Consider the following 72089-nt stretch of genomic DNA (forward strand, 5'->3'; position numbering starts at 1 on the left):
ATAAAAGAAATCACTAGGAAGGAATTCAAACTTGCTATAAAGAACCACAAAAATAAAAAGTCCTTAAATATTAAAAAGGAACAGGACCATTCGATCCGTAACCACCCTTATTGTATTAAACCCACTGAGGCAATGGGTACCTCAAAACTCCGACCAAAAATTAAATACACTGCTAGAATGTCTGTCGGACCATGCACACACAAGCAATTGGTAGAGAGAACCAAATGGGAAGAAGTTTCTGATAGTTCTGAATAAACGACCTCGCAACCATAAATCTTCCATGCGCTATTCTATTGCTTATGTGTGCTACTCTATCTTGTTATGTAAAATAAGCATATGTAAAATATCGGTATTGTATGGTATTGTATTATTTTGGTTTATTAATAATAAATGCATGGAATGATTATTTGTATTATTACTACTTCTTATTATTATTATTACATAATAACGTAGTAACTCGCTATAATTTTTCATAGTGGAATATTATTAGGATTTTAGTAGTTAATTTTTGTACTAAGCTATTAAGTATGAACTTTAATGGGGAGTAATACTCTAGAGATAATTATAAAACTCTAATAAGAAGAAAAGGCTTTTATAATAATTGGTTCATATTATTAATATGCTACGATTAACTATTGACTACTTATTATACTTATAATATTCTATATAATTAAATTATATCCGTTGTGTTTATTGAAGAAACATGTCTCAAATGTCAGATGCTGAGTTTGAGGAACTAGTCGAGAAACGTGTGAATGAAAGAATTGCAGCAGCCAAAGCAGCTGCCGAAGCAGCAGCCGTAAACACAAACTCACGAAACAGATGCTCATACAAAACTTTTCAAGCATGCAAACCACAGACATTTAGTGGAACTGAGGGACCAGTCGGTCTGACCTGATGGTTCAAAAAGATGGAGTCCGTTTTCAAAATCAGTAATTGTGCGGACGGAGACAAGTCAAAGTATGCTTCGTGCACGTTACAAGACGGTGCACTTACTTGGTGGAACAATTATGCTAAAGCCGAAGGAGTAGATACGGCATACGATATCTCTTGGGAAGAACTAAAAAAGATGCTTATTGAGGAGTACTGTCCTCGAAATGAGATCAGAAAAATGGAATCTGAGTTACGTAATCTGAAGGTTGTTGGTGCGAAACTCAATAACTATGAAAAGCGTTTCATGGAACTAGCCTTATTGTGTCCCGAATTAGTGCCAAACGAGAAACGAAAGATAGAGATGTATATTGACGGTTTGTCGATTAATATCAAAGGAAATGTTACATCATCCAAACCGAATACGATGCAGGAAGCCATGAGAATGGCACACCAACTCATGGACCAGATCACGGAGAGTTCGATTAATGTACCAATTACCGAAGTCAAGACAACTGAAGGAAAGAGGAAATGGGAAGACTATAAGGGCAAAAGTACTCACCTGAAGAGGCGAGAGAATTTTAAAGGTAAACAAGATGGGGAAACTGCTAGTCCAAACTATAACAGACCCCATCCGTTTTGCAAAAGATGTTACACCCATCATTCAGGTTATTGCCAGGTGGTATGTGATAAGTGCAACAAGAAAGGACATGTGGTGAAAGATTGTTATGCCACCGTTTCTGAAGTAAAGACAAAACCGACCGATGTCAAGAAATGTTTTGGATGCAGGAAGTCTGGTCACTTTATAAATCAATGCCCTGATAAGGAGAAGAACAAAGAACCCGCACGTAGGAGGGCATTTAACATTAATGTCAGCGAAGCACGTGAGGACCCTGATCTTGTTACGGGTACGTTTACCGTTAATAATCAACTAGCTTCTATTATGTTTGATACGGGTGCTGATAAAAGTTATATGTGTAAAGACTTTAGTTCTAAACTGAAATGTGCATCATTGCCTCTAGACGATAAATATACTATTGAATTAGCTAATGGTAAACTGATAAAAGCCGATAAAATTTGCCATGGTTGCGAAATAAATCTCGCTGGTGAAACCTTCAAAATCAATTTGATACCCGTAGAATTAGGAAGTTTTGACATAATCGTTGGCATGGACTGGATGTCCAAAACAAGAGCGGAAGTTGTTTGCGCTGAGAAAGCGATCCGCATCCCTCGTAAGGATGAAACGTCATTAATGATTTATGGGGAGAAGAGTAACTCGAAGCTGAACCTTATTAGCTGTATGAAGGCACATAAACTTATAAAAAAGGTTGTTATGCTATTCTGGCACACGTGAAGAAGATTGATACCGAAGAAAGAAGCATTGATGACGTACCAGTTGTGAGAGAATATCCTGAAGTATTTCCAGAAGAATTACCTGGACTACCTCCACACAGATGTGTAGAATTCCAGATTGATCTTGTGCCAGGAGCCGCACCTGTAGCCCGATCCCCATATAGACTTGCACCTTCCGAGATGCAAGAATTGCAAAGCCAATTACAAGAATTATCGGATCGTGGATTTATTCGTCCCAGTTTTTCACCTTGGGGTGCTCCTATTATGTTTGTCAAGAAGAAGGATGGATCTATGAGGATGTGCATAGATTACCGGGAATTAAACAAATTAACGATCAATAATCGGTACCCATTACCGAGGATTGATGATTTGTTTGATCAATTGCAAGGATCAAGTGTTTATTCTAAGATTGATCTACGCTCCGGATATCATCAGCTGAGAGTGAAGGAAGAAGATATTACTAAAACCGCGTTCAGAACCCGTTACGGTCACTATGAGTTTTTAGTCATGCCTTTTGGATTGACTAATGCTCCAGCAGTATTCATGGATCTAATGAATCGCATCTGCAGACCGTATTTAGACAAAATTGTCATTGTTTTTATTGACGACATATTGATTTACTCAAAGAACAAGGAAGAACATGAGCAACACTTAAGAATGGTACTAGAGGTACTCAAGAAAGAAGAACTGTACGCAAAATTTTCGAAGTGTGATTTCTGGTTACAAGAAGTACAGTTTTTGGGCCATGTTGTCAGTAAAGATGGAATTAAAGTTGACCCCGCCAAGATCGAAGCCATTAGTAAATGGGAAACCCCGAAGACTCCAACACAAATCCGCCAATTTTTAGGTCTTGCTGGTTACTACCGAAGATTCATTCAAGATTTCTCTAAAATCGCCAAACCCTTAACTGCATTGACCCAAAAGGGAAAGAAGTATGATTGGTCCACAGAACAGGAATCTGCATTTCAACTGTTAAAGAAGAAGTTAACGTCTGTACCCATTTTGTCATTACAAGAAGGAAATGATGATTTCGTGATCTATTGTGATGCTTCGCGCCAAGGTTTAGGATGTGTATTGATACAATGCACAAAAGTTATTGCATACGCCTCACGACAACTAAAAGTTCACGAAAAGAACTATACGACGCACGATTTGGAACTTGGAGCAGTAGTTTATGCACTCAAAATATGGAGACACTATCTATATGGCACCAAGTGTACAGTGTACACCGACCATAAGAGTCTTCAGCATATTTTTGATCAAAAACAACTCAATATGAGGCAACGTTGCTGGGAAGAGTTATTGAACGACTACGATTGTGAAATTCGTTACCACCCCGAAAAGGCTAATGTTGTAGCTGATGCCCTAAGTCGGAAAGAAAGAGTAAAACCTCTTAGGGTTTGAGCTTTGAACATTACAATTCGTACTGAGCTCACAAAGCAAATTCAAGCAGCACAGTTAGAAGCTTTAAAAGAAGAAAACGAAAAAGGCAAAATGAGCAAAGGGTTAGAAAAACAACTTGAAGTAAAAGCCGATGGAACCCTGTATTTTGCTGGTAGGATATGGGTACCAAAATATTGTAACCTAAGGCAACTAGTGCTGGATGAAGCACATAAAACGAGGTACTCAATTCACCCAGGAAACGGAAAAATGTACCACGATCTTAAGAAGTTCTATTGGTGGCCTAATATGAAGACAGAAATTGCTACTTATGTAAGTAAATGTTTGACATGTGCCAAGGTCAAAGCTGAGCACCAAAAGCCGTCAGGGTTACTGCAACAATCGGAGATTCCTTAGTGGAAATGGGAAAGAATAACCATGGATTTCATTACGAAATTTCCAAGGGCTGCAAGTAGTTACGATACTATTTGGGTGATAGTTGATCGCCTCACTAAATCAGCTCACTTTATACCAATAAAGGAGACAGACAGTATGGAGAGATTATCACGCTTATATTTGAAGGAAATAGTTTCCAGGTATGGTGTACCTATCTCCATCATATCTGATCGTGACACCCGATTCACATCACGTTTTTAGCAGTCATTACAAAAAGCATTGGGAACTCGATTAGATATGAGCACCGCTTATCACCCACAGACAGATGGTCAAAGTGAAAGAACAATACAAACATTGGAAGACATGTTACGAGCATGCGTGATTGACTTTGGAACCAGTTGGGATCGACACTTACCCTTGGCAGAATTCTCATACAATAACAGCTATCATACGAGCATCAACGCAGCACCATTTGAGGCACTTTACGATAGAAAGTGCAGATCTCCTATTTGTTGGAGTGAAGTAGGAGAAAGACAACTTACTGGATCAGAAATTATTCATGAAACCACCGAAAAGATCATTCAAATACAACATCGATTGAAAACGGCCATGAGTCATCAAAAGAGTTATGCTGATGTAAGAAGAAAACCGCTAGAATTTTAAGTGGGCGACAAAGTCATGTTGAAATTATCACCTTGGAAAGGCGTTGTACGATTCCGTAAATGAGGAAAGCTAAGTCCTAGGTACGTAGGACCCTTTGAAATCACTAAAAGAATTGGAGCAGTTGCTTATCGATTAAAGCTACTGCAAGAACTTAGTAGTGTTCACGACACATTTCACGTGTCAAATTTGAAGAAATGTTTAGCTGAAAAGGATGTCGTAATTTCTCTTGACGAAATACGAATCAACGATAAACTCCATTTTATCAAAGAACCTGTCAAAATCATGGAGCGTGAGGTCAAACAATTAAAACGAAGTAAAATACCGATTGTTAGAGTTCGTTGGAATGCTAGACGAGGACCCGAGTTTACTTGGGAACGTGAAGATCAAATGAAGCAAAAGTATCCACATTTGTTCACTGATATCGCTCATAAAACAGGTACTACTCTAAATTTCGGGACGAAATTTTCTTTAACGAGGAGGTACTGTGATGACCCAGAAAAAAATGGCATTAATAAATTATTTACAGGATAAAATGTTTCCAACACGATAAGCGAACCTATTATGTTGAGTCTTAAAACTTTTTGAACTGTTTTCATGCATATTCATTTACCCTTCGCCCATTCCCGACGATTCACGAACAAAGGTTATAAATTAATATGTTTACATTTTAAAGTAAACAATAATATTACAATTTGATGTAAGATATGCATGTACATAACGATGGGAATTAAATATTTCATCATTCTTAATAAACTAAATTAATATTAATATATTAAGTAATTATAATATAACAACTGTCGTAGCTCATGATCATTGTTATTAACATTACTTTTTATTAAGTTCAACTTTAATTGATTTAGGGATAAGTACGATTTAAGGCGCGATTTATCAAAACCCACTATGTATCTATTCTGGGCATATTATATATTAATTACATAAACAGTTTATAAACAAATCATATTCAAAATATTAAAGGATATGTATCTAGGAAAAATAATAGTAATGATAATGATAGATAAACTTTAGCACTTTGGCAAATCCAAAAATGAGGTAACATGGTCAAATTGCACGTGAACCTTTCCATTTTTGTCATGATGCGGAAACGTTGAGTTATAATATTCTGGATCCATATTAACACATTTTTGTTACAGAAATTTTTATGTTGCTAAGTATCTTTCATGAATGTGTAACCCGAACGATAGTATACTTTTAAATTTTGGTATCATATAAAATATAATATCTGGTTTATATTTTTTTTTAATATTACTAATATTACCAACATCTCTATAAGCATACCTTTTTGTTGCATATATTTATGAAGATAATCTAAAGAGCTATAAACGTTGGCAAATCCATTTATAATAAACGATAGGTAAGTAAATATAGATTATAAATAAGCAATGAATAAAACAATAGTAATAATGAAGTAAAAGTGTATGGACTTTGTTCATGTTTCAAGTGGTGTGCATGTATCAAATGAAAGAAGTCAGGTATTAGAAAAACAAAAGACATAATCATTCTAACATATGTCATTTTTCTTTGTGGGGTTAGTTGTTGAAATAATTAGACTCGACAAGAATAGTTATCTCTCTTTATTTCACTTTCAACTATCTGTTTTCTGATTGGTCCACCAAGTTATACATGGACACATTCTATAAGACTTAGTCCGTAATTCATGATAAAAACAGTGTCGGCACGATAAATCCAAATTAAAATCACAGATCTAATTTTAGGCTTACCTTTATGAGTTGTTTGGTATTACAAAGGATGATGGATAATTAAGTAATATTATTTATTTATTTTTTTCCTTTTCATGCACGTTAGATATACGGATATATTTTTGTGTTTTTAGTCAAACATAAACTCACGAGACCTTGTTTTCTTCATAAGTTCACAAGGAAACAAAGTGACAGTTTCATATGTTATGACCATGTTTCATTTTAATTTTTTTTTTAAATTTGGGGACCAGTTGCATATAAACAAGAATATACAGAAACACACGCATGGCATATAACAAATATTATTACTCCTTCCTGTTTTCTATTCGAGAACAAGTTTCTTAAATTTCATCCGTGATCAATTCAATTATGAATCAGGAGTACTGTGAGGTTATATTAAATATTACTACTCCATATTATATGTATATATACATACACTCTTGTACATAACCCAATAACACCATCTTTTTTTTCTCCACCTTCATTTTATCAACCCACCATCCTCAAACCATTCCCGTATGCAACCAACGAGAACCACCGAGAAACAACCACTTCCACCACCTTGCTTTTCTGTTTCAAACCGTTGTAAACTAAGGAAAAATTGGGAATTGTTCGGGGTATTGTTCGTGAATCCAAGACCAACCATACGATCATCCACTATCGTTACGACTACGCATTTTATCTACAATATTGAATCTCAATATTGAACAGTGAGTTATAGATCACTTTTTAAATGCTTTAATTATTTTTGGGCTGAGAATACATGCACTTTATTTCATATGCAATGGACACAAGTACATACTTAATTCTACACTGAGTTTGAACCGAAAATCCCTTAGCTTTGGTAACTAGTAACTGCCAGTACATAGGATGTGGACTGGTGAGCGTGAGTAATTGTATATGGATCCAAAGGGCTTGACATCCCCATCCGAGCTAGAGCGCTAGCCTTTTAACGGACGTATGTTACTTGAGTTTATGACACGTTGGTTTTCGTGTATTAAAACAACAAGGGTTATTATTATTATAGCATTAAAGTTTAGTTACCAGGGTGCTCTGTTACGTAGAATCTATTGATAAACTTTTGATGAAATCTTGTGGTCCATCTTTATATATTTATGACTCGAGCAATTAAACCTATAACTCACCAACATTCGTGTTGACATTTTTAGCATGTTTTTATTCTCAGGTCCTTAGACTGCTTCCGCTGTGATGTGCTTGTTGCCTGCATGGAGTCTCTCATGCTTTGTATAAAGTTTATTGCATTCGAAACTAAACTACGTTGTGTAATAAATAATTTGACTGTGATGTCAACCTGTAAAATAAAAACTTATGTATTTTGGGGATTTGCTTATACCTAAGCACTCGCTGTAGTGACCCGAACTTTTCCATGTTTATATATATTAAATGAATTTGTTATTTACATGATTAAGTGTTTCCAACATGTTAAGCAATCAAACTTTTTAAGACTTGATTAATTTAAATAGGTTTCATATAGACAATTGACCACCCAAGTTGACCGGTGATTCACGAATGTTAAAACTTGTAAAAACTATATGATGACATATATATGATTATATATACAGTTAACATGATACTATGGTAAGTAAGTATCTCGTTAGGTATTTTAACAATGAGTTATATACATAAAATTGAGTTTATTGAATTAAGAAACTCGAAACGATATATATAACGATTATCGTTATAACAACGTCTTACTAAATACATATGAATCATATTAAGATATTAATACACTATGTTTAATCATGATAAATGATAAGTAAACATGTCATTAAGTGTATTAACAATGAACTACATATGTAAAAACAAGACTACTAACTTAATGATTTCGAAAAGAGACATATATGTAACGATTATCGTTGTAACAACATTTAACTGTATATATATCATACTAAGATATATTAATATATCATAATATCATGATAATGTAATAATTTAACATCTCTTTAGATATAATAAATAATGGATTAACAACATTTAACAAGATCGTTAACCTAAAGGTTTCAAAACAACATTCACATGTAACGACTAACGATGACTTAACGACTCAGTTAAAATGTATATACATGTAGTGTTTTAATATGTATTCATTAACTTTTGAAAGACTTCAAGACACTTATCAAAATACTTCTACTTAACAAAAATGCTTACAATTACATCCTCGTTCAGTTTCATCAACAATTCTACTCGTATGCACCCGTATTCGTACTCGTACAATACACAGCTTTTAGATGTATGTACTATTGGTATATACACTCCAATGATCAGCTCTTAGCAGCCCATGTGAGTCACCTAACACATGTGGGAACCATAATTTGGCAACTAGCATGAAATATCTCATAAAATTGCAAAAATATTAGTAATCATTCATGACTTATTTACATGTAAACAAAATTACACATCCATTATATCTAATTCATATACCAACGACCAAAAACACCTACAAACACTTTCATTCTTCAATTTTCTTCATCAAATTGATCTCTCTCAAGTTCTATCTTCAAGTTCTAAGTGTTCTTCATAAATTCTATAAGTTCTAGTTTCATAAAATTAAGAATACTTCCAAGTTTGCTAGCTTACTTCCAATCTTGTAAAGTGATCATCTAACCTCAAGAAATCTTTCTTATTTACAGTAAGATATCTTTCTAATACAAGGTAATACTCATATTCAAACTTTGATTCAATTTCTATAACTATAATAATCTTATTTCGAGTGGAAATTTTACTTGAACTTGTTTTCGTGTCATGATTCTGCTTCAAGAACTTTCAAGCCATCCAAGGATCCTTTGAAGCTAGATCTATTTTTCTCATTTACAGTAGGTTTATCCACAAAACCCCAGGTAGTAATGATGTTCATAACATCATTCGATTTATATATATAAAACTACCTTATTCGAAGGTTTAAACTTGAAATCACTAGAACATAGTTTAGTTAATTCTAAACTTGTTCGCAAACAAAAGTTAATACTTCTAACTTGACTTTTAAAATATAATAGACACATGTTCTATATCTATATGATATGCTAACTTAATGATTTAAAACCTGAAAACACGAAAAACACCGTAAAACTGGATATACGCCGTCGTAGTAACACCGCTGGCTGTTTTGGGTTAGTTAATTAAAAACTATGATAAACTTTGATTTAAAAGTTTTTCTTCTGGGAAAATGATTTTTCTTATGAACATGAAACTATATCCAAAAATCATGATTAAACTCAAAGTGGAAGTATGTTTTCCAAAATGGTCATCTAGACGTCGTTCTTTCGACTGAAATGACTACCTTTACAAAAATGACTTCTAACCTGTATTTCTGACTATAAACTTATACTTTTTCTGTATAGATTCATAAACTTAAGTTCAATATGAAACCATAGCAATTGGATTCACTCAAAACGGATTTAAAATGAAGAAGTTATGGGTAAAACAAGATTGGATATTTTTACTTGTTGTAGCTACGTGAAAATTGGTAACAAATCTATATTAATCATATCCTAGCTAACTTATATTGTATAATACATATATTCTAATATATTATGTAATCTTAGGATACCATAGACACGTATGCAAATGTTTTGACATATCATATCGACCCATCTATATATATTATTTGGAACAACCATAGACACTCTATATGCAGTAATGTTGGAGTTAGCTATACAGGGTTGAGGTTGATTTCAAAAAATATATATACTTTGAGTTGTGATCTAGCCTGAGACGTGTATACACTGGGTCATGGATTGGGTCAAGATAATATATATCAATTTATTTCTGTACATCTAACTATGGACAACTAGTTGTAGGTTACTAACGAGGACAGCTGACTTAATAAACTTAAAACATTAAAACATATTAGAAATGTTGTAAATAAATTTTGAACATACTTTGATATATATGTACATATTTGTTATAGGTTCGTGAATCGACCAGTGGCCAAGTCTTACTTCCCGACGAAGTAAAAATCTGTGAAAGCGAGTTATAGTCCCACTTTTAAAATCTAATATTTTTGGGATGAGAATACCTGCAGCTTTATAAATGTTTTACAAAATAGACACAAGTACATGAAACTACTTTCTATGGTTGAACGATCGAAGCCGAATATGCCCCTTTTACTTGGTAACCTAAGAATTAGTAAACCAGTCTACTAATTGACGCGAATCCTAAAGATAGATCTATTGGGCCCAACAAACCCCATCCGTTGTAGCAGATGCTTTAGTACTTCAAGTTTTTATATCATGTCCGATGGATGTCCTAGAATGATGGGGATATTCTTATATGCATCTTGTTAATGTCGGTTACCAGGTGTTCAACGTATGAATGATTTTTATCTCTATGTATGGGATGTATTGAAATATGAAATCTTGTGGTCTATTATTATGATTTGATAATATATAGGTTAAACCTATAACTCACCAACATTTTTATTGACGTTTTAAGTATGTTTATTCTCATGTGATTATTAAGAGCTTCCGCTGTTGCATACTAAAATAAGGACAAGATTTGGAGTCCATGCTTGTATGATATTATGTAAAACTGCATTCAAGAAACTTATTTTTGATGTAATATATTCATATTGTAAACCATTATGTAATGGTCGTGTGTAAATGGTATATTTTAGATTATCATTATTTGATAATCTACGTAATACTTTTTAAACCTTTATCGGTAAAATAAAGGTTATGGTTGTTTTAAAAATGAATGCAGTCTTTGAAAAACGTATCATATAGAGGTCAAAACCTCGCGACGAAATCAATTAATATGGAACGTTTATAATCAATATAAACGGGACATTTCACTTGCCCACATGTTTATAACTTTCTATGTTTAGGAAGTCACTTATTTTAATGAATGCAATATTTTATCAAAACGTATCATATAGAGGTTAAAAACCTCACTGTGGAATCAATGATTAACGTGCTGCGTCAATAGCGATTTTGAAGGGTCGTTACAATCGTGTTCCTATTAAACTGCCGCTAATAATTGTTCCTATCTTGAATCCAAAAACCACCTACGATCACCACAAACCACCACTATAAACCACCATCACCAAACCCACTTAACTTCATACTGCTGCAACTTATACTTTTTGTTTCTGTTTCACTTGACATATGCTACTGCATCACTTTCTGTTTCCATTCGAACAAAATTACAAACCCAGAAAACTAGAAACCCTCATTTGTTTTTATTTCTCAAGTCTGCCTTTCTGTAAATCATTTATATATGTTGCTGCTTTTTCCTTCTTGGCCATCAAGCACTAATCAATGATGACTCCCGCTTGAGTTGATAGTGGTATAATACTATTTATTATTATTATTCGCTGCACAGTCAGTTAAACCATCGACTTGAGCCAATATCAAATAGAATTGAATTTGGGCTGTATTTTTTTTTTTCTGTTGGGCTCGGGTAAATGTTTCTCTTTCTTTTTGATTTAGGCCAAGAGGATAATAGGTGATGATTTGACCATGAGGACATGATAATTAGATAATGATGATGTGATGGTAGATGATGCATGGTGATGGTGGTTATGTTGTTATGATGTCGTGTATGATGTACGTTGATCAATGATGATGATGACGAAGCTTGAATATCATGGTGATGATTATGAAACACGATGATGATATACTATTATGATTAGATGATTAGATTAAGATGATGATACTAGATGATGACGTGATTTTGATTAGATGATGATGAATAACGAAATGATTTTGATTAGACGATGATGGTTATGAGTATGTTTATTTTGAGAATGAAACAAAAATCGAATTAAAGGTTAAAACAATTTAATGTTCAAAGTTAATCAGAAATGAACAGACAGGGGGATGGTTTAAGGACGTTATCGGGTTAGCGGGACGTCGCGGGTTCAAACCCGGACTTGGGCATTTTTTTAGGACTACTTCTTTGAGGTAGTTTACTTGTTACTCATTATTATTATTGTTGTTATTATTATTATTATTATTATTATTATTATTATTATTATTATTATTGTTATTATTATTATTATTATTATAATTATTATTATAATTATTATTATAATTATTATTATTATTATTATTATTATTATTATTATAATTATTATAATTATTATTATTGTTTTAATCATTAACGTTAAAATTAACATTTTAATTAAAATTATAACTATCATTATTATTATTATTATTATTATTATTATTATTATTATTATTATTATTATTATTATTATTATTATTATTACTATCATTATTATTAATTTCATTAACATGAATTATATATATATAATTTTATTTACATTATTTTTATTATCACTATTATTATCATTAGTATTATTATTATTATTACAGTATTATTATTATTACTACAAACATAATAACATTATTATATAAATATTACATATAAAAAATTACTGATTTTTGATATAATACCAACTACAAATATATATATATATATATATATATATATATATATATATATATATATATATATATATATATATATATATATATATATATATATATATATATATATATATATATATATATATATATTTTGTAATATAACTGTATGTATGAATATTGATTATTTACAAAATAACTATATATAAAATATAACTGAAGATATAAAATATAAATAAAGTATATATATTTATATAACTAAATACTTAATATATAAATATTATGTAGGAGGAATTATGTGATTATATGTGTTAATATATATACTTGATATAGGTTCGTGAATCCGAGGTCAACCCTACAATTGTTCAATGTCGTTATATGTATTTTTACTACAAAATACAGTATTGTGAGTTTGATTACTCCCTTTTTATATATATTTTTGGGACTGAGAATACATGCGCTGATTTTATTAATGTTTTACAAAATAGACACAAGTGATCAAAAACTACATTCTATGGCTGGATTATGAGTATTGAATATCACCCCTTTTTAGCTTGGTAACCTAATAATTAGGAAATGGGTATGGCCCCTAATTGACGCGAATCCTAAAGATAGATCTATGGACCTCGACAAGTCCCATCCGGGGTACGGATGCTTTAGTACTTCGAGATTATTATTATTATACAGACGAGAGGTTCTGTTTGGGGATATTCTATGCATTAAATTTAAGTCGGTTATCAAGCATTCACCATATGAATGATTTTTAATTCGCGGGTTACGCATATTATTTTGTACTCGGGTTACGTGTACAAATAAATATCTGGAAATCTTGTGGTCTATTAAAATGATGAAAATGAATGATTATGATAAACTAATGAACTCACCAACCTTTTGGTTGACACTTGAAAGCATGTTTATTCTCAGGTATTAAAGAAATCTTCCGCTGTGCATTTGCTCATATTACATGGAGTCGTTCATGGCATATTTAAGTCAGTACCTCGCAATGGGACCAAATGTTGACGACTTCGTCCAGATGGATTAGGACGGGTCGCTTCATAATATCCACAAATTCAACTAGTTTCGCCTTTTCTTTAGGCGATAGATTGGATACTAACCGGTTACATAACTTAAAGTTCCCCTTAATTCTAGCATCGCGAATCCGTTTAATAAGTTTCTTCATTGAACTGTTAATAACGGGGTCATTTAATTTCGTATCAACAATGGGGTTCTATGTTATCAGGTCATCATTAGGTGTTACTTCATTTTCCCCACTCTTAGGCATTTTATTATTGTTAAGCACTACCATTGGAGTTGGTAAAACAACATGGTTCTTACCAATCATTTTTATTGGTTCAACGGTTTTGGTTGGTGGAGATTTAGACTTTCGAATCACAAAGGTGACCGATTTGTCACCATCGCTAAGTGTCATTCTACCCTTTCTTACATCAAATAACGTCCCGGTAGACGCTAAGAATGGTCGACCTAAAATTAGAGGAATGTTTGAGTCCTCTTCTATGTCAATGACAATAAATTCGACTAGAAAGGTTAAATTACCTACTTGAACGGGTAGGTTGTCAGCAATTCCAACTGGGTGCTTAATGGTTTGATCAAGGAGTTGAACACCCATTTTCGTTGGACTTAGCTCACCTACTCCTAATCTCTTATATAATGAAAGAGGCATAACACTCACACTTGCACCTAAATCTGCTAGTGCATCATACATGACACAATCACTAAGTAGACAAGGAACAATAAATTCACCCGGATCACCCAACCTTGGTGGAAGTTTTGGTGGAACTGTCTTCACCGGATTTATTTTTACAGTTTTTGTTTCTTACACTTTCTTATTCTTCTTCTTCTTTCTAGAGGTATCACAAACTTTATTACCTATTACTTGCTCATACTCAACTCCTTTTCTTGGAACGGGATGGGTGGTCTGTATGGTGCCACCACTGGTTTTACATACTCGGGTGGTGGTGGTGGTGGTGGTGGTGTTGTAACTTCTTCATTGTTACTCACATCGAAAACCTTCCCATCTTCTGATGATGGTTTTTCAGAATTTGTTGACACCATATTTGTGACAACCCGGAAATTTCTGACCAAATTTAAACTTGATCTTTATATGTTTCTGACACGATAAGCAAAGTATGTAATGTTGAAATCTCAAAAACTTTGAACTGTGTTCATGTATTCATTTACCCATCGACTGCTCTTGACGATTCACGAACGTCATAACTTGTATTAATTATATATATATGTGTGTATATATATATATATATAGATTTAACTTGAAAATATGATAATTAAATATCTCATTAAGTATATTTACAAAGTATTATATTATATATATATTTTCATACTACTAATTTAAAGAGTTTTTGAACAATATATATGTTACTATTTAAACGACGTAATTAACTTATGTTAAAATGTATTTACATATAAAGTATTATGAGTGTAAATACATCCTTACAAGTATTAAATACACTTCATAATATACCAATACATATAAAGGATAGCTATACTCGTATTTTTGTTCAATTTCCTCAAGAATTCTACTCGCATTCATACGGTATTTTTACCCATATTATACACAGCTTCTAGAAGTATTTACTATTGGTATATACCAATAGAAATCTGCAATTATTTGTGTAATATGTCATCCATGACCTAATAAATTTAATATGTCATCCATGACTTAATACATATTAACTTATCTTAGATATTTTCACTAAAAACCAAATTTTCAAGCCTATAAATAAGCACCATTTCTAACTCATTTTTTTACACATTCATTTTTCAAATTTTACTTCCAATTTTCACACACACTTGCCAGAACTCTCTCAAGTTTTGTTCTACTACTTCTTTCCAGTAACTTTACATTCTAAACTTGAGGTAAAAACTCTACTTCAACTCTTGTTCAATTCATATGTCTATAACTATCTATATAAGAGTTTATAAACTTAAACATAGTTTAGTTAATTCTAAATTTGTTCGCAAACAAAGTTAATCCTTCTAACTTGACTTTTAAAAAAAAATTAACACATGTTTTATATCTATATGATATACTAACTTAATGAGTTAAAACTTCAAAACACGAAGAACACCGTAAAACCGGACATACGCCGTCGTAGTAAAACCGGGGGCTGTTTTGGGTTGGATAATTAAAAACTATCATAATATTTGATTTAAAAGTTGTTCTTCTGAGAAAATGATATTTCATATGAACATGATACTATATCCAAAAATCATGGTTAAACTCAAAATTGAAGTATGTTTTTCAAAATGGTCATCAAGATGTCGTTCTTTCGACGAAAATGACTACCTCTTTCAAATATGGATTATAACTTGTAACTCTGACTATAAACCACCACTTTTTCTGTTTAGTTTCACAAATTACAGTTCGTTATGAAACCATAGCAATTTGATTCACTCAAAACGGATTTATAACGAAGAAATTATGGGCAAAACAATATTGGTTAGAAATGGATAATTTGATTACGGGATTAATTCATTAAAATCTATACTAACCATATCCTAGCTAATTTTTCTTGTATTATACATGTATTCTAACATGTCATGGTTACACAATACGTCGGATAAATCAAAAGACACCACATACACAATACGTGTAACTACAATAGCGGTATTGTGGATCATGATTGAGTCTCATACAACACATGTATACTATGTACTACTAATTGTGGACTATTAACTGTGGACTACTAATTGTGGACTACTAACATTGGACTGCTAACTTGACAACTTAAACAATCACACGTGATCGAAAATATAAACTTAAACAATCACACTTGATTGAAAATATGAACTTAAACAATCACATGTGATTGAAGATATGATATGAATAATAATTGTATTACATTTTGATATACATATATATTTGTTACAGGTTCGTGAATCCAAGGACGACGACCATATTTTTAATAAGTTGAAAACTTATTATTAATATACTTTTACAACCGTGAGTATATAGTCCCATTTTTAAACTCTACAAATATTTTGGGATGAGAATACATGCATTTTATGTTTTACGCCATGGACACAAGTACTAAAAATATATTCTATGTTGAGGTGTACCACCTTATATATCTTCCCTAATAGCTTGGTAACTAATATTTACATGTTGTAAGAACATGTAAGCGCGAATCCTATTGATAGATCTATCGGGTTTGACAACCCCAACCGGGCTAGTCTCTCTAGTATCGTAAACGGTTGCATAGTACTTCGTTTTTACTACACTTGGTACAGTGTAGGGAGATTTCATAATAAAGGGAATATGCTACATTAATGGTTAAGTATGGTTACCGAAGCGTTCAACAACTTATAGAATACTTTTATACACTTGCGAGTGTACATATATTTATAACTATGAAATCTTGTGGTCTATATTTATATTGATGCTAAACCTATATATCTCACCAACCTTTGTGTTGAATGTTTAAGCATGTTTATTCTCAGGTCCTTAAGAAAGTCTTTCGCTGTTGCATTATCTGAGCAAGCTGTGCATGGAGTCTCATGCTTTTAATTAAATAAAGTGTTGCATTCAATAAAACCTTTGTCATGTATTATATTTGACTGTTATGTCACGTGTGTAGTATTTGAAAATCGATGTATTATGAGGATTATTCCTTAAATAATCGCCCATTTGTTTAAAACATGCATGATGTATAATAATAATGTGCTTTTTATAAAACGAATGCAATATTTTCTAAAACGTATCATATAGAGGTCAAAGACCTCGCTATGGGACCAATGAATAACGTACCACGTTTATAGTAATATAAACGGGTCGTTTCAGTTGGCATCAGAGCAGTAGTCTTACCGAACCAGGTCTTGCATTAGTGTGTCTAACTGATAGTTGTTAGGATGCATTAGTGAGTCTGGACTTCGACCTTAGCTGCATGTCAAAAAGTTTTGCTTATCATTTCTTGTCGAAAATTACATGCTTATCATTCTTAGTCTAGACACATCTTACTGCATTGATTGCATGAATAGTGTATAGACAAAATTCATATCTTAGCGTATGTATTACTGTAAACTTTGCCTGACATATTCCGTAAATTCTTCCGTAATCTATGAAATCTTTTGTTCTATATATATATATATATATATATATATATATATATATATATATATATGTATATATATATATATATATATATATATATATATATATAGAGAGAGAGAGATTCTAGGTAATTAGAATATCATCCGATAGCCAGAAATAATTTTATATCGAAAAATCCTTTATTCAATCGAATGAAATGGAACTCTCCACTAGTTTAAGTCCCTCGAATTCCGATATAGAGTTTCACTCGAGCTCCAAAAGCAGTGTGACTGGAATGGATCAACCAATTAGCCATCATCTATTCTAGATGAACTGGGGATGGGTTCGTAGTCTACTTGGTCATTGGAGACAAGAGGAAGGTGATCCCTTCCATCCACCACATTGCCCTCTTGGCGAAGAACCTGAAGCACTTACCGGTGAACCTGTCCGAGACACCATTTTCTCTCTCATTTCCAGAGTGTCTCGTCATGATTATATATTAACTCAAATCCTAGATCTTATTCACCCACTCGTTCGAACCACCGATCATCCCGGTGTAATAGAAGAAGTCACCGAGCTTCGCGCTCGAATATTGACTTTGGAGAATATGGTGCAAAGGTTACAAGCACCAGCAGCATCACCGGCAGCAACATTACCAACATCAGTAACACCAATAGTACCATCACCACCACCAACAACAACATCCGCATCCCACACCTCAACATCACAAACGGTACCTCGAGCATCAACGTCACACACACCATAGATATCAAGGAATACCAGCAACATCTGTAACACTACAAGCTCCACCAGTTACATAACCAAAAATGATATAAACACCACAATCACCTATGGATATATTGAAATAATGAGTTATGAAGTATTAACTCATTATTTCCAAAGAATTTATATATTATATAAATTTTGGAAACACAATATATCTTTTCGTATTAAGCTATTATGTATGAATTGAAAAAGGGGTAGATACTACTCGGTTAATTCATATTCATATGATTAATATGCTATAATGTACATCCTTCCTTAGTAACTTAACAATCATTAACTACAATATCTGTTTCAAATTCAATGAATTCCGTTTTATAATAAACTAAGTATATTATTCAATTACATATTTGATTTTACACCTTCGATATACTCGAAACTTTCTAGACAACATCATTCGTACCTTGCGAAGTTCACAAGAATCCCACGAACACCAACATCATTCACTGAGTAAATATCAATAAAAATGAATAATGAAGTATTGATTCATAATTTCATTTACGTTGAAGTGATAATCCACGAAGATTAAGAAATTTCTAAAGTTTTAGAGATTATTCATTTCTAGTTTTTGCTGAAAATCAAATGAGCTTAATATGATATTAATTCATTAGATCTGTAATACATCTGAAGAAAATATACACATATTTTCATAAAGACTGTAATAAAATTCTCTTGTACAAAATATTACTTGTGAATTTTTTTAACGGGTAGGTAATACCCGAGAGATATATAAATTCATAATTAATATGTCACATTCTTCGATTCTGATTCAACAATCATCAACTATACTCACTACCTTCACAACGATGCACATTCTTTCATAGAAATCAAAACAACCATACTCATTCAAATCTAATTACATATTCTGATTTTGAAATCTCAGAATTCAATTCGAGATATAATCGAAATCATCACTCTTAGATTCCTACATCTTTCAAAACTATACTTTGACTTCAAAACTGTACTAGAACATCATTTCTATTCATGGAACCCAGAAAAATATTTGTATCATTCAAAATCCTAGAACATCATATGTATATTAACAATTACAATCTGTGTTCAAACCCTTCGAAATACCTGAAGACACTCGAGATGATGATCCAACCACATGTTACCCGCAGTCTTGTACCTGAAAAACCCTCGAAACCAAAGTCATAGTTTAACACGTATCCGTGTCAGACCCTTTGGCATTTATTAGCTAAAATAACTTTTCAATTTCTTTTCAAAATAGACAGTTTTGTCACAGCTCCAGCAAATCACCATCAATTGTTCATCGAATAAGCCTTATTATAACGATTACCCCTTCATCATTGTTTCCGGGGAACCTTTCATAACTCGCCACATTAGCAGTAAACTTATCAACAACTTCATTGATCTTTAAGCCTCTCCGAAAAATCACGATACTTATTCATTGAAACTTTATCAAGTACTCATCTACAACTTGTAACAATAATTGTCATACCAACTACTGGGAATTAGCAATCAGTATTTTGAATTTCGCAGCAATTTTACGCCAACAGTTATATATATACATATAACGTCTACCTCCAAAACTTACAGACTTCGAATGTGAAGTTTCTGAAAAACACCCTAAACTGCGAACTAGTCTCCGAATTTTGGAAAAATGCTGATGAAGCAGCAAAAACTGTAAACGACCTTAACAGTCAAAAGTTTGATGATAAAGAATAGTATGTTGGCAAAGCTCAGAAAAAGAGAAGGTTTGGAACTGAAAAACGGATTGAGCAAACTATGAAGGAGGCTGTGGACAAATCACAAAGATGAAATCTACCTTCAAAGAATCCAAATGATTCAGTGTCTGCTGAAATCCTTAGCAAATACCTTACTCCTTACTCTAAAACCCTTGCGGACAATATTCTTCATCATCCTCTTATCTTAAATATTCTAAGATATCATCGTATCTTCCATTATAAATATCCTCCATATTTCTGAAGATATTTTCATAACCATTCTTATCTGAAATCATTTATCCACTCGCGTTATCTGTAGCACATCATAAAGGAAACTGTTTTAGTTTCTAAACATCTAAAACCTCTGAGTGTAAAGTATGAATGTTTTTGAAGTAATGTTGGGAACTGAAGCATGAGTTAGTATAATATAATGACACTTGATCAACATGATTATATTACAGTAAGTCATGCTGAGTTTCTAATGGGACATGACGATTCACAGACCATACCATCATCATGTGCCATGTTACACGACTCTGGTATTCTATTTAACCTCTAAAAATATCAAGAAAATATTTTCTTGATGATTCAGTCTTTTCCGGATATTCTGGTAATTTGACAAATCAAGATTTTGCCATTACAATTTCTTTCTTAGAACATTAATTATGTTCATTCCGAAATTCATACCTACGAATGCTGGACCATTATTTGCTTGATTTAGAGTGGGGAAGTGAAAACAAAAGAATGAATCTCTGAAATAGAAATGGGGGTATAAATCGCAGCAAATAGGAGAGAACATTAACTGTGGATGACAATGATTATAGAAGACAGAAGCAGGGACTTTGAAATATAAGGGAAGATATAAAGCCCAACAACTCAGAAATTACAAACCGTGTATATCGATGCATATAGCAATATAAAGACACGGGAGGACTAAAAACACTATAAAACCAAGAGTATAGTAGAAGTAAATAGATTCTTCCGACGGCAGATGAAAAAGAAGAATGACAGATATGAAGGTTAGGAGTATATCAAGAATCTACACTGGATGGAGCATATTGACGAATACTTTAAAGTATGAGTTCAGAGAGAAAGAATAGAAGGTGTGAGTTGTAAGGAAACGAAGGGGGTGGATTTATAGTAAAATATCCGACAGAGCAATCAAAACAGATGATCGTATTTAAAGCGGATCCTAATTCCCTTGATTACCGAAGAATCAAATCTTATTACGAAGATTTTCTCCAAATCTCTTGAACTTGGAAATCAATCCTATCTGCGTCAAGAGATATGACGAATCTACACCTACTCATTTCACTCTTTTGTGGTAGCTTCACTCGTACTCTTCACATAAACACATTGTCTTATCCATATTACTTAATGACAATAAAACTATAATTTCCAACTCATAAGAGTCATGAAAACATACATATTGTCAGCCATGACCATCCCAATCAAATTTTGAGACGAAATTTCTTTAACGGGTAGGTACTGTGACAACCCGAAAATTTCTGACCAAATTTAAACTTGATCTTTATATGTTTCTGACACGATAAGTGATAAGGCTAAAAAGAAACATATATTTCATAGCAATATCCCTCCTAAATAATAGGTTTTCATATGTAATTGTATTATATTTTCATTGTAATTGTTTAAATAAATAAGTGCGAAGACAAAAGGCGAAAACGAAGATTTGAAGACAAAAACGTCCAAAAAGCTCAAATGTACAAGATACAATCCAAGTGGTTCAATTTATTGATGAGAAACGTCTCAAAATGACAAGAATACAAGTTACAAAACGCAAAGTATATGATATTAAATTGTACGCAAGGACGTTCGAAAATCCGAAACCGGGACATGAGTCAACTATCAACGCCCGACGCAACGGACCAAAAATTACAAGTCAACTATGCACATAAATAAAATATAATATATAAATAATTCTTAAAAATTATATATATATTATATTATTATTTAATAACGTCGACAAGCAAGGTTCCAAAATTGTGTGAGCTGGATTTTCAAACTCCACGACTCGCGGAGTTTGCAGGCTTAAAACTCCACGACTCGCGGAGCTGCAAAAATCAGAAATGCCTATAAAAGGCCATGCAGTCTGCCGAGTTTAAAAATATAAATAATAATAATAATATTCTATAATAAATAATAAATAATAAATATATATATATATATATATATATAATATATATATATAGTATAGGTTAGTTTTATATTAGATTAGTTCGGGTTATGTAAAGGTTATTTTACAGGTTTTTGAAGTCGAAATTCTGTCCGTGTAACACTACGTGATAAATACTCAATGTAAGTTATGTTCTCCTTTTTAAATTAATGTCTCGTACTTAAGTTATTATTATGCTTATTTGAGCCAAAGTAATCATGATGTTGGACTAAATATTAAAGACGGGGTAATTGGGCTTTGTACCATAATTGGGGTTTGGACAAAAGAACGACACTTGTGGAAATTAGACTATGGGCTATTAATGGGCTTTATATTTGTTTAACTAAATGATAGTTTGTTAATTTTAATATAAATATTTACAATTGGACGTCCCTATAAATAACCATATACACTCGATCGGACACGATGGGCGGGATATTTATATGTACGAATAATCGTTCATTTAACCGGACACGGGAATGGATTAATAGTCTATGGAATTATTAAAACAAGGGTGAAATTATGTACAAGGATACTTGGCATAATTGTTAACAAAGTATTAAAACCTTGGGTTATACACAGTCGATATCCTGGTGTAATTATTAAACAAAGTATTAAGACCTTGTTACAGTTCGAATCCCCAATTAGTTGGAATATTTGACTTCGGGTATAAGGATAATTTGACGAGGACACTCGCACTTTATATTTATGACTGATGGACTGTTATGGACAAAAACCAGACAGACATATTAAATAATCTAGGACAAAGAACAATTAACCCATGAGAATAAAACTAAAAATCAACATGTCAAACATCATGATTACGGAAGTTTAAATAAGCATAATTCTTTTATTTCATATTTAATTTTCTTTATTTTATATTTAATTGCACTTCTAATTATCGCACTTTTATTTATTGTCATTGTATTTAATTGCACTTTTAATTAACGCACTTTTTAATTATTGTATTTTATTTCATCGCACTTTTATTTATCGCAATTTCATTATCGTTATTTACTTTACGCTTTAAATTAAGTTATATTTATTTAATATTTTACATTAGGTTTTAACTGCGACTAAAGTTTTAAAAATCGACAAACCGGTCATTAAACGGTAAAAACCCCCCTTTATAATAATAATATTACTTATTTATATATTTGTATTTTTATAAATTAAAACTAATATAGCGTTAAGCTTTGTTTAAAAGATTCCCTGTGGACGAACCGGACTTACTAAAAACTACACTACTGTACGATTAGGTACACTGCCTATAGTATTGTAGCAAGGTTTAGGTATATCCATTTTGTAAATAAATAATTAAAACTTGTGTAATTTGTAACGTATTTCGTAGTAAAAATAATAACTATTTCGTACCCCCACGCTACGACATCAATAAGCAAAGTCTGTAATGTTGAAATCTCAAAAACTTTAAACTGTGTTCATGTATTCATTTACCCATCGAGTGCTCTTGATGATTCACGAACGTCATAACTTGTATTAATTATATATATATATATATATATATATATATATATATATATATATATATATATATATATATATATATATATATATATATATATATATATATATATATATATATATGTGTGTGTGTGTGTGTGTGTGTATATATAGATTTAACTTGAAAATATGATAATTAAATATCTCATTAAGTATATTAACAAAGTATTATATATATATTTTCATACTACTAATTTAAAGAGTTTTTGAACAATATATATGTTACTATTTAAACGACGTAATTAACTTATGTTAAAATGTATTTACATATAAAGTATTATGTGTGTAAATACATCCTTACAAGTATTAAATACACTTTATAATATACCAATACATATAAAGGATAGCTATACTCGTATTTTCATTCAATTTCCTCAAGAATTCTACTCGCATTCATACGGTATTTTTACCCGTATTACACACAGCTTTTAGAAGTATTTACTATTGGTATATACCAATAGAAATCTGCAATTATTTGTGTAATATGTCATCCATGACCTAATCAATTTAATATGTCATCCATGACTTAATAAATTTTAACTTATCTTAGATATTTTCACTAAAAACCAAATTTTCAAGCCTATAAATAAGCACCATTTCTAACTCATTTTTTTACACATTCATTTTCCAAATTTTATTTCCAATTTTCACACACACTTGCAAGAACTCACTCAAGTTTTGTTTTACTACTTCTTTCCAGCAACTTTACATTCTAAACTTGAGATAAAAACTCCACTTCAACTCTTGTTCAATTCATATGTCTATAGCTATCTATATAAGAGTTTATAAACTAGAACATAGTTTAGTTAATTCTAAATTTGTTCGCAAACAAAGGTAATCATTCTAACTTGACTTTTAAAAATAACTTAACACGTATTTTATATCTGTATGATATACTAACTTAATGAGTTAAAACTTGAAAACACAAAGAACACCGTAAAACCGGACATACGCCGTCGTAGTAAAACCGGGGGCTGTTTTGGGTTGGATAATTAAAAACTATCATAATCTTTGATTTAAAAGTTGTTCTTATGAGAAAATGATATTTCATATGAACATGATACTATATCCAAAAATCATGGTTAAACTCAAAATTGAAGTATGTTTTTCAAAATGGTCATCAAGATGTCGTTCTTTCGACGGAAATGACTACCTTTTACAAATATGGATTATAAATTGTAACTCTGACTATAAACCACCACTTTTTCAGTTTAGTTTCACAAATTACAGTTCGTTATGAAACCATAGCAATTTGATTCACTCAAAACGGATTTATAACGAAGAAATTATGGGCAAAACAATATTGGTTAGAAATGGATAATTTGATTACGGGATTAATTCATTAAAATCTATACTAACCATATCCAAGCTAACTTTTCTTGTATTATACATGTATTCTAACATGTCATGGTTACACAATTCATCGGATAAATTAAAAGACACCACATACACAATACGTGTAACTACAATAGCGGTATTGTGGGTCATGATTGAGTCTTATACAACACATGTATACTATGTACTACTAATTGTGGACTACTAACTATGGACTACTAACTATGGACTACTAATTGTGGACTACTAACGTTGGACTACTAACTTGAGAACTTAAACAATCACACGTGATTGAAAAAATAAACTTAAACAATCACACGTAATTGAAAATATGAACTTAAACAATCACATGTGATTGAAGATATGATATGAATAATAGTTGTATTACATTTTGATATACATATATATTTGTTACAGGTTCGTGAATCCAAGGACGACGGCCATATTTTTAATAAGTTGAAAACTTATTATTAATATACTTTTACTACCGTGAGTATATAGTCCCATTTTTAAACTCTACAAATATTTTGGGATGAGAATACATGCATTTTATGTTTTACGCCATGGACACAAGTACTTAAAATATATTCTACGTTGAGTTGTACCACCTTAAATATCTTCCCTAATAGCTTGGTAACTAATATTTACATGTTGTAAGAACATGTAAGCGCGAATCCTATTGATAGATCTATCGGGTTTGACAACCCCAACCGGGCTAGTTGCTCTAGTATCATAAACGGTTGCATAGTACTTCGTTTTTACTACACTTGGTACAGTGTAGGGAGATTTCATAATAAAGGGAATATGCTACATTAATGGTTAAGTATGGTTACCGAAGCGCTCAACAACTTATAGAATACTTTTATACACTTGCGAGTGTACATATATTTATAACTATGAAATCTTATGGTCTATATTTATATCGATGCTAAACCTATATATCTCACCAACCTTTGTGTTGACTGTTTAAGCATGTTTATTCTCAGGTCCTTAAGAAAGTCTTCCATTGTTGCATTATCTGAGCAAGCTGTGCATAGAGTCTCATACTTTTAATTAAATAAAGTGTTACATTCAATAAAACCTTTGTCATGTATTATATTTGACTGTTATGTCACGTGTGTAGTATTTGAAAATCGATGTATTATGGGGATTATTCCTTAAATAATCGCCCAATTGTTTAAAACATTCATTATGTATAATAATAATGTACTTTTTATAAAATGAATGCAATATTTTCTAAAACGTATCATATAGAGGTCAAATACCTCACTATGGGACCAATGAATAACGTACCACGTTTATAGTAATATGGACGAGTCGTTTCAATATTAACATTCTCATTCCGAGGATTTACTTCAGTATTACTCGGTAGCTTTCCTTGTTCCCTCTCACTCATCATGCTAGCAAGAGTACCTATGTGTTTTTCTAGATTCAAAATGGAAGCTTGTTGAGTTCTTAATAACTGATCAAACCTCTCATTTGTTTGGGTTTGAGATATAATAAATTGTGTTTGAGATTCCATTAGCTTTGCCATCATTACTTCCAGATTTGGCTTTTTCTCTTCGGTTTGTTGTGGTGGTTTATACAAGCTAGGTCTTTGTTGATTGAAAGTGTTGTTTTGAGTTGGTTGGTTATTCGGACCTTGTTGGTTGTACGAGTTATTGTTGGGTCCATTTGGATTGTAAAGAATGTTTTGATTTCGATTGAAGTTTGGCCTTGGCGATTGATAATTATTTTGATAATTATTTCCCGACCTTTGGTTCATGTAGGAAACATTCTCACGTTGCTCCATCGTTTGCTCAATGTGACAATCTTTCGTTAAGTGTAGTCCACCGCATTGCTCACCACTGATTCATATTGCGTGAATATTTTTAGTCATCTTTTCCATTCGTCTTTCAAAAGCATCTATTTTTGCGGAGACGGAATCAAAGTCATGGCTAGAATCGGCTCTAGCCGCTTTAGATGAACGAAAGATATATTTTTCCTGATGGGACTCATGAGAGTGGGAGGCTGTGTTATCAATGATCTTGTGAGCTTCGGTAGCGGTTTTCTTCATAATGGAACCACCAGCTGCTGTGTCGATATCTTTTCGTGTAGCAACGTCGACACCTTGGTAGAATATTTGTACTATTTGATAAGTGTCTAAACCGTGTTGAGGACATCCTCTCAACAACTTTCTGAATCTTGTCCACGCCTCATATAATGTTTCATTTGGCTTTTGCGAGAACGTAATAATTTCTCCTTGAAGTCTCACGGCTTTAGATGCCGGAAAGAATCTTTTAAGAAATTTCTCAACTAAAACATCCCATGTATCAATCGCTCCTTCAGGTAACGATTCTAACCAATCTTTGACTTCTCCTTTTAAAGTCCAGGGAAATAACATGAGATAGATCTGTTCATCCTCAACTTCTCAGATTTTAAATAGAGTACATATCCTATTAAAGGTTCGAAGATGTTCGTTTGGATCTTCTTTTGGCGTACCACTATATTGGCATTGATTAGTTACCATGTGTAGGATTTGTCCTTTGATTTCATAATCTGGCGCATTAATGTCTGGTCACGTAATGGCATGTCCTTGGCCAGTGCGTGTGGCTCTCATTCGGTCTTCCATACTTAGAGGTTCCGTTACTTCCATAATTGAATTTGTTGAATACGAATCACTAGAGGATTCTGATTTAACGATTTGTAGTTCAGGAGGAATGATTAGTGGTTCAGGATCTTGGAATTGTCCTTGAATATCCTCCGGGTTCTCAATTGTGAAGTCGGGTTCAAAAAATGGATTATCGAAAATATGAATTGGAGTTCTCGTTCGACTAGATGATGATTCTAAAGAGAAATCAACAGCTACAATATTGGCTAGATGTCTTGATCGAGTTACAGGTGGTGAACGTATGAAAGGTGGTGAACGTTTTGCTCGGTGCATTCACTGAATATCTTATTAGTTATAAATATAAAAATTATTAAAGTTATCAAATTAATAGACTTTTCTGATTTTGCCCACGTTTTGAATAGTCAGTAGATGCAGCAAGTAGCCAGGATCCTTTAAATCGGAAAATCCACAACTCGCCACTAACAAATCCAACTATTACTACGAACCAGAAATTTTGGATGTCTATTAATTCAATCTCTTATAATAATTTTTCGTCGAAATTTAAAGATTTTAAAAGTTCTATGTCCTAAAAACTAGGGCGTAGAAATGAAAAATAAAAATGCGTCGAAAAACGTTGAAAAATAAAAATAAGAAAGAAAAACGTCGAAACTTAAAAGTTTAAAAATTAATTCTAAAAAGTTGCACCTAAAGGTATTAAAACTTAAAAGGAATTCTATTCGGAAAACGGCAATTACTTAAAAGGCACTAAAATCTATAACGGCGTCGCAAAATTCTAAAGCGCCTAAATTCTAAATCTAAAGAAAAAGCATTTAAGGGATTTTACGACAAAACCTAAAAATCTAGAAGTATAAAAATAACTACGGCAAAACTAAACTTAAAACTAAATACGAACGACAAATATAAAAATTACGAATTTTAACGAATAAAAAGATACAAAATATAAAAATAAAACTAAAGTTATAAAAATATAATTTTTTATAAAAATATTATTTATATAAAAGTATTAATATAAATATGTAAATAATAATAATTCAAACTTAAAATACAAATTATATTAAAACTATATAATAATTAAACCCTAATAATAATAATAATTATAATAATAAAACCCTAATTCGTATTTAATGCGTGGTTCAGACCTGTCAGACCAGGCTCCGTGTTCGCTGTGGTACCCTATCTCCCGGCTCCGCGATTGCGATAAGATACAGATTCAGAATAAGTTGCAGGTTCAAACGCGCTTTTTTTTACAAAATATATGATAGAATATATATATGATAGAATATATATATATATATATATATATATATATATATATATATATATATAAATAATAAAAATAAACTTATATTTTAAAAACTAAAAATAAAAATACTTTTTATAGACAAATCTTAAAAATATTTTTTTTCTTTTTAATTTTATATATTTTTTATAATTATATTATTAATAAAAATAAAAAATATAGCGTTTTAGCGGTCCCTGGCAGCGGCGCCAAAAACTTGTTGTGTGCAGCGGAGGTGTACGAAATACTATTATTTTTAATACGAAATACGGTACAATTTACACAAGTTTTAATTATTTTGTTAACAGATAAGATATACCTAAACCTTGCTACAACACTATAGGCAGTGTACCTAATCGTAGAGTAGTATAGTTTTTAGTAAGTCCGGTTCGTTCCACAGGGAGCTAGTTGATTACGTACTATATTTTTAACAACTATATTTATACATTTATATATATATATATATATATACACACACACACACACACACACACACACACACACACACACACACACACATATAAGTGTTATTATTATTATAAAAAGGAGGATTTTACCGCTTAATGACCGGTTTGTCGATTTTATATTTTAAACGTAAAGATAAAGGACAATAATTAAAGTGCGTAAAATAAATAACGATAAATAAAATAACAGTAAATAAAATTGCGATAGAATATGAAATGAAAGAATTACGCTTATTTAACCTTATTCTTACATTAACCTTATTATTATTAAACTTAAATTAAAATTATAATTATAAAATATAAATATATATATATACACACACACACACACACACACACACATATATATATATGTATATATGTATATATGTATATATGTATATATGTATGTATATGTATATATGTATGTATATATGTATATATGTATATATGTATATATATATGTATATATGTATATATATATGTATATGTATGTATATATATATATATATATATATATATATATATATATCGTATATAGATAGAGAGATTGAGTGAAAAAGGGGTGCATGAATCGAGCAGAATTCGTTGGCTTTTATAGGCAACTTGATCCAGGGTGGCTCCGCGATTATGATGGTTTATAGGCTAAGTGCTCCGCGATTGCGGAGGTCAGGAATCCAGCTCATTCATTGAATTTTAAACGCGGGCTGCTGAATTTTTTTAATATATATATATATATATATATATATATATATATATATATATATATATATATATATTATATTATATTCTTGTGCATAGTTGACTTGTAATTTTAGCTCCGTTGAGTCGTACGTTGATAGTTGGTTCATGTCTCGGTTCCGGATTTTCGAACGCCTTTTCGTATAAATTAATATCTTGTACTTTGCGTTTTGCGGCTTGTACTCTTGTCATTTTTAGACATTTCTTATCAATAATTTGAACCATTTGGATTGTACTTTGTACATTTGAGCTTTTTGGACATTTGCGTCTTCAAATCGTCGAATCTATCTTTTGTCTTCACCTTTTATTATTTAAACGAATATCACTTGTAAATAGAACAATTGCAACTAAAAGCTTTACATATTGGGATGATATTGCGACTAAATATATGTTCATTTGGAGCACTATCACCAGCCCCGAGATGAATCGAATACCTTGACTTATGGGTTTCGTCTAGAATAAGGCTTCGTAAATCCCCATAACTAGGTACCCAAATTCTTTCGGTGAAATATCGGAGCCCGGTCTCTTGTTCGGCCGCCCAAACGAATTTCTTTCCTTTGTGAGTTAACGCGATTAAAGGACGTGCAGCCAAAGAGAAACCTTCGATGAATCTACGATAATAACCGGCGAGACCTAAGAATTGACGAATATGAGTAGGAGTCGTGGGAGTCTCCCATTTACTTATGGCTTCAATTTTCGCGGGATCAAGTTTGATAAATTGGCTACTAACAACGTGGCCAAGAAATTGAACTTCGTGTAACCAAAATTCACACTTAGAGAATTTGGCATAGAGTTGTTCTTTTCTCAAGAGTTCGGGCATGAGATGGAGATGTTGCTCGTGTTCCTTCTCACTTTTGGAATAGATTAAGATATCGTCTATGAATACGATAAGGAATCTGTCCAGATAAGGCTTGGATACGCGATTTATAAGATGTTGTATTCATGGGTCTTACAAGGAACTCATAATGACCATACCGAGTTCGGAACGTAGTCTTAGGCACATCTTCTTCCTTCACCCTCATATGGTGATAGCCTGACCGTAAATCAATCTTCGAATAAATGCTCGATCCTTGAATTTGATCTAATAAATCATCAATCCTTGGGAGAGGATATCGATTCTTGATCGTCAACTTGTTCAGCTCGCGGTAGTCGATACACATATGAAACGATTCGTCCTTCTTCTTAACGAACAGAATAGGTGCGCCCGAAGGCGATGAACTCGGTCGAATAAATCCTTGGTCTAACAATTCTTGTAGTTGACTCTGCAACTCTTGTAGTTCGGAAGGTGCAAGTCGATAAGGCACACGAGCAACTGGAGCAACTCCTGGCAATAAATTGATCTGGAACTCTACCGTTTGCGGTGGCAGTAGTCCAAAAAACTTTTTCGGAAAAACTTCTGGAAATTTACTAACGATTGGGACTTCATTGAATTTCCGATCGTGGTGAAGGACGTCCGATTCTCTTCGATTTCTACTTTCTTCACATGTGCCAATATTGCAAAATGTCCTTTTCTCATAAACTTTTGAGCCTTCAAACAGCTTATGAGATTTAGCTTTGAGTTACACCTCTCTCCGTGTACTATCATTGGCACACCGTTCTCACGAGGTATGTGAAGAATCTTCTCACTACAAATAACTTTCGCTTTCATCTTTGAAAGCCAGTCCATTCCAACTATTACATCAAAGCTTCCTAACTTAATGGGTATTAGGTTAATCCTAAAGTCCATTCTAACTATTACATCAAATCTTCCCAAATTGATGGGTGTTAGGTAAATCTTAAGGTCCATTCTAACCAAATTTTATTATACTACCGTGAAAAATTCTATCAATCTTCTCAAATAACATCTGCTTGTGCGTAGGTAACTAATCCTTTCTAATTACTACTTTAAAACTTCCAAGTTTTGTTGACATGAGGTCATCTCCAAATGACCCACCTGTTAATTTTAAGGTACTACCTTAAATAATTCGTGTACCTTTGTTATTTTTCCATTGCTTTGCCCCATAAAATATACTTAACCTCCATGGGTGTTAAGGGCTTACTAATCAAAACACTAAAGTTCTTAGATCTAGGGTATCAACCGCTCCAAGAGTAAACAACTCTGAAACAATAATATTGTTGAGAAGAAACATAGTCTCCACTATACTCCAGATCCATGTGAGTCCCCTTTGACCTCCTTGGCCATGTGTCCATTCTTCCTCCACTTCTAGTAGTCCGCCTAAAAAAATACACTACTGTGTCTTCCAAAATTCTCTTTGATCACTTCATATTCCTCATGTAACAACATCGAAACTTATGTATGAATTACCGCAATATAATCACGTCAGCCAGTCATCATTATATTAAACTAATTCATACTTCCATTCCATCATCACTTCACAAGTTCAAGATAACGTGATCAACTTCGAGTTTCTACTCAACTCCATCTAAGTGATGCTCCATCCTTGCTATCCCAATGGGTAATATGCATATTTATCCCACGGCTTGTCGGTGTAGGTGCGTAGGTTCCGCAGGGTACGCATCGATGTTTAAATGTGTCGGCGCATGTCTTCAAAGCGCTCGGGTTCGTGCGATGCTTCCAGGTTCCTTTAAAGAGCTTCAATCGTGTCCTCATGTCGGATAAGGAATGATATAGGGCAATGTGAGGTGACTCTGAAGTCATTGGGTATAGATGAGCATCAACGGAAGATACTCCAACCTGGGGAGAATTTAAATGCCCTTCTGACATCTTAATGTATAAGAGTGTTAGGGTCCTAAGTCCAACTATTTTGTTAGATCTTGGACGGATGGTGTAGAATGAAGGTAAATAGTATACCAGGTTGTGAGATTTGAGCGTTTTTCATAGAGTTTGTACATCGTGTGTGGCCCATCACGGTGACCATGGTAAGTGTGACAAGGTGTGGTTGCTCCGTCCATTCCACGAAGGGTTCTTCTTTTAAGGGATCTACTTTGGTTTGTGCATACACCGAGGGGAATTTTTCTTCGATTGCATAAGGAATCACTTCATTCTCGGGATCGGGTGGATGGTGGTAACTGATGGATCAGGATACAAGTCCCCAAAGTCGGATGAGTGGGGATGGATTGAGAAAATATCTTATGGTGCAAGAAATTTCAAAGTTTGTTCGGATACATGTGAGTTAACACTCAGCTCGATTAATTAGAAACGTTAGCACATAGTATATCATAACGGCACACAATAGTAACCTACAATAGTAGTCTAAGGCAGTACATAACAGATTAATACTAGTAGTATCATACAGTAGTGTTATACAATAGTATCATATAATTGATAGCAAATAACAGTAGCATGCAATGGTTACAAGTAGCAGTAACAGATAATAGTGGCATACACTAGTTACATATAGTGGTAACAAATGACATAGCAGTCACAGAGGACAGTGGTATTTAGTAGTTGTAGTAAGTAGTAGTATATTATAGTATTATGCAATCAAAAGCAGATAGTAGTAGCATGCAGTTGTAATAAGCAGTTAAATGCAGTAATATATAACAGTAGCATGTAGCAGTAGCAGTAGCGTAAAGCAGTAGCATAAAGCAGTACCATAAAGAAGTAGCATATAGCAGTTGAAATGTCCCGTTCTTATTGATTAAAAACGTTCCATATTAATTGATTTCGTTGCGAGGTTTTGACCTCTATATGAGACGTTTTTCAAAGACCATTCATTTTTAAAACAAACCATAACCTTTATTTCATAAATAAAGGTTTAAAAAGCTTTACGTAGATTATCAAATAATGATAATCTAAAATATCCTGTTTACACACGACCATTACATAATGGTTTACAATACAAATATGTTACATCGAAATCAGTTTCTTGAATGCAGTTTTTACACAGTATCATACAAACATGGACTCCAAATCTTGTCCTTATTTTAGTATGCAACAGCGGAAGCTCTTAGTATTCACCTGAGAATAAACATGCTTTAAACGTCAACAAAAAATGTTGGTGAGTTATAGGTTTAACCTATATATATCAAATTGTAACAATAGACCACAAGATTTCATATTTCAACATACATCCCATACATAGAGATAAAAATCATTCATATGGTGAACACCTGGTAACCGACATTAACAAAATGCATATATAAGAATATCTCCATCATTCTGGGACACCCTTCGGATATGATATAAATTTCGAAGTACTAAAGCATCCGGTACTTTGGATGGGGTTTGTTAGGCCCAATAGATCTATCTATAGGATTCGCGTCAATTAGGGTGTCTGTTCCCTAATTCTTAGATTACCAGACTTAATAAAAAAGGGGCATATTCGATTTCGATAATTCAACCATAGAATGTAGTTTCACGTACTTGTGTCTATTTTGTAAATCAAACCTGCATGTATTCTCATCCAAAAAATATTAGATTTTAAAAGTGGGACTATAACTCACTTTCACAGATTTTTACTTCGTCGAGAAGTAAGACTTGGCCACTGTTGATTCACGAACCTATAACAATATATACATATATATTAAAGTATGTTCAAAATATATTTACAACACTTTTAATATATTTTGATGTTTTAAGTTTATTAAGTCAGCTGTCCTCGTTAGTAACCTACAACTAGTTGTCCACAGTTAGATGTACAGAAATAAATCGATAAATATTATCTTGAATCAATCCACGACCCAGTGTATACGTATCTCAATATTGATCACAACTCAAACTATATATATTTTGGAATCAACCTCAACCCTGTATAGCTAACTCCAACATTCACATATAGAGTGTCTATGGTTGTTCCGAAATATATATAGATGTGTCGACATGATAGGTCGAAACATTGTATACGTGTCTATGGTATCTCAAGATTTCATAATATACAATAAAAGTTGATTAAGTTATGGTTGGAATAGATTTGTTACCAATTTTCACGTAGCTAAAATGAGAAAAATTATCCAATCTTGTTTTACCCATAACTTCTTCATTTTAAATCCGTTTTGAGTGAATCAAATTGCTATGGTTTCATATTGAACTCTATTTTATGAATCTAAACAGAAAAAGTATAGGTTTATAGTCGAAAAAATAAGTTACAAGTCGTTTTTGTAAAGGTAGTCATTTCAGTCGAAAGAACGACGTCTAGATGACCATTTTAGAAAACATACTTTCACTTTGAGTTTAACCATAATTTTTGGATATAGTTTCATGTTCATAATAAAAATCATTTCCTCAGAATAACAACTTTTAAATCAAAGTTTATCATAGTTTTTAATTAACTAACCCAAAACAGCCCGCGGTGTTACTACGACGGCGTAAATCCGGTTTTACGGTGTTTTTCGTGTTTCCAGGTTTTAAATCATTAAGTTAGCATATCATATAGATATAGAACATGTGTTTAGTTAATTTTAAAAGTCAAGTTAGAAGGATTAACTTTTGTTTGCGAACAAGTTTAGAATTAACTAAACTATGTTCTAGTGATTACGAGTTTAAACCTTCGAATAAGATAGTTTTATATATATGAATCGAATGATGTTATGAACATCATTACTACCTCAAGTTTAGTAGGTAAACCTACTGGAAGTGACAAGAAATGATCTAGCTTCAAAGGATCTTGGATGGCTTGAAAGTTCTTGAAGTAGGATCATGACACAAAAATAAGTTCAAGTAAGATTTTTACTCGAATTAAGATAGTTTATAGTTATAGAAATTGAATCAAAGTTTGAATATGAATATTACCTTGAATAAGAAAGATAACCTACTGTATATAACAAAGGTTTCTTGATCTTAGATGATTACTTGGAATGGATTAGAAAGCTTGGAAGTAAATTAGTAAACTTGAAGGGATTTTTGAAGTGTTCTTGAAGTGTTCTTCCTATGATGATTATAGCTTGATTCTTGAAGTGATTTTTGATGAAGATGATGATTAACTACTGGAAAAATACGTTCATAATAGTGTGGGTGTGTTGAGAGAGAATTAGAAAGAGAATTGGAAGTGAAATGGAGTGAATGATGAGTGGTAATTGGTGAGTGGTGAGTGGGGTTAAAAGGAGTTCTAGTTAGTTGACTAGCTCATGGTAGAAGTTAAAATTGATTATTCATACATGACATAATCAAGAGTGGAATCCCATGCAAGTTCCTATTGGTATATACCCATAGTAAGTACGTTTTGAAGCTGTGTATAATACGGGTAAGAATACGACTAGAATTCTTGATGAAAGAAAAGAATGGGAAAGTAACTGTAACCATTTTCGTTAAGTATGAGTGTTTTGATATATGTCTTGAAGTCTTCCAAAAGTATTTTAATACATCTAAATACACTACATGTATATACATTTTAACTGAGTCGTTAAGTCATCGTTAGTCGTTACATGTAAGTGTTGTTTTGAAACCTTTAAGTTAACGATCTCAATTAATGTTGTTAACCCATTGTTTATTATATCTAATGAGATGTTAAATTATTATATTATCATGATATTATGATATATTAATATATCTTAATATGATATATATACATTTAAATATCGTTACAACGATAATCGTTACATATATGTCTCGTTTCGAAATTCTTAAGTTAGTAGTCTTGTTTATATGTATATAACTCATTGTTAATATACTTATGGAGATACTTACTTATCATAATCTCATGTTAACCATATGTATATCCATATATATATCATCATGTCATTTTTACGAGTTTTAACATTCGTGAATCGCCGGTCAACTTGGGTGGTCAATTGTCTATATGAAACATATTTCAATTAATCAAGTCTTAACAAGTTTGATTGCTTAACATGTTGGAAACATTTAATCATGTAAATATCAATCTCAATTAATATATATAAACATGGAAAAGTTCGGGTCACTACAGTACCTACCCGTTAAATAAATTTCGTCCCGAAATTTTAAGCTGTTGAAGGTGTTGACGAATCTTCTGGAAATAGATGCGGATATTTCTTCTTCATCTGATCTTCACGCTCCCAGGTGAACTCAGGTCCTCTACGAGCATTCCATCGAACCTTAACAATTGGTATCTTGTTTTGCTTAAGTCTTTTAACCTCACGATCCATTATTTCGACGGGTTCTTCGATGAATTGGAGTTTTTCGTTGATTTGGATTTCATCTAACGGAATAGTGAGATCTTCTTTAGCAAAACATTTCTTCAAATTCGAGACGTGGAAAGTGTTATGTACAGCCGCGAGTTGTTGAGGTAACTCAAGTAGGTAAGCTACTGGTCCGACACGATCAATAATCTTGAATGGTCCAATATACCTTGGATTTAATTTCCCTCGTTTACCAAATCGAACAACGCCTTTCCAAGGTGCAACTTTAAGCATGACCATCTCTCCAATTTCAAATTCTATATCTTTTCTTTTAATGTCAGCGTAGCTCTTTTGTCGACTTTGGGCGGTTTTCAACCGTTGTTGAATTTGTATGATCTTCTCGGTAGTTTCTTGTATAATCTCCGGACCCGTAATCTGTCTATCCCCCACTTCACTCCAACAAATCGGAGACCTGCACTTTCTACCATAAAGTGCTTCAAACGGGGCCATCTCAATGCTTGAATGGTAGCTGTTGTTGTAGGAAAATTCTGCTAACGGTAGATGTCGATCCCAACTGTTTCCGAAATCAACAACACATGCTCGTAGCATGTCTTCAAGCGTTTGTATCGTCCTTTCGCTCTGCCCATCAGTTTGTGGATGATAGGCAGTACTCATGTCTAGACGAGTTCCTAATGCTTGCTGTAATGTCCGCCAGAATCTTGAAATAAATCTGCCATCCCTATCAGAGATAATAGAGATTGGTATTCCATGTCTGGAGATGACTTCCTTCAAATACAGTGGTGCTAACTTCTCCATCTTGTCATCTTCTCTTATTGGTAGGAAGTGTGCTGATTTGGTGAGACGATCAACTATTACCCAAATAGTATCAAAACCACTTGCAGTCCTTGGCAATTTAGTGATGAAATCCATGGTAATGTTTTCCCATTTCCATTCCGGGATTTCGGGTTGTTGAAGTAGACCTGATGGTTTCTGATGCTCAGCTTTGACCTTAGAACACGTCAAACATTCTCCTACGTATTTAGCAACATCGGCTTTCATACCCGGCCACCAAAAATATTTCTTGAGATCCTTGTACATCTTCCCCGTTCCAGGATGTATTGAGTATCTGGTTTTATGAGCTTCTCTAAGTACCATTTCTCTCATATCTCCAAATTTTGGTACCCAAATCCTTTCAGCCCTATACCGGGTTCCGTCTTCCCGAATATTAAGATGCTTCTCCGATCCTTTGGGTATTTCATCCTTTAAATTTCCCTCTTTTAAAACTCCTTGTTGCGCCTCCTTTATTTGAGTAGTAATGTTATTATGAATCATTATATTCATAGATTTTACTCGAATGGGTTCTCTGTCCTTCCTGCTCAAGGCATCGGCTACCACATTTGCCTTCCCCGGGTGGTAACGAATCTCAAAGTCGTAATCATTCAATAATTCAATCCACCTACGCTGCCTCATATTCAGTTGTTTCTGATTAAATATGTGTTGAAGACTTTTGTGGTCGGTATATATAATACTTTTGACCCCATATAAGTAGTGCCTCCAAGTCTTTAATGCAAAAACAACCGCGCCTAATTCCAAATCATGCATCGTATAATTTTGTTCGTGAATCTTCAATTGTCTAGATGCATAAGCAATCACTTTCGTTCGTTGCATTAATACACAACCGAGACCTTGCTTTGATGCATCACAATAAATCACAAAATCATCATTCCCTTCAGGCAATGACAATATAGGTGCCGTAGTTAGCTTTTTCTTCAATAACTGAAACGCTTTCTCTTGTTCATCATTCCATTCAAATTTCTTCCCTTTATGCGTTAATGCAGTCAAGGGTTTTGCTATTCTGGAAAAGTCTTGGATGAACCTTCTGTAGTAACCAGCTAGTCCTAAAAACTGGCGTATGTGTTTCGGAGTTTTCGGGGTTTCCCACTTTTCAACAGTTTCTATCTTTGCCGGATCCACCTTAATACCTTCTTTGTTCACTATGTGACCGAGGAATTGAACTTCTTCCAACCAAAATGCACACTTTGAAAACTTAGCGTACAATTCTTCCTTCCTCAATACTTCTAACACCTTTCTCAAATGTTCACCGTGTTCTTGGTCATTCTTTGAGTAAATAAGTATGTCATCAATGAAAACAATGACAAACTTGTCAAGGTATGGTCCACACACTCGGTTCATAAGGTCCATGAACACAGCTGGTGCATTAGTTAAACCAAACGGCATGACCATAAACTCGTAATGACCGTAACGTGTTCTGAAAGCAGTCTTTGGAATATCATCTTCTTTCACCCGCATTTGATGATACCCGGAACGTAAGTCAATCTTTGAATAAACAGACGAGCCTTGTAGTTGATCAAATAAGTCGTCGATTCTCGGTAGTGGGTAGCGGTTCTTGATGGTAAGTTTGTTCAACTCTCGGTAGTCGATACACAACCTGAATGTACCATCTTTCTTCTTGACAAACAAAATAGGAGCTCCCCACGGTGATGTGCTTGGTCGAATGAAACCACGCTCTAAAAGTTCTTGTAATTGGCTTTGCAGTTCTTTCATCTCGCTGGGTGCGAGTCTGTAAGGAGCACGAGCTATTGGTGCAGCTCCTGGTACAAGATCTATTTGAAATTCAACGGATCGATGTGGGGGTAATCCCGGTAATTCTTTCGGAAATGCATCGGGAAATTCTTTTGCAATGGGAACATCATTGATGCTCTTTTCTTCAGTTTGTACTTTTTCGACGTGTGCTAGGACAGCATAGCAACCTTTTCTTATTAGTTTTTGTGCCTTCAAATTACTAATAAGATGTAGCTTCGTGTTGCCCTTTTCTCCGTACACCATTAAGGGTTTTCCTTTTTCTCGTATAATGCGAATTGCATTTTTGTAACAAACGATCTCTGCTTTCACTTCTTTCAACCAGTCCATACCGATTATCACATCAAAACTCCCTAACTCTACTGGTATCAAATCAATCTTAAATGTTTCGCTAACCAGTTTAATTTCTCAATTCCGACATATATTATCTGCTGAAATTAATTTACCATTTGCTAATTCGAGTAAAAATTTACTATCCAAAGGCGTCAATGGACAACTTAATTTAGCACAAAAATCTCTACTCATATAGCTTCTATCCGCACCCGAATCAAATAAAACGTAAGCAGATTTATTGTCAATAAGAAACGTACCCGTAACAAGCTCCGGGTCTTCTTGTGCCTCTGCCGCATTAATATTAAAAACTCTTCCGCGGCCTTGTCCATTCGTGTTCTCCTGGTTCGGGCAATTTCTAATAATGTGGCCCAATTTTCCACATTTATAACAAACTACATTGGCATAACTTGCTCCGACACTACTTGCTCCGCCATTACTCATTCCGACACCATTTGTTCCTTTCGTTCTATTAACCCCTGGTCCGTAGACCTCACACTTCGCCGCGCTATGACCATTTCTTTTACACTTGTTGCAAAATTTGGTGCAGAACCCTGAGTGATACTTTTCACACCTTTGGCATAGCTGCTTCTGATTGTTGTTGTTGTTGCGGTTATTATTGTTGTTGGGATGATTGTTGTAGTTGCTGTTGTTGTTGTTGTTGTTGGGCCGTTTGTTGTAGTTGCGATTGATGTTGCGATTGTTGGGATAATTGTTGCGATTATTGTTGTAATTGATGTTGTTGTTGTATTGGTGATTCTTATCACCGTTTTCCTCCCACTTTCTTTTGACTTGCTTCACATTGGCCTCTTCAGCAGTCTGTTCTTTAATTCTTTCTTCAATCTGGTTCACTAGTTTGTGAGCCATTCTACATGCCTGTTGTATGGAGGCGGGCTCGTGTGAACTTATATCTTCTTGGATTCTTTCCGGTAATCCTTTCACAAACGCGTCGATCTTCTCTTCCTCATCTTCGAATGCTCCCGGACACAATAGGCACAATTCTGTGAATTGTCTTTCGTACGTGGTAATATCAAATCCTTGGGTTCGTAACCCTCTAAGTTCTGTCTTGAGCTTATTGACCTCGGTTCTGGGACGATACTTCTCGTTCATCAAGTGCTTGAATGCTGACCATGGTAGTGCGTACGCATCGTCTTGTCCCACTTGCTCTAGATAGGTATTCCACCATGTTAACGCAGAACCTGTGAAGGTATGCGTAGCGTACTTCACTTTGTCCTCATCAGTACACTTACTTATGGCAAACACCGATTCGACCTTCTCGGTCCACCGTTTCAATTCGATCGGTCCTTCGGTTCCATCAAATTCCAAAGGTTTGCAGGCAGTGAATTCTTTGTAGGTGCATCCTACACGATTTCCTGTACTGCTAGATCCAAGGTTATTGTTGGTATGTAGCGCAGCCTGTACTGCAGCTATGTTTGAAGCTAGAAAAGTACGGAATTCCTCTTCATTCATATTCACGGTGTGTCGAGTAGTCGGTGCCATTTCCTTCAAAATAGTCAAATGGAACAAGTTAATCATACAGAATATTAAGAGTAGTTAATAGTATTTCGTAGCATAATATGAACTCATTTATAAAAGCTTTTTCTTCATATTAGCGTTTTATAAGTTTAAATTCGGGTAGTACCTACCCGTTAAGTTCATACTTAGTAGCTAATATACAATTCAACTACTACAATTCTATATGAAAAACTAATTATAATAATATTTCGCGTTCAAACTTTTACACAATATTTTACAAACTTACAATACCGCTTATGTTACATATAGCATGAAATATAGCACACAATAAATTTGATACAAGATGGTTGTGAAGATAATTCTAGCTAGTACACAAGTCATTCAGCAAAGGCAATAAAGACACGTAATTCATACATCCAGAAACAAGTCATGCATTCTGGTTTTACTAGGATTACTTCCCATCCTTGGTCTTGTGGAACATAACCATTATGGCCGTTGATAAGACAGCGTGTTGTAACGTCGTCAAAGGGACGAGGGTTATGTAATGTCCAACAGTCCCGTAACAATCTAAAAACCTCATTTCTTACCCCAATTACCGACTTCGTCACTTGTGGGAACGTTTTGTTTAATAGTTGTAGCCCGATGTTCTTGTTCTCACTTTGGTGAGAAGCGAACATTACTAATCCGTAAGCATAACATGCTTCTTTATGTTGCATGTTAGCCGCTTTTTCTAAATCACGAAGTCCAATATTCGGATATATTGAGTCAAAATAATTTCTTAACCCATTGCGTAAAATAGCATTTGGGTTCCCCGCAATATATGCGTCAAAGTAAACACATCGTAACTTATGGATTTCCCAATGTGATATCCCCCATCTTTCGAACGAAAGCCTTTTATAAACCAAGGCATTCTTGGAACGTTCTTCGAATGTCTTAAAAACTGATCTCGCCTTAAATAGTTGTGCCGAAGAATTCTGACCGACTCTAGACAAGATTTCATCAATCATGTCTCCGGGTAGGTCTCTTAAAATATTGGGTTGTCTATCCATTTTGTGTTTTTATACTGTAAAATAGACAAGAGTTAGATTCATAAAAAAAATACTTATTAATACAAGCAATTTTTACATATATCATAAAGCATAAGCACACTATATTACTTATTTTACACCACACGAATACAACTATCTTATTCCGACTCGCTTGTTTCTTCTTCTTCTTCTTCGGTTTTGGTTCGTTTTGCCAAGTTTCTAGGGATATATGATGTTCCCCTAATACGAGCCGTCGTTATCCACATTGGTTTAGAAAAACCTGGTGGTTTAGAGGTTCCCGGGTCATTGTTACAACTTAAGGACTTCGGGGGTTGACGATACATATAAAGTTCATCGGGGTTGGAATTAGATTTCTCTATTTTTATGCCCTTTCCCTTATTATTTTCTTTTACCTTTTTAAATTCAGTTGGGGTAATTTCTATAACATCATCGGAATTCTCGTCGGAATCCGATTCATCGGAGAATTGGTAATCCTCCCAATATTTTGCTTCCTTGGCGGAAACACCATTGACCATAATTAACCTTGGTCGGTTGGTTGAGGATTTTCTTTTACTTAACCATTTTATTATTTCCCCCACCGGTTCTATTTCTTCATCCGGTTCCGATTCTTCTTCCGGTTCCGATTCTTCTTCCGGTTCCGACTCTTCTTCCGGTTCCTCTTTGGGAACTTGTGAATCAGTCCACGAATCATTCCAATTTACATTTGACTCTTCATTATTATTAGGTGAGTCAATGGGACTTGTTCTAGAGGTAGACATCTATCACATAATATCAAACGCGTTAAGAGATTAATATATCACATAATATTCACATGTTAAAAATATATAGTTTTCAACAAAATTTGTTAAGCAATCATTTTTCAAGTAAACACGGTCGAAGTCCAGACTCACTAATGAATCCTAACAAACTAGATAAGACACACTAATGCAAAATTCTGGTTCTCTAAGACCAACGCTCTGATACCAACTGAAATGTCCCGTTCTTATTGATTAAAAACGTTCCATATTAATTGATTTCGTTGCGAGGTTTTGACCTCTATATGAGACGTTTTTCAAAGACTGCATTCATTTTTAAAACAAACCATAACCTTTATTTCATAAATAAAGGTTTAAAAAGCTTTACGTAGATTATCAAATAATGATAATCTAAAATATCCTGTTTACACACGACCATTACATAATGGTTTACAATACAAATATGTTACATCGAAATCAGTTTCTTGAATGCAGTTTTTACACAGTATCATACAAACATGGACTCCAAATCTTATCCTTATTTTAGTATGCAACAGCGGAAGCTCTTAGTATTCACATGAGAATAAACATGCTTTAAACGGCAACAAAAAATATTGGTGAGTTATAGGTTTAACCTATATATATCAAATTGTAACAATAGACCACAAGATTTCATATTTCAATATACATCCCATACATAGAGATAAAAATCATTCATATGGTGAACACCTGGTAACCGACATTAACAAAATGCATATATAAGAATATCCCCATCATTCCGGGACACCCTTCGGATATGATATAAATTTTGAAGTACTAAAGCATCCGGTACTTTGGATGGGGTTTGTTAGGCCCAATAGATCTATCTTTAGGATTCACGTCAATTAGGGTGTCTGTTCCCTAATTCTTAGATTACCAGACTTAATAAAAAAGGGGCATATTCGATTTCGATAATTCAACCATAGAATGTAGTTTCACGTACTTGTGTCTATTTTGTAAATCAAACCTGCATGTATTCTCATCCCAAAAATATTAGATTTTAAAAGTGGGACTATAACTCACTTTCACAGATTTTTACTTCGTCGAGAAGTAAGACTTGGCCACTGTTGATTCACGAACCTATAAAAATATATACATATATATTAAAGTATGTTCAAAATATATTTACAACACTTTTAATATATTTTGATGTTTTAAGTTTATTAAGTCAGCTGTCCTCGTTAGTAACCTACAACTAGTTGTCCACAGTTAAGTCAGCTGTCCTATAAAAATGTTTTAAGTTTGTAAAGGTAGTTATTTCAGTCGAAAGAACGACGTCTAGATGACCATTTTAGAAAACATACTTCCACTTTGAGTTTAACCATAATCTTTGGATATAGTTTCATGTTCATAATAAAAATCATTTTCTCAGAATAACAACTTTTAAATCAAAGTTTATCATAGTTTTTAATTAACTAACCCAAAACAGCCCGCGGTGTTACTACGACGGCGTAAATCCGGTTTTACGGTGTTTTTCGTGTTTCCAGGTTTTAAATCATTAAGTTAGCATATCATATAGATATAGAACATGTGTTTAGTTAATTTTAAAATTCAAGTTAAAAGGATTAACTTTTGTTTGCGAACAAGTTTAGAATTAACTAAACTATGTTCTAGTGATTACGAGTTTAAACCTTCGAATAAGATAGTTTTATATATATGAATCGAATGATGTTATGAACATCATTAATACCTCAAGTTTAGTAGGTAAACCTACTGGAAGTGACAAGAAATGATCTAGCTTCAAAGGATCTTGGATGGCTTGAAAGTTCTTGAAGTAGGATCATGACACAAAAACAAGTTCAAGTAAGATTTTTACTCGAATTAAGATAGTTTATAGTTATAGAAATTGAATCAAAGTTTGAATATGAATATTACCTTGAATAAGAAAGATAACCTACTGTATATAACAAAGGTTTCTTGATCTTAGATGATTACTTGGAATGGATTAGAAAGCTTGGAAGTAAATTAGTAAACTTGAAGGGATTTTTGAAGTGTTCTTGAAGTGTTCTTCCTATGATGATTATAGCTTGATTCTTGAAGTGATTTTTGATGAAGACGATGATTAACTACTGGAAAAATACGTTCATAATAGTGTGGGTGTGTTGAGAGAGAATTAGAAAGAGAATTGGAAGTGAAATGGAGTGAATGATGAGTGGTAATTGGTGAGTGGTGAGTGGGGTTAAAAGGAGTTCTAGTTAGTTGACTAGCTCATGGTAGAAGTTAAAATTGATTAGTCATACATGACATAATCAAGAGTGGAATCCCATGCTAGTTCCTATTGGTATATACCCATAGTAAGTACGTTTTGAAGCTGTGTATAATACGGGTAAGAATACGACTAGAATTCTTGATGAAAGAAAAGAATGGGAAAGTAGCTGTAACCATTTTCGTTAAGTATGAGTGTTTTGAAATATGTCTTGAAGTCTTCCAAAAGTATTTTAATACATCTAAATACACTACATGTATATACATTTTAACTGAGTCGTTAAGTCATCGTTAGTCGTTACATGTAAGTGTTGTTTTGAAACCTTTAAGTTAACGATCTCAATTAATGTTGTTAACCCATTGTTTATTATATCTAATGAGATGTTAAATTATTATATTATCATGATATTATGATATATTAATATATCTTAATATGATATATATACATTTAAATATCGTTACAACGATAATCGTTACATATATGTCTCGTTTCGAAATTCTTAAGTTAGTAGTCTTGTTTATATGTATATAACTCATTGTTAATATACTTATGGAGATACTTACTTATCATAATCTCATTTTAACCATATGTATATCCATATATATATCGTCATGTCGTTTTTACAAGTTTTAACGTTCGTGAATCGCCGGTCAACTTGGGTGGTCAATTGTCTATATGAAACATATTTCAATTAATCAAGTCTTAACAAGTTTGATTGCTTAACATGTTGGAAACATTTAATCATGTAAATATCAATCTCAATTAATATATATAAACATGAAAAAGTTCGGGTCACTACAGCAGTAAACAGTTTTCGCAGGATCAGGTAAACGATCAAGTTGTAGATTAGTCCTATTAGTGAATCCTAATCAACTCGATCAACACACACTAATGCAGACTCATTCCCTACAACCAATGCACTGATACCAACTGTGATGCCCCGTCCAAAACCTCTATGGTACGGATCATCAACAACAGGTCCATTACATGGTATAACATTATATACTGTTTTAAAACAAAGTTTTGCATTCATAAAAGATAATGTTTTTCCAACGACAAATGTTTTACAAAATTAACGTGCTTCTACGGATAGAAAGCATTAATAAAAGTACGTGACACTTAGGTCATTACAAATCCATGGTTCGTATATAACATAAATAGTGAATGCAAAATAAAAAGTCCGTGATTAAGAGGCATCTCTAACAATGCAGAGTACAGCGAAAGTCTAACACATCAAGTCTATTAAAGCGAAAGCAATTTTATCTAAGCACCTGAGAAATAACATGCTTTAAAAAGTCAACACGAATGTTGGTGAGCTATAGTTTTATTGTAAACAATAAAGTAATGTAGACCACGAGATTTTGTATTCAAAACAATATGAAAAGTATATGCTTAACCGTGGGCGCTTGGTAACTAACTTAAAAAAGAAATATATAAATCACCCTCTAAAAGTACACTTCGAGTGCGTTAAAATAGACGAAGTATTAAACACCGTTAAATGCTAGCGCAACTAGCCCGATTGGGGATGTCGAACCCTATGGATCCATATCTAAGATTCGCGTCTACCGGTTCATAAACCAATAGTTAAACGTTACCGAGCTAAGGAGAAAATGTGTGTCGTTATGTCACCTACACATATATAAAGTTAAAGTCTCGTGTCTAGTATGTAAAACAAAAAAAACGCTTGTATTCTCAGTTCAAAAAATAGTTAAAGTCGATAACCAAAACATAAGCAAGTAGTAAGTCGGTCTAAAAGGTCCTCAACCTAAGTCAATGGTTACTAAGTCAGTAAATTTTCCCAAAAAGTTTAAAAGTAAGTAAGTTAAGTCTTAAGTATCATCATTATCATCATACGTAAAAGATAAAGTAAGTTTTCAACAAGAATAGAGGTCGAAACGAAAAGCTGAATTCGAACAGCCGCTACGACCTCTACACAAACTGAAATGAAGCGCGGCCAATGGTCAAGGCTCCGTTTGTGAGTCCTCTTACCGCTGTCCGAAATTCAGATCCTACTCGATGTCATTTGACCGTGGCGACGGTCATAGCGCGAGTAGGTCAGAAATTTCAGCACGTCGTTACGAAGGCGTAGTGAACTTTGGAAGACTATAAATCCTAAACCGTATATCGGATTTAGGCAGTCTTAAACGAAAAGTCTTCTACACATCCCGAACTTTTTGGAAATCAATTTTCCAGAAGCTCCAGGAGTCAGATCAGACTCTGAAAAACAGATACAAGTGCTCCGGTGGGTTTCTTGGTGTTTGATGCTTATCACGGTTCTCGTCCTTGATGCGTATAAGCCTCAAGTGTACAACTCTTGATGTTCTAGTATCATTTTGACCAAGTTTTAACCATTAACACACAATGTCAAGACTAAAAAAAGAAGTACAACTCATTTAAGAGTTTTAGATGGATGATGAACCAAAGTTACATCAAGTTCTTAGTTTCGATACAAGTAAATGTTCTATTTGAAATTTTAAGCTATAAACTTGGATTCAAACCAAACAAGCAAGACCTTAAGTTATAGAACTTAGATCTTAGCTAAATATTGAAGACCTTAGACTAGAAAGTCTAGATCTTGTGTTCTATGTGAAACCCTAAGTTATAGAACTTAGACTTTCAACTTTTACAAAACCTTAAGTTATAAAACTTAGATTTTTACAACATAGAATGAATATAAGCTAGTGAGCTTTTGTTTTAACAAGTTGGATGAACATAAGTTACATAACTTAGATCAAATAAAATGATGAAACCCTAAGCTAGAAAGTTTGGATCTCTTAACAATACTTATGAGACTTCAAGCTAGAAAGCTTGTATCTTTGTTTAATGAAAACTCAAGTTACAAAATTGAAGTAAAACAACCTAAAGAAGATCATAAGTTAATAAACTTGATCTTTTAACAAACTTTTTGTAGAAACCTCAAGCTACAAAGCAGTGGCGAAGCCAGAAATTTGAGTGAGTGGTGTCATAAAATAATATCAAAATGTATCAAGTCTCAAAAATTTAAATGGCATAGTATGTCAATAAATATATAAAATAATTAAGCTATCGTCTATCAAAAATGTCCTCTACGATATTTCTGTCGCTAAAAACGCTCCATAATTGCTTCATTTGTAACACTAGCTAATGCATCTATTTCTATGGCACCAAGTAGACAACCATTAAGGAATTCATCATTCATTCTATTACGCAAATCTGATTTTACAATCTTCATTGTCGAAAAACACCTCTCAACCGTTGCAGTTGCAACAGGTAAAAATAAAGCAAGCTTTAATAATCGATAGACATAACGATATGAAAGATGTTTCTCAGTTTTAACCATCAGTTTTGCAAGCTCGGCAATCCCTTTTAAGTTAGCAAATGTTTCATCTCATCGCACAACCTCATAATAGATATCAAGTTCACGCTTTAGATGATTCCTTTCTGCTTGATTAGAATCCATAGGATACATTTCACTCAACTTCATTAACTTTGATGCATCATGCATAGAAAAAGAATTACGTGGGCTTAAAGCCGCCATATTAGTAAGCAATTCGGTGCTTACCTCGCTAAACCGATCACCAAACTCATGAATTATCATATCCAAAACCGTACTAAAAACGTCAAACTTGAAGTAATGATGATTGGTAATATTCCTCTTTCTATTTCTTGAAACAACATATGCTTCATCCATGTTCAACATTTCAAGGCCATATTTTTGGCAAAATGAACATACATCCTTCAATAATTCATCAAACCCATTCAATCTAAAGTTTTGCAATGTCGATTTTGTTCCTTGCACCAATGAAACCGCTTCTAAGATATTTTGATCCTTTCTTTGAAGAGCTCGTGACAATACATTTGTGAGCCCTAAGATGTGCAACATCAAATGCAAATAGAACACAAAATCAAATGTGTCAAAATATATTAGAATACCAGATGCTTGACGCGGACTCAAAGGATTATCACCTTCTTTTTTAACATACTCAAGAACCTTGACAACTTCTGGAAACAAGAATTTCAAACTCAACATCGTTTTATGATAAGAACCCCATCTTGTATCTCCCGCTCTTATGATAGAAAGTTCTTAATTTTTTCCCGTTCCTGTTTCAACTTCACCATCAGCAATCTCCTTTCTATTCTAACTTTATGAGCATCTCGGATCATATCCTTTCGTTTACACGAAGCAAAAACCACAGTTACCACCAATGCTATTTTATCAAAGAAATCCCCAACTCTATCATGGTGCTTCGCGACTGCCATAACCACTAATTGGAGTTGATGAGTGAAACAATGTATATAATAAGCCAAGCTATTATCTCTCAAGATCAAAGCTTTCAAACCATTAAACTCTCCACACATATTGCTTGCTCCATTATATCCTTGACCTCTTACCTATTCAGTTATAAAAAGTTAAGAGAAGCACAATATATTTACAAAAGAAAAGGTAAGAGATAAATATAAATAACTTCATCTTCTTACCTGTTTCAAACTCACATTATGTTCAACAAATAAGGAATCGATGACAGACTTCAGAGTTAAAGAAGATGTGTCTTTTACATGCACAACACCAACAAATCTCTCCGTGACAACCCCACATCGATCAACATATCTCAAAACAACGGCCATTTGCTCCTTTTTAGACACATCACTAGATTCGTCAACTAACAAGTCAAACACGTCATTACCGATTTCTTCAAATATAGATTTAAGTATTTCTTTCGCAAAACATTCAACAATGTCTTTCTGAATATCGGGTGAAGTTAGTTTACAATTCTTCAAAGCTTTTTGCATAACCTTACGAGCATTCTCATTTTGACTTTCAATTAACTTTAATGTTTCTAGAAAAATTCCTCTATATATAGAATTTTTACTCTCGTCATGACCATGAAATGGTAAGGCATTATGCATTAAATATCTAACAGCATCAATGGAACCTTGTAATCGAACTCGATACTCTTGCTTCTCAATATCAGATTGCCTATGAAAAGCAACAACTATAGATTGCTTTGGTTTCATCAAATCTTCACATTTTTGATGTGCACTATTGTGAAAGCTATTAACATCACCCTTATAAACATCAAATCTATATTTTTTTGTTCCAACTAGAAAAGCCATCGGTCACAAATGCGTCACTTCCAAATTGTTTTCCAGCTTGTTCTCTATATAGGTAACACCACAAACAAAATGCTTTGTCTACTTTTACACTATACTCTAACCACCGATATTCATCAAACCAAGTTGTAACAAAACGCCTATCTATTGAACCTACTTTTTTTGACGGAAATATATGACCACGTGGTTGAAAAGGCCCTCTTTGCAAATAAAGTCTTCTAATTCCGTCTCTTTGGTTAGGGTCATAATGTAATATATTTTTTCTATCTGCGGGATCCCAAGGAATATCATTTATATCGATTTTTTTAGGCATTGAATGAGTAGAACTAGATCTTGGAAACTTGTTAAAATCATTTGCATTTGAAGGTTCTCCCCCATCACATGGTACTTTTCTTTTTACAAAATTTTCTAGTGTGCCTTGCATCTATATATAATCATAAATCAACATCTATTAAATAGAATGGACAAATAAATAAAATAAACAATACATGATATAAACTTGATTTATTGAATTATCAAATTAAAATAAGCATATAACTTAAAGCCTAATAAGTAATAAACCCTAAAATTTTAGATAGCCTAAAAAGATAACTAATAAAAATTGAAAATCACCTTAACAATTGCAGTGGTGATTCTCCTATTTACAGCTTTCGTTGCTAGTTGCTTTGTTTCGATCAAAAAGACGAATGAAAGATATGCCAAATTGCCAATTGAGTTACAGAGACTATTTTTTGTTATTATAATATAATAACTTCAATTCAATTTCAATTGTCAATTAGTAAACTATAAAACTAGTGCGGAGCGGTTTTCTTTTAGTAATAATTATAATATAATTATTAATTAATGTTAATTATAAAATATTTGGGCTACATACATATATTATACAATTTGTGGGCCTTTGGGATGTGTCTACGTGTTTGATTTAAAAGGAATATGAGACATTACATATTACAGTATTATTTTGTTTTCATATATAATGGGTGAGTGGGGTCTTTACCAAAATGAATGGGGTCAAACTTAACATGCTCAATATTTCTACCTATTAAATATAGTATATTAAAGGCTTTCTACAAAATTCCAGTGGTGTCAATTGACACCTCTCAGGTGTATAGCTTGGATTCCTTGTTCTTGCATGTTCTTCAAACCAAGGCTTGAAGTTACAAGATGTATGAAGATTCAAGCTATAAAACATGAATCTTTTAACATGATGATGATGATGATGATTTCGGTTATGAAAGGAAAAAGAAGAAGAATTTCAAGAAAACTTACAAGTTTTCTTAAGTTTCTAGTGTGAGAAACTAGAGTGAGAAACTAGAGAGAATTGTGTGTGTGTTTTGTGAGAAATGAGAATGAAGTTTGAAAATTTAAGGTGGTGGTGAGGGGTGCCAAAACCGATGGCTTCATGGGGGTGGGGGGAACCATTTTGGCTTGGCATGGGTGGCGGTACAGTGGTGATGTTTGCATGTTGGGAAGCATGTTGCATGGTGTAAGAAATTGTACATAAGCATGCATGAATCTTGTCTTTATACTTAATGGGTTTGTCTTATGTCTTAATGGATTCATAAGTCCATTAAGATAGCTCATTTACTAGTCCATTAGCTAGAGTAGGGTGGGCCTTTGATAAACTAAGTCCATTAAGGTGATAAGTCCATTAAGACTAACTAGTGTGCATTAATAAAACACTAAGCATAATTAAGCAACCGTCAAGCTAAGTAATTGTCATTAAGAAATAACAATTAGGATTAAGTAGTCATAACACTCCAATTATGACCAAAGTTTAACGTGTACCAAGTACGTATCTTGTTCTAAACGACTAGTGACACTAACGGTCGTAAAAGCATTCAAGGATCAAGTTAAGTGATTAGGCACTTAATAACAAGTTGTAAGGTATTAACGAAAGTAATTAGCATGGATAATGATCCCAGAATATTATCTAGCCCAGTACGCACATATACGCAGATTCGTGAAAATATAAAGCATATATATAAGTCAAAAAATTCGGGTAGTTACAGAACAATCCAATAAATAACAAGAACTAAAGAATACATTGTATTAAAATAAGAAATACTTTGAATTAAATTGCGAAAGTAAAGTGTTGAGACTGAAATCCTTAAAGAACTAAAAAGAAAACTAAACCTAAAAAACTTTAGAGAAACTAACTAAAATTTGATATGAAAAGTGATGAAAAAAGAAATTGAAAACTGAATTAAAAGTGATGCAGAACTCTACACATGAGCCATTATTTATAGCCCAAAACCCTAGAATGTTCGATTGCCTTTTCGGCCCACGACTGTTGTAAGTGATAGCCGACCATTGTAAGTGATAGGCGACGAATGTTTTACTTTTTCTAGGTTCTTTTCTCAGCTGGCGGCTGTTTTGTTAGTTGGCAGCTCGTCCACTTTTAAGGTTTTTCCTCATTCGACGTTCGGATGTTGGATAAACGTTTAGCCGACAACTTTTTCATCATTCGGGTATGAATCAGCCAGTGGCTATTGGGATAGTCGTCAGCTATTTGCTTTTCCAGCCGACGACTAATGAAATAGCCGGCGTGTAACGAGCCAACCCGTTATCCAACCAAATACGCAAGAATTTTTTTTATACAAGACGGAAGGGTGCGCGGTGCGCTCCACTGCTTGTGCGCGGCGCGCACAAGCCTGGTCAGCTTCTGTCCGAAATTTCCATTTTTCGTTTAAAGATCTCCCAATTCCCTACACTTTTGGACGAAATAGTTTTCACAACACATTATAATAGATAAAACTAACGCGTTCCAATAATAAAACGAGTTTTACGACACCGGGCCCACATCGTCCGTTTTACGACTTTCGTACAAAATACAAGTTTTCGACCACATGATTTTAACACAAAATAAAGACCGAGCATGGCGATTGGGGATACTCTACCCAATCCTAATCAATCCAAAAGCACGTCTTCTAAAGCAACCTACGCGAGTCCACTAGTTCCCACGCTTACCCGAGCCACCGCATCTATGCAAATCTATAAAAAAATGTAAACAACGAGAGGGTAAGCTAATGCTTAGTGAGTGCGAATATACTACATACATATATATGCATAAAATGAAATACGCATCGCCAACACACAATGTGATAACCCGTCCAAATCCACTTGGACGAATACATCATTCATTGATTTCATAGTGAGGTTTTGACCTCTATATGATATGTTTTGTAAACATTGCATTCTTTTGAAAAGGCACGCCATAAATGAATATATAAATCCAAGGTTTTTGACGTCTGATGATTTCTACGTATAGACAGTCACCATATATAATTGTTTTTAACAATACATCCGTTGACAATACAGTCAAATAAGATACATGGTGATGATTTTGTGAATGCAAAGTTTTCTTGAATAAAGCATGTATGACTCCATGCACATAGCTTGTATAACGTATAAGCAAACAGCAGAAGACTTCTAGGAACCTGAGAATAAACATGCTTAAAAGTGTCAACACAAAGGTTGGTGAGTTCATAGTTTTAATGTTGCGCATAATCTGTATATAAAGGTGGATCACAAGATTTCAGTTGTTTCATCCAGAAACGTTTATCAAAATATTCTACGAAATTGAGCACCCTGGTAACTAAACTTTAACGTATATATAATATGTACCCCTGTTTTAACATACATGCAACCAACATGTACAATACATGTAAACCAACGTGTACTAAACTCAAATAGCATGTGTCCGCTCTATAGTTCAGGCTAGGGTTTCTATACCTGGAACAGACGGGGATGTCAAGCCCTATGGATCCATATACAACTACTCGCACCCACCAGTTCTTATAACCGGCAGTTACTAGTTACCAAAGCTAAGAGATTTTTGGTTCAAACTCAGTGTAGAATTAAGTATGTACTTGTGTCCATTGCGTTTAAAATAAAGTGCATGTATTCTCAGCCCAAAAATATATACTGCAAAAGCAATTAAAAAGGGATCTATAAACTCACTATACTGTATTTCGTAGCAATTATTCATATGACGGCACTGAACAAGTGCAGAGTTGGCCTCAGATTCACGAACCTATATATATATATATATATATATATATATATATATTAAAACATATAACAAGCTATGTCAGGTCATAGTGTATCACAATCCTAATGCTCGAGACCGACATGCAAAAGTTAACAAAAGTCATCTCAAAAGTCAACCTGACCCAATATGATCTTTAAATCTATACATGTTTATTATATTAACATAGTATAAGTCTTGATAATTGAATGAATTTATAGTTTATCAAACTCAAATTATTATTTATTTCAGGAGCTATATTATATTTGAATAATCATGGCAATCGAAAATATTTTATTATTTCACATAGTTTTCCAATACTTGTAAAATCAGATTATAGTGTTTATAAAGTTTTAAAACATGATAAGACAGTCAACTTTAACAATTATTCAACAAAACGAGACGTGCCTTATATAGAAATTCATTTACTCGATTAATATCTAAAAATCCAATTTATCAATCTCATAAACAAGTTATTTAAATATTAATTTACAGTTTCAAACACAATTTCAATTAACGTCAAACATAATTCAGTTGACCATATCTTTTAATCCGTTCAATGAAATCACGCGATTTCTAAATGAAAAGTTATTAATTTTTCGATAGCTTTCCAACGACATGCATATCATATACTTTATATCAGTAGCATATGTATCAAATTTGTGATTCATCATAAACTATCTAACGACAAAATTAAAGCATACAAGCATGCATAAACATATATACTCGAGCACTAGACATGAATACACTATTAATATATAAAAGATAAGATATGAATGCTCACGTATCAATATTGTGATTCAATATTGCAGGAAAGTATGTAGACGCAACGGAAATGATAAACGCTAGGTTGGCCTCACGAATAATGCCCACGAGCATTACCCATAACCTCCATAGGTATAACCCATAATTTCCTTAGCTTTGACTCATTTGAAAACCCGTTTTGAAAACACTTGAACATAACCCAGTTGTAGTATTTTATGTATATTACTAATAATAATAATATTAATTAATAATCTTCATAATAATCTTCATAATAATAATATTAATATGGAGAATATGAATATGTATATGTGTGTGTTCGATTGCAAACCATCAACATATATATATATATATATATATATATATATATATATATATATATATATATATATATATATATATATATATATATATATATATAATAATATAATAATATAAATATAATATAATAATTATAATAAAGTAATAATATTAAAATATTAAAATAATATAATAATATGAAAATAAAAATGTGTGAATTAGAATTCAATAATATCTGCCGACAGTTTTCACGGACCGGTATTTCGTACTCTTGTTGCTAATAATTGGCGGGTAAAAGTATGAGTAAAAATTCCACTTTTTATATTTGAATACATATATATCTGTTTTGGTCTTAAGCTTTATAAAATTAGTTGTAAAAAGGTTCGTTTATAAAGTTTATAAGCGTAATATGTGTTTTCCTAGTTTTTGACTCGACAAAGATATATAATATAATATTAATTTAAATATAATAATATAATAAATATAATAATATAATATTATTGAAATAAAATATAATAATATAATAATAAATTTAGAATCAAATTTGAATCGTAAATTTTTAAAAAGTCGTATTTCTCAAATACTTTAGGGGTATATTATGTAGCTTATAATTAATAATTTCTATCATGTCGCTTTCATGTGAATAGTAAATTAATTAATTTCTTTCATTTACTATTCATATGAATAGTGAATGAATTAATTTTGATTCAACTATTTAAGTTACATTGTTGTACATTATGCTTTACAGTTTGTACATCTTTAATTTTATTGCTTTTTTCTTATAAATTATAAAAAAATACATCATAAAAATAAAACAATTATATACGTAAAAATTTTAATTTGAAATTGCATCATTCAATAGTAAATTTTTATCATTTCGTATATAAATATTATTCGCATGTTTTCGTATATATATATATATATATATATATATATATACACACACACACACACACAATTATATAATTATCACAAGTTACGACGTTCGTGAATCGTCGGACAAACAGGGTGGTCAACCGTTATATAAAAACTCATTTTCAAAAGTTTTAAAACTTGTCATAATTCATTACTTATCATGTCAGAAACATATAAAGATTAAGTTTAAATTTGGTCAGAAATTTCCAGGTCATCACAGTACCTACCCGTTAAAGAAATTTCGTCCCGAAATTTGATTGGAATCATCATGGTTGACAATAAGTATGTTTTCATGACTCATATAAGTTAGAAATTAGAGTTTTATCATCAGTGAGTTATATGGATAAAACAATTTGATTTTTGTGAAGAGTACGAGTGAAGCTATCACAAAAGAAAAAAAATGAAATGAGGAAATTAAAGATTCGTATTAACTTTTGACGTAGTCACGTTTGATTTCCAGAATTCAAGGAAATTAGAGAATATCTTCATAATCTATATAAGATTTGATTCTTCGATAATTAAGGAAATTATGATCCTCTTTGATTAAATGCGGTAATCTGCCTCGATTGCTATGTCTGATATTTAAGTATAAATTCACCTCCTTCGTTTCCTTATTTCCACAACTCTCACCTTTTATACTTTCTTCTTTAATTCATACTTCCAAAGATTGTGAAAAATGCTCAATCCAGTTCTGATTCTTGATATTTTCCTAACTATCGCATCTGTCATTCTTCTTTTCCATTTACCCCCGAAGGAATTTATTCACTTCTACTATTACCTTGGGGTTATAGTGTTTTTAATTCTCCCGTAATTTTATGTTGCAATACGTATTGATATACACGGTTTGTAATTTATGTGTTGTTGTCAGACTTTATATTTTCCCTTATATTTAGTAGCTCCATGCTTTTGTTTTTCCTTCCCGACTTCAAGTCAAGCAAATAATGGTCCAGAATTCATAGGTATGGAGTTTCAAATGATCATAATATATAAAGCAGAAAGGAAAGGTAATAGCACGATTTGATTTATCAAATTGCCAGAATATGCGGAAAAGACCGAATCATCAAGAAAAATATTTTCTTGATATGTTTAGAGGTTAAATAGAATGAAAGAGTTATGTAACATGGTTCATGATGAGGGTATGATCTGTGAACCTTTATCACGTTCCATTAGAAACTCAGCATGACTTACTGTAATATAATCACGTTGATCAAGTGTCATTATATTATACTAACTCATGCTTCAATTCCCAACGCTTATTCAAAAACATTCATAATTTAAACTCGAAAGTTTACAGAATATAGAAACTAAACAGTTTCCTTTATGATGTAACGCAGATAGCGCGAAGAGATAAATAATTTCGGATAATAATAGTTATGAAGATATCTTCAGAAATATCGAAGATATTTATAATGAAAGATACGATGATATCTTAGAATTTCTAAGATCGAAGGATGATGAAGAAGATTTGCCCGCAAAGGTTTAGAGAAAGGAGCAAGGTATTTGTTAAAGACTTCAGCAGACACTGAATCAGTTGGATTCTTTGAAGGCAGGTTTAGTCTTTGTGATTTGTTAATAGTCTCCTTCATAGTTTGCTCAATCCATTTTTCAGTTCCAAATCTGAGCTTTTTCAACACACCACTCTTTATTATCAAACTTTTGGCCATTAAGACCATTTACAGTTTTGCTGCTTCATCAGCATTCAAAGTTATCATAACCGAATCGTCTGTTATCAATCCGAGGTGTTTTCAAGAGTTTGAAGAGTTTGAATGAAGATTATAATTGTCAAGATACATATGATGTTCTATAATTTTGAATGATACAAATATTTTTCTGGGTTTTATGAATAGAAGTGGTGTTCTAGCACAGTTTTGAAGTCAAAGTATAGCTTTGAAAGATATAGTGATCTAAGAGTGATGTTATCTGTTATATCTTGACTTGGATTCTGGATTCTGATCTGTTTAAAATTAGAATATGTAATTGAATTTGAGTGAGAAAGGTTGTTCTGATTTCTATGAAAGAATGTATATCGTTGTGAAAGTAGTGAGTATGGTTGATGATTATCGAGTAATTTAAAAATGTACAGTGTAACATATTAACGTGAAATCTAAATATTTCTCGGGTATTACCTACCCGTTAAAATATTTTCACAATTAATAGTTTGTCCAAAAAGAATCTTTATTACAATCTTTATGAAAATATATGAATGTATATTTTCTTCAGATGTAATACAGATTTAATGAGTTAATATTCTATTAAACTCGTTTGATTTTTGGCTGGAACTAGAAATGAATAATCTCTGAAACATTAGAGATTACATAATCTTCGCAGAGTATTTCACTAATGTCATCAATACTTCATAATCTATTCTTATTGACATTCCTCGATGAAGGATATTAGTGCTTGTGGAATTTTGTGAACTTCTCAAGGTACGAGTGATGTTTTCAAGAAAGTTTCGAATACATCGAAGATGAAAGTATAAAATCAAACATGTAATTGATTAATACGCTTGGTTCATTATGAAATAAAATTCATTGAGTTGAAACATAGATTGTAGTTAACGATGGTTAAGTCGTTTAACGAAGGATGTACATCATAGCATATTAGTAATATGAATTAACCGAGTAGTACTCACCCTTTAAAAAATTCATACGTAATAGCTTAGTACGAAAAGATATATTATGGTTTCCATAATTCATATATATAATATATAAATTCTTTGGAAATAAGGAGTTAATATTCCATAACTCGTTATTTCAATATATCCGTTGGTAATTGTGGTGTTGATATCGTCGGTGGTTATGGAGTTGGTGGAGTTTGTGGTGCTAAGGTGTTACTGGTGTAACAACCCGACTTTTTCCCGTTACTATCGTTACTTGTCCGTTAAGTATTTAACGGTGATTACTTAGAACCTTATGTGTTTAACAGAATTAAATTCATATTTGATCCTAGTGGATTACTTGAATTAGTATGTTATATTAATTTATGAACTTATTTCGGGTAGTGAAATAACTAGAAAACGTTACGATTAAGTTAATCGCCTAGAAATATTTTCAGTTTACGGAACTCAGAAAAACGACGAAATAATTATTTTCAATAATTATTAACTTTAAGAAAAACTAATTTAATTTATTAGCTATTTAATGAATTAAATCCGGTGATTTTGTTTCAACGACTATTTAACATTCCGGAGACCCGGTACGGTTAACGGCACACGAAACGGACCACGCGCGTACCAGAAAATAATCAAAACGAGCCCAGGAACACCCTTGTAGATCCATTCGGCTGACCCCACCCATGAACCCCCTTGTTGGACTTAAATTTGGGCTAAAAAGTCACTAGTTGCATGTTTAGGCCCTAACCCGAACTATATATAGCAAGCAAATCACTAGAATCCTTATTTTTAACCCTAACAAAGTGGACTGGTGCTTCCTCCTCCCCATCCACGAAAATTACAGCCCCCATACACACACACATGTCGCCTACCTTCAATCCTTCAATTCTCCATCGAGTTTTACTTTTTAGATTAAACCTTCAACACAAACGTTGTTCCTCGCATCGTTCTCTATGCGATAGTATAAACTAATTGATTGATTGAGGTATATTTGCTAACCCTAATTTTATTAGATCAGTTTTTATGTCAATTACATAGTGTATCGATGTCTAGTGCTCAATTACATGCGTTTAGAGTTGCCGTTAGTCGTTAAATTGCTCGATTGTTGTCGTTGCTATGAATCACGAATTTGATAGTTATGAATCTGATTATATGAGTTTATGTACTGATTATATAATGTATCTAGATGGGTAGATCTCGAAAAATTAATAAATTTGGACTTTGGATTTGCATGATTTCGTTACCGGATGCTTAAGTTATGATTAATCGAAGTTTTGTTAGGGTTTCACATGTAATCCGAATTTTCTGAGTTGTATGCTTTATGATTTAACTAATGAAAAGTGTACTAATGTATTCCTTGTGAAAATTTATGCAATTTAGACTTAAGATTTGCGTCAAAAGATAATGTAATGCTCCCGTTATGTCAAAACGAAGATTTGATTTTTAAAGTGAGCTGAATCGTTTTTCAAAGTTACATAAAAATTGCTAGAGTGAACTAGGAATTGATTGAGACTTTGATATTCTTGAATATGTTATTTTAAGTGTTCCTTGACATGTTTCATTTGTATGTGAACTTGAGAAAACGTGATTTGCCATGAGATATATGCTCGTCTAAATGATGTGTCTGATTGATGATTAAAAACTGATGAGTCTGTAAAGATATTCAAAACTGTACAAACTGGATAAAACAATGTTTCTGATTATTTTATAACTAAAACTTTGAGATGACTCCAATTGGCAGTTCATCAAAATCTATTTTCTATATTTTTTGAAAAATGTTTAAAAACTGACGCGCGGGCAGAAATTTCTGTAATGAACTATGAATTGACCCTTTCTGATATTGGACTTTTATTTATTGTATGAGGCTTTGGCTGGACTTTTTGGAATCGATTTTAAGTCTAGTTATGATCTGGAGTTGATCATAATTATATGATTTATGTGCTATGTGCTATAGGCGTATCTTCTTACGACGTACGAATTTCTAAGGTATGCGCTAAGAAGCGGAAAATGCGATTCGCTAAACTACGAGCTATAACATGTTATATGACCTAGGTTTGACTTGTTGATCATGTTTGTATGACCTACTGAGATGTTTGACGTTAGTTGACCACTTTGACCGAGTTGACTTTAGGGTTGACTTGGGTTGACTTTTGTTGACTTGCTTAGATTAGTTGACTTTTACTTGTTCGTTGAGTCAGTCTGAGCATTAGGACTTTGCGTACACTATGGGTTGATGAAGTTTGTCCTATTAGTGTATAATTAAAATGATTTACTTGAATAGGTTGCGTTGTTCATATCTTAGCGTATATGTTACTGTAAACTTTTCCTGACACCTTCCGAAAATTTCTCCGTGATTTATGGAATTTGGTATTATATATACATATGTAAATTATGTATTGAAGAATACCAAAATAAATTCTATAATCTAATTCATATCAAAAATCATCTTCCTAATTATACAAGATGGATCCCGTATCTAGTTCAAATTCCTTAAACTCCGACAGCTATTCTGATATGGATATTCACCTGAATTCCGAAGACAGTGTAACCGAAATGGATCAACCAATCAGCCATCACCTATTCTTGATGATTAGGGATGGGTTCGTAGCCTGCTTAGTCATTGGAGACAAGAAGAAGGTGATCCCTTCCATCCACCACATTGCCCTCTTGGCGAAGAACCTGAAGCACTTACCGGCGAACCTATTCGAGACACCATTTTCTCTCTCATTTCCAGAGTGTCTCGTCACGATTATATATTATCTCAAATTCTAGATCTTATTCGTCCACTCGTCTGAACCGACAATCACCCCGATGTAATAGAAGAAGTCAACGAGCTTCGTGCTCGGGTAGTGGCTTTGGAGAATGTGGTGCAAAGGTTACAAGCACCAGCAGCAGCACCGGCAGCAACAGTACCACCATCAGCAACACCAACAGTACCATCACCACCACCAACAACAACATCCGCATCCCACACCTCAACATCACAATCTGTACCTCGAACATCAACGTCATACGCACCATAGATACCAAGGAATACCAACAACAACAAACGATGAAGTATTGATTCATAACTTCATCGAAGAAATATTTTGCAGAGGATATGTAGTTTCTAAAAGTTTTAGAGATTATATATTCTAGTCCTAGTCGAAAACCAGATGAGATTAATATTATGTTAACTCATTAAATCCATGATTACATCTAAGGAAAATATATATGTATGTATCTTTTCATAAAGATTGTAATTAAGAAAATTCTTTTGTACATATTGTTAATGGTGAGAATATTTTAACGGGTAGGTATATAAATTCACAATTAATATGTTACATTCTTCGATTCTGATTCAACAAATCATCAACTATACTCACTACTTTCACAACAATATATATTTTTTTATAAAAATCAAAGCAACCATCCTCATCCAAATTTGATTACATATTTTGATTTTGACAAATCAAAATCCAAGTCAAGATTTAACAAAAGACATCATTCTTAGATTCCTACATCTTTCAAAGCTATACTTTGACTTCAAAACTGTGCTAGAACATCATAGAACCCAGAAAAGTATTTGTGTCATTCAAATTCCTAGAACATCATATGAATATTAACGATTACAATCTATGTTCAAATCCCTCGAAATTCCTGAAGACACTTCAAATAATGAATCATCGAGATGATGATCCAACCACATGTTACTGCAGTCTTGTACCTGAAAAACCCTCGAAATCAAAGTCATAGTTTAACACGTATCCGTGTCAGACCCTTTGGCATTTATTAGCTAAAATAACTTTTCAATCCCTTTTAAAAATAGACAGTTTTGTCACCACTCCAGCAAATCACCTTCAATTGTTCATTCGAATAAGCCTTATTATAACGATTACCCTTCATCATTGTTACCGGAAAACCTTTCATATTCCATCACATTATCAGTAAACTTATCAACAACTTCATTGATCATTAAGCCTCTCCGAAAAATCACGATAATTATTCATTGAAACTCTATCAAGTACCCATATACAACTTGTAACAACAATTGTCATACCAACTACTGGGAATTAGCAAATCAGTATTTTGAATTTCGTAGCAATTTTTCGCCAACATTTATATATATACATATAACATTTACCTTCAAGACTTACAGACTTCGAATGTGAAGTTTCTGAAAAACACCCTAAACTACGAACTAGTTCTCGAAATCTTGAAAAATGCTGATGAAGCAGCAAAAACTGTAAACGACTTTAACAGTCGAAAGTTTGATGATAAAGAGTAGTGTGTTAGAAAAGCACAGAAAAAGAGAAAATTTGGTACTGGAAAACGAATTGAGCAAACCATGAAGGAGGCTGTGGACAAATCACAAAGACTAAACCTGCCTTCAAAGAATCCAAATGATTCAGTGTCTGCTGAAGTCAATAACACCTTGCTCCTGACTCTAAACCTTTACGAACAAATCTTCTTCATCATTCTTCAATATTAGAAATTCTAAGATATCATCGTATCTTTTATTATAAATATCTTCGATATTCCTGAAGATATTTTCACAACTATTCTTATCTGAAATCATTTATCTCTTTGTGCTATCTGTATTACATCATAAAAGAAACTATTTTAGTTTCTAAATCCTGAAAATTTCGAAAAATGGATGTTTTTGAAACAGTGTTGGGAATTGAAGCATGAGTTAGTATAATATAATGACACTTGATCAACGTGATTATATTACAGTAAGTCATGCTGAGTTTCTAATGGAACGTGATAAATATTCACGGATCATACCCTCATCATGAACCATGTTACATAACTCTTTCATTCTATTTAACCTCTAAATATATCAAGAAAATATTTTTCTTGATGATTCGGTCTTTTTCGGATATTTTGGTAATTTGACAAATCAAGATTGTGCCATTACAATTTCTTTCTTAGAACATTGACTATGTTCATTCCGAAATGCATAACTACGAATTCTGGACCATTATCCGCTTGACTTAAGGTCAGGAAGAGAAAACAAAAGCATGAAGCTCCGAAATATAATGGAGAATAAAAAGCCCGATAAAACCCCGAAATTACAAACAGTGTATATCAATGCGTATAGCAATATAAAGACACGGGAGAATGAAAAACACTATAACCCCAAGGTAATAATAGAAGAAAATAACCTCCTCTGGTGGCAGATGAAAAAGAAGAATGAAGGATACGATAGCCAAGAAAATATCAAGAATCAGAACTGGATTAAGCATTTTCACAATCTATTAGGAAGTATGAAATAAGGAAGAAGCTTATAGGAGTGGTGAAAATAAATGAAACGGAAGAGGTCAATTTATAGTGAAATATCAGACATAGCAATCAAGGCAGATTACGCATTTAATTAAAGAAGATCTTAATCTCCTTAATTCCCTAAGAATCAAATCTTATTTAGAATATGAATATTTTCTATTCCTTAAATTCCGAAAATCAATCGTTACTACTTCAAAAATTAAGACGAATCTCTATTCCTGCATTTCACTCTTTTACGATAATTTCTCTCATACGCTTCGAGTAATTGGATTGTTTTGTCCATATTATTCAACGGTGATAAAATTCTATTTATCAACTCATATTCGTCATGAAAACATTTTTAATACATGAGATAAGGATGTCTCGCAATTCTGGCACATGTGAGCAAAGTTGAATCAGTAGTTAAGAGACTCGAAGATGTCCCAACCGTTAGAAATTTTCCTTAAGGTCCTTCCGAGAGAATTACCAAGTCTTTCACCACATAGCACGTGCACCGTATAGACTTGCACCCCCAGAATTGCAAGAGTTGTCTAGTCAACTGCAAGAGCTTTTAGATAAGGGATTCACTCGACCGAGCTCTTCACTATGGAGAGCACCTGTGCTCTTTGTTAGGAAGAAGGATAGATCTATGAACCGTTGTATCAAGAATATATACCCGTTACCGAGAATCAATGATCTGTTAGATCAGTTGCAAGGATCTGGATGTTACTCTAAGATGATCTGAGGTCAGGTTACCATCAGATGAGGGTAAAAGAGACAAATATACCGAAGACAGTGTTTAGAACACGCTATATACATCATGAATTTACCGTAATGCCGTTTGGATTGACGAACGCACCGGCAGTGTTCATGGATTTCATGAACCGTGTATGTAAGTCATATCCGGATAAGTTTGTTATTGTGTATCGACGATATTCTGGTATATTCAAAAAAAAAGAGGAAGAACATGAACAACATCTCCAGTTAATGCTAGAGATGCTCAGGAAGGAGCAGTTGTACGCTAAATTTTCAAAGTGTGACCCTTGGTTACAAGAAGTTTAATTTTTGGGTCATATCGTAGGTGTCAATGGTATTCACGTTGAAACTGCGAAGATAGAAACGGTCAAGAACTGGGAGGCTCCTATGTCGCCAATGCATGTTCGGCAATTCTTAGGTCTTTCCGGTTATTATAGAAGATTCATTGAGGAATTTTCTAATATTGCCTGGCCGTTGACAACAATGACTCACAAGGGTAAAAAGTATGAGTGGACTAAGCAACATGAGTCTGCATTTTAGTTGTTATAATAGAAATTGACTACTGCTCTGATTTCATCCGTACCCGAAGGAAATGAAGATTTCGTGATTTACTGCGACACTTCACGACAGGGTTTTGGTTGAGTGTTGATGCAACGTAAGAAAGTGATTGCATATAGATCACGACAATTGAGGATACATGAACAGAATTACCCGACACATGATTTAGAACTTGATGCTGTGGTCTTTGCTTTGAAGATGTAGAGACATTATTTATATGGTACTAAGTTACTGTTTTCACCGATCACAAGAGTTTACAACATATTTTCGACCAGAGACAGCTTAATATGAGGCAGAGATGTGGGATAGAGCTATTGAATGACTACGACTGCGAGATTCGCTATCATTCTGGTAAGGCTAATGTAGTTGCAGATGCCTTAAGTAGGAAGGATAAGGTTAAACCTATCCGAGTTAGAGCATTGAACATGACTGTCCGAACAAACCTTACTTCTCAGATACGCAATGCACAACTAGAGGCATTGAAAGAAGAGAACGTTGCTACCGAATCACTTCGAGGAATTGATATGGAACCCGGTATTTTATTGACAGAATATGGGTACCGAAGTTTGGCGGATTAAGGGAACTAAGTCAAGAAGAGGCACACAAGACGAGGTATTCTATTCACCCTGGATCCGAAAAGATGTACCAAGATCTTAAGGCACTGTATTGGTAGCCTAATATGAAAGCTGAAATTGCTACCTATGTTGGTAAGTGCTTGACTTGTACTAAAGTTAAGGCCGAGCATCAGAAACCGTCAGGATTATTGACACAGCCAGAGATTCCCCAATGGAAGTGGGAAGATATTACAATGGATTTTATCACTAAGTTGCCTAAAACTGTGGGAGGTTATGATACGATTTGGGTTATCATTGATCGTGTCACAAAGTCTGCTCATTTTCTACCGATTAGGGAAATAGATAAGATGGAGAAGTTGGCACAGGTTTACCTAAAGGAAGTGGTTTTCTCGACAAGGAGTGCTGATATCCATTATTTCTGACAGAGACGACAGGTTTGCATCTAGATTCTAGCAAGCATTTCAAGAGGCAATGGAAACTCGTTTGGATATGAGTACAGCATAGCACCCTCAAATAGATGGTCAAAGTGAGAGAACCATTCAAACCCTAGAAGACATGTTAAGAGCATGTGTTATCAATTTTGGAATCGAATGGGATAAACATCTACCGTTAGCAGAGTTTTCCCTATAACAATAGTTATCACGCAAGTATAAAGGCAGCACCTTTCGAAGGAACTGAGGCAGCGCCTTTCGAAGCACTGTATGGCAGAAAGTGCAGATCACCCGTATGTTGGACTAAGTTAGGAGATAGTCAATTGACTGGTCCTTAGATCATACACGAAACAATCGAGAAGATCGCGCAGATACAAGAGAAACTGAAAAAGGCGCGGAGTCTTCAAAGGAGTTATGCCAACGTTAGAAGGCGAGATTTAGAATTTCAGGTTGGAGAAAAGGTTATACTCAAAGTATCACCCTGGAAGGGTGTAGTACGTTTCGGTAAAAGAGGCAAGCTAAGTCCGATATATATTGGACCGTTTGAGATTACCGAAAGAATTGGACCGGTAGCGTACAGATTGAAACTACCGCAAGAACTTAGCGAGATTCACGACACTTTTCACGTTTCTAACTTGAAGAAATGCTCATCGGACGAAAGTTTGATAATTCCTTTGGATGAGATACAAGTTGATAGTAGACTTCATTTCGTAGAGGAACCTATTGAAATTAAAGACCGTAAGGTCAAACGTTTAAAGCAGAGCAACATACCGGTTGTAAAAGATCGGAGGAACGCCCGTAGAGGACCGGAATTCACGTGAGAGCATGAAGATCAAATGAGACTAAAGTATCCGCAACTTTTTTCCAAGAAGATGGCTACGGCAGACGTGCACTAAAATTTTGGGACGAAATTTTTCATAACAGGTGGGTAATGTAACAACCCGACTTTTTCCCGTTACTATCGTTACTTGTCCGTTAAGTATTTAACGGTGATTACTTAGAACCTTATGTGTTTAACAGAATTAAATGCATATTTGATCCTAGTGGATTACTTGAATTAATATGTTATATTAATTTATGAACTTATTTTAGTTAGCGAAATAACTAGAAAACGTTACGATTAAGTTAATCGCCTAGAAAGCTTTTCAGTTTACGGAACTCAGAAAAATGACGAAATAATTATTTTCAATAATTATTAACTTTAAGAAAAACTAATTTAATTTATTAGTTATTTAATGAATTAAATCCGGTGATTTTGTTTCAACGACTAGTTAACGTTCCGGAGACCCGGTACGGTTAACGGCACACGAAACGGACCACGCGTGTACCAGAAAATAATCAAAACGAGCCCAGGAACACCCTTGTAGATCCATTCGGCCAACCCCACCCATGAACCCCCTTGTTGGACTTAAATTTGGGCTAAAAAGTCACTAGTTGCATGTTTAGGCCCTAACCCGAACTATATATAGCAAGTAAATCACTAGAATCCTTATTTTTAACCCTAACAAAGTCGGCTGGTGCTTCCTCCTCCCCATCCACGAAAATTACAGCCCCCATACACACACACAAGTCGCCTACCTTCAATCCTTCAATTCTCCATCGAGTTTTACTTTTTAGATTAAACCTTCAACACAAACGTTGTTCCTCGCATCGTTCTCTACGCGATAGTATAAACTAATTGATCGATTGAGGTATATTTGCTAACCCTAATTTTATTAGATCAGTTTTTATGTCAATTACATAATGTATCGATGTCTAGTGCCCAATTACATGCGTTTAGAGTTGCCGTTAGTCGTTAAATTGCTCGATTGTTGTCGTTGCTATGAATCACGAATTTGATAGTTATGAATCTGATTATATGAGTTTATGTACTGATCATATAATGTATCTATATGGGTAGATCTCGAAAAATTAATAAATTTGGACTTTGGATTTGCATGATTTCGTTACCGGATGCTTAAGTTATGATTAATCGAAGTTTTGTTAGGGCTTCACATGTAATCCGAATTTTCTAAGTTGTATGCTTTATGATTTGACTAATAAAAAGTGTACTACTATATTCCTAACTGATTCGGTATGATGCAAATGTTGTTACGGATTTGGTTCTTGTTATGATTCTGATTTCGATATATGTGTTGATTCACATTCGGTATGGCAACTCTCGGTATTGCATTCGGTATGATTGATTGCGTTTGGATTCGGTATGTACATCGATTGACGTTTGATTCGGTAACAGCTTCGGTAGATGATGTTGATTTGATATGGATCTTGGATATTATTTTGATTTGGTACAGTAACAGGGATATGGCCATGTGATCATAATAAATCATCATTGGGCCTACCGAATCTTAAATAGGCCCAATAGCAAAAAAAATTCAATGGCTTCAGCGAATTGGGCCTATCAGCTTCTAATTAGCCCAACATACCTACCGAATTTTCTGATAACACGAGTCCATTTACCGAATCTGATGGACATTTGACACTTTCAGTCCCTGAAAGGTTTCATCTTTTTGCATGATCAGTCCAAATACCGAATCTGGCTTGACAGTTTTGGTCCCTGACTTTTATCAGATTTTTCATAGAGGGTCCTTTACAGAATTTGGACCTCCAAAACATATTTTTCAATTATTTTCGAGGCTCGGATTCACACGGCTTTTCTCATACACATTATCTACGATATTTTGGAGATTTGCCGAGCACGTCAACCATTTTAAACAATGAAGCTCTTATTTCTTACAATATTCATACGAGCATCATTGTGGGGGAGATATAGATATGGTTGATGTGTGTGTGACTTCTATACATGTACGGTATATGACTCGGACTTCAAAGAAAGAATTGTTTGTTTAGGGGGGAGCTAGAGACTCGAAGAAGATCCTACATCATATGGGGAGTTTTCTTATGACTAGTATCGAAAATACTCTTTGGAACGATGAAAGTTCTAGAGGCGTGTCTCGGTATTGAAACCGACGGTATTTACGTCATGACACTTTAATGCGAGCCCATGTACTTTGAGGGGGGAGCTTTTAAAGTTTCAAAACGACTTCTCAATGCAAGCAAATTCTAAAGACATATCACAACTAAGTCAAGGGAGGGATTGATAGTAACATATTTAGTTTGTGATGTGTTCTTCAATGTGCATTCCGCTGTGCACACTCAAAGACCGTTGAAAGAGCAAAGATATCACGATGAAGTTCAAGTCTCAAACAAAGTCGAAAGAAGATTGTTAGCGTGACAATTCGAGGATCTAGGGGGAGGTTGAAGCGTAATGATTGACCAAGATGATGTTAGAGATGCGAATTCATTTGATGATTCAAAGTGAAGATTCAAGATCTTCATCAACGGCCGTACATCATTCGGGGGGAGTTAGTTAGCAATAGTTGATTCTTTCCTTGTAATGTTGTATGTTTACTAGGGAATTAGTTTTTGGAAACCCGTCTCACTCCTTGGGGGAGATTGTTAGGTACCCAAGAAGGAGTAAAACGTGTTTCCCTACTCTTATGGAGGATCCTTTATACGAGGCTATATAAAGAATCCAAGGCTCCCTAGATTAGCTAAGCTTAGCCACTATTATGTAGAGATTTTCAAGAGAGCCGTGGAAAGTCAATCTTGACTTATTGACTTTCTCTCTCAATCTTTATGGTTAATCTTCACATTCATTGATATTCATATGTCAAGGGTCCTATCAATTTAGACTTAAGATTTGCGTCAAAAGATTATGTAATGCTCCCGTTATGTCAAAACGAAGATTTGATTTTTAAAGTGAGCTGAATCGTTTTTCAAAGTTACATAAAAATTGATAGAGTGAATTAGGAATTGATTGAGACTTTGATATTCTGGAATATGTTATTTTAAGTGTTCCTTGACATGTTTCATTTGTATGCAAACTTGCGAGAATATGATTTTCCATGAGATATATGCTCGTCTAAGTGATGTGTCCGGTTGATGATTAAAAACTAATGAGTCTGTAAAGATATGAAAAACTGTACAAATTGGCTAAATAAATGTTTCTAATTATTTTATCACTAAAACTTTGATATGTTTTGAGATGACTCCAATTGGCCCTTTGTCAAAATCTATTTTCTATATTTTTTGAAAAATGTTTAAAAACTGACGCTTGGGCAGAAATTTCTGTAATGAACTATGAATTGACCCTTTCTGATATTGGACTTTTATTTATCGTATGAGGCTTTGGCCAGACTTTTTGGAATCGATTTTAAGTTTAGTTGTGATCTGGAGTTGATCATAATTATATGATTTATGTGCTATGTGCTATAGGCGTATCTTCTTACGACGTACGAATTTCTAAGGTATGCGCTAAGAAGCGGAAAATGCGATTTGCTAAACTACGAGCTATAACATGTTATATGACCTAGGTTTGACTTGTTGATCATGTTTATATGACCTACTGAGATGTTTGACGTTAGTTGACCACTTTGACCGAGTTGACTTTAGGGTTGACTTGGGTTGACTTTTGTTGACTTGCTTGGATTAGTTGACTTTTACTTGTTCGTTGAGTCAGTCTGAGCACTAGGACTTTGCGTACACTATGGGTTGACAAAGTTTGACCTATTAGTGTATACTTAAGATGATTTACTTGAATATGTTGCGTTGTTCAGTCGTGAGTTTCGACAACAGTACGATTTGCTAAGATCTTTACGAGTGCTTTTGCTAAGGTGAGTCTACAGTCCCTTTTTCATTAACATTTTTGGGATGAGATACATGCTGCTTTTGAAACTAATTCTTAAACTGTTTTTACAACTATATTACATATTAGGCACGAGTAACTTACTTAGAATATACATATGAGTTCAGATCAAAAATCTCTTAGCTTGATTATATTAATTACTTTGTAAGCTCGACTTATAGGGACGGTACCGTTAGGTTTGACAAACCTCACCGCAACGTTAAACAGGTGCTTATGTAGCTGTTACATGTACACTTGATCAGTGTATCGCCAGTATAGGGTAAACTAAA

At 33.4% G+C, this 72089-nt stretch overlaps 2 protein-coding genes and 1 non-coding gene across 3 annotated transcripts; 1 reads left to right on the forward strand and 2 right to left on the reverse strand.

Moving 5' to 3' along the window:
• The first annotated feature begins 27478 nt into the window (after positions 1-27478).
• On the forward strand, positions 27479-27585 carry LOC139873926 (small nucleolar RNA R71). Its single transcript, XR_011767637.1, has one exon. It is a non-coding gene; the product is annotated as a small nucleolar RNA R71 (small nucleolar RNA).
• A 21621-nt stretch (positions 27586-49206) lies between these two features.
• Positions 49207-49848, reverse strand: LOC139871084 (uncharacterized). The gene has a single exon (XM_071858824.1). The coding sequence runs from the start codon at positions 49846-49848 to the stop codon at positions 49207-49209; it is 642 nt and encodes a 213-aa protein (XP_071714925.1).
• A 38-nt stretch (positions 49849-49886) lies between these two features.
• On the reverse strand, positions 49887-50933 carry LOC139871085 (uncharacterized). The gene is made up of 2 exons (XM_071858825.1): positions 50298-50933; positions 49887-50210 (listed from the first exon to the last, which is right to left on the reverse strand). Exons 1-2 carry the CDS (start codon positions 50931-50933, stop codon positions 49887-49889), a joined length of 960 nt encoding a protein of 319 aa, XP_071714926.1.
• Between the last annotated feature and the right edge of the window lie 21156 nt (positions 50934-72089).

The sequence above is a fragment of the Rutidosis leptorrhynchoides genome, chromosome 10 (assembly GCF_046630445.1).
Source record: "Rutidosis leptorrhynchoides isolate AG116_Rl617_1_P2 chromosome 10, CSIRO_AGI_Rlap_v1, whole genome shotgun sequence".
Classification (NCBI taxonomy): domain Eukaryota; kingdom Viridiplantae; phylum Streptophyta; class Magnoliopsida; order Asterales; family Asteraceae; genus Rutidosis; species Rutidosis leptorrhynchoides.

Coding starts and splice junctions, on each gene's coding strand:
- LOC139871084 (XM_071858824.1), bottom strand. CDS start 49,848: ATGTTGAGTTTGAAATTCTTGTTTCCAGAAGTTGTCAAGGTTCTTGAG.
- LOC139871085 (XM_071858825.1), bottom strand. CDS start 50,933: ATGGCTTTTCTAGTTGGAACAAAAAAATATAGATTTGATGTTTATAAG. Junction 50,211..50,297: donor ATAATGTGAGTTTGAAACAG/GTAAGAAGATGA, acceptor ATAACTGAATAG/GTAAGAGGTCAAGGATATAA.